We start from the raw sequence: 72089 nt of genomic DNA, 5'->3' as shown, positions 1-72089 counted from the left end.
TCCCAATTTTTTGTATTGATTCCTGGAATGAAAGGTAAGTTTTTTTATTTTACTTTTTAACAATTTAAAAATTCAATAAGTTAAAAATAATTTATCCATAAAAACATATCAAAAAATTACGAAAACTAATCGAATTGAACAACTGTTATTGTACTTTTAGTTAAAAAAAAAAAGAAAAAATCTATCAATATGCCATCTAAGAAAAATGCAATTTTACCCGACTTATCGAAAAAGCTACTTAGTAAAAAAAGAAAAAAACAGTCTATCACTATAGTAAAAAAAAAAAAAGTATATCACTATAGACTACAAATGTTGGTTTAATGTAAACTTTGCGTTCCGAGTGTGTTAAATCTTCATTGTCTACTCTATGACATCTAAGAAAAATGCAATTTTACCTAACTTTTCTAAAAGTTACTTTTACCTATAAATAACTTTCCACTCGGTGAATTTTCGTAATTTTTAAAAATATTACTATTTTCGAAATTTTAATTAAGTACGTAATAATGTTTTTGCTTAAAACGACATAATTAAAAAAAAAAAGGTACTTGTACAGTTTAATCAAAACATCGAAAAAAGGTTATTATTGCACGTATCCGTTATGGAACAAAGTTCCCCGAAAAAAATTTCACCTTATTTCATCAAGTATTTTTTTTTTTATAGGGAAAAAACAATTTGCTATGATACCGAGGAAAAGGTTCGATTTTTGGGAAGAAAAGCTAGAATTAAAAATAATAAAGATGGGGAGTATCGACGCTTTACATGGAGTTATCTCCCCATGGCGTTCAATAAATTCCATAATGGCTGACTTCATCGCGCTCTCATAAGAACATATTTTTCCGCTAAAAAAAAAAATACTCGATCAAATTAAATTATTTTTTTTTCCGGCGATCTTCAGTCCAAAACGGATATGTACAATATAACCTTTTTTAAATATTTCTCTTTTTGAATGTCTTGATTAAACTGTACAAGTACAAAAAAATCGATCTATCGACTAAAAATCTCCTAAAATTATATTATTTAATTTGACATTTAATATGTATCAACATATATATATATATATATATATAATTATTTTTTTAACTATAATAATTAAATACCTACAGTAGCGTTTCATCCTTTCAGGATTCTTCAGTGCAGGGTGTCACGATTAACACCAGCCGAACGATTCGAACCCTGCAACACGAGACATCTCTGGCTCGATTAGCGGAGACCGTAATATATATATACATATATATATATATATATATATATATATATATATATATATATATATATATATATTTCTTGTACAAATTTATATAAAATAAACACATTCATTGGTCATCTCCAACTAGAAAAAACTTAACATAGAATACAATCTAACGCAGGATAGTTTACTCTTTAAAAAATTGATTTATTTTGGCTACTACATTTCAACAGCTTTAAAATATTCGCAAAACGAATACAATAGTAATAAATATTTAAGGTTTTAAGGTGGATAATCACTTTCCTATATGAATTTAACGTAAAATGAGCACCCACTTCATGCCCAGTTAGCAGTCAATAATATCTGTATTTTTTGTTGGAGGATAGTTTACACTTTAAAAAATTGACTTATTTTGGCGACTACATTTCAACAGCTTTAAAATATTCGCAGGTGGGTAATCACTTTCCTATATGAATTTAACGTAAAATGAGCACCCACTTCATGCCCAGTTAGCAGTCAATAATATCTGTATTTTTTGTTGGAGGATAGTTTACTCTTTAAAAAATTGACTTATTTTGGCGACTACATTTCAACAGCTTTAAAATATTCGCAAAACGAATACAATAGTAATAAATATTTAAGGTTTTAAGGTGGGTAATCACTTTCCTATATGAATTTAACGTAAAATGAGCACCCACTTCATGCCCAGTTAGCAGTCAATAATATCTGTATTTTTTGTTGGAGGATAGTTTACTCTTTAAAAAATTGACTTATTTTGGCGACTACATTTCAACAGCTTTAAAATATTCGCAAAACGAATACAATAGTAATAAATATTTAAGGTTTTAAGGTGGGTAATCACTTTCCTATATGAATTTAACGTAAAATGAGCACCCACTTCATGCCCAGTTCGCAGTCAATAATATCTGTATTTTTTGTTGGAGGGGAAGAGATTGGAGCTCATATCAGTTTTTGCTTTCTTAGGTTTTTTTGTTTCTTTTTCGATGGGGATTAAATCCTACTTATTGTTAACTATTCTGTACTTCCACTTAACAATTAAATAAACCAAGATACCATGAAAATTTTCATTGCGATATTTATTTGGTGGTTTCCTACCAGTATTTTGTTTAATTATTGATTTTTAAATAATTATCGGGACTTTCTTGATGGCTGTTTTATATCAGCCAATTTTTCTAATTTTAAGATAAGACTCGGTATGAATTTTTAAAAGTTTATTTAACACTTCAAAATAAGTTAAAGCACAAAGCAAGCTTATCCAAATAGGTAGAAGAGTTACTTATGTTGCCTTTGGTAACAATCATTTGTTATATATTTGATTTTTTTTACACTTTTTTATTGTTGTCTAAAATGCCCATTTAATTTATTAAATTGTTAGGTGAAAGTACAAATTAGTTAACGAGGACCCCCGTTTTCCTTGTTAAGAATAGCTTTCTAAATAATATCATTATTATTAATAAATGGGGGTGTCCTTTAAACAAAATAGAATGCATGAGTAAAAAATGTTCCCTCTCCGGATTTAAAAATTTAAAAAATTTAAATTAAACTTCAGTTTCATAGAATGTAAAAAATAAATAGGATAACACTTTTTTAAATATCAAATATGAATTTGAATTTTAACATTTAAAAAGGCAACAACAATATTTTTACGGTATCTTTTGTTTATTAAATGAGTTATAGTTTAATCGATCGTGGACATTTATGCTGATGACACCCCCATCTATGGTAGCACATCAAAGACCGTGAACGGCCAAATTCTCTCTGATTCTCTCTCCTCTGGTCTAGAGTATATGGTAGAATGGGGAAAGAGGTTGCTGGTTACTTTTCATGCATCTAAAATCAAGCTTCTATACAATGCTCTGATCCCCATCTGGTATCGATTGAAATTAATGGCTCTCGTATTGTGGAGGGCTTAATGTTTTGACAAGCTTCTGGGCTTGACCTTTTCTCCTGATCTGAAGTGGAGCACATACATCGGAGCCGTTGCCAGGGTCACTGGAAAAATGGTGGGATTCTTCTATTGATCCAGTGGAAATCTCACTGCTTGTGCAATTCTCTACCTATATGGGAGCCAGGTATGTCAAGGGATGGAGGACTGTTGCCGCATCTGGGCAGGACCTGATAGAAAGAACATCCTGCCTTGATGGGGTTCAAAGTGGGCTGTGTAGCCTAGTAGAGGATGCGCTTTTGTCTTCTCTGCAGCCTCTTTCTCATGGAAGAGAGAGATGTTGCAAACCTGTCTCTGCTTTGTTATTTTCATGGCAGGTGCTCGTCTGGATTCTGATCTGTGGTTCCCCATCGCCAAACTTTCATGAGAAACACCTAGTGATTTCCCCTACTTTTTGTCTGTGCCGAAACCTAAACGTAGATTCCATGAACAAAGTTTCTTTCTTAGAACTGCATGCTTGTGCTGCTTTCCAGCTGACTAAAATATGGTCGTCTTCAAGTCCAACGTAAACAAGTTCTTGATGAACCATTGCACTTAGTTAACAAATTTACCGAATTTAAACTACTGACGATTACTAGGATATTGTCCCATAGACTACTGTACACTCTTTAAGCCTTATCCTCGAATGACATCTTTGCCTTGGTAACTGGTGACGCCTATGTAAAAAAAGTTCCCAGATAGAATTCGTCACGATTTCCTCCTCCTCACAATTTTCTCTCTCATTCCATGAGCAAAGCTTCTTTCTTAGAACTGCATGCCAATGGAACTCTCTGCCGCTTGCCTGTTTCCCACCTGACCACAACTTGGATGTCTTCAAATCCAACATAAACAAACTCCTGACAAACCGCCCCCTTAAGTAAGATACTCTATCAAAACCCCCAATACTAATGATTCTGCAATACTATCTCATTGATTACTGTACAGTCAATAACCCTTATCCCTGAGTGACCTTCGAGCCTTGATAAGTGGTAACCCCCATGTAAAAAAAAAAATTCTAGCCTGCGTCTGTCCTCTCACTAATAGGCTTTTTATTTAAAGTGTACAGTGGGATCGTGTGCGATTCTATAAGGCTACACCTTATAAAGCCACGGCTTCCATCTTTAATCTCTCTCTCTTTCTCTCTCTCAGATCCCACCTGAAGGTGAGTTTTATAGCCACACAAAGCACACACATATAAGCGCTTGCTTCTTTGACTATTACATTTAACTCAACATCGGTGAATGTTCTTTTTATTTAAAACAGAACAACAACAAAAATGTATGAGTAAAAAGATTTCACCGAATTTTAATTAATAATAATTTAAACTCTTCATTTTTATAGAATGTAAAACAAAAAACAACTTTTTTTGTAAAATATTGAATATGAATTTGAATATTAACATTTAAGAAAGCCAACATCAATATTTTAATGTAAATCTCTTGGGCTTTTGACTAGGAGCATAGTGTAATATCTGTTCTGATAGTACACTTCACCTTTTCTGATTCCATCAGTGGAGGAGATCCTTATAGATTGAGACAGTTTTTATTATTATTTTTGTTTTCATTTAGAATGCTCCTCTTTGGGGAGCTAGATTTCCCACATTCAAAACTAACCTTATGCTTAACTCTGCTCTCGTGAGGAGGCAAGTAAATAAGAACAATATTTTTATGGTATCTTGTTTAATAAATTAGTTGGTGAAAATTGTTGAATAGTTAAAAACACATGGGCTTTTATGCTCCTTAAGAAACGTAAGAAAACCAAAATATATATTAGCCCCCTCCCCTCGCTAATTGCTGCAAAATTAGAAATTACAACCAATTACAGGCCTGGTTGACCGCAAACTGGCCACCAAGTAAGTATTCAGTTTATGTTTAATTTATATAGGAAAGTGATCTCCTCTAAAACCTTAAATATTTATTATTTTTAATTACTTCAGTGCATATATTTTCAGCCTGCTGAAATATAAAAGGCTCCAAAAGGTACAAATTGAAGATTTAGGGGAAAAACTATGCTGGGTTAGATAGAAAAGATTTACAAAAATATTTTTCTTTTTATCTCGATTTTTTGTATAACAGAAATGTATTTTGTGTGCGTGAAGGTGGTGTATTTTAATAGACAATTTTTAATTGATCTATTTTTATGATAGTAATATTTTTAGAGCAATGTACCGACAACTCTTTTTTAATTTCTAAAATTCTAAACTACTTGTACAACAGCACGTATGTAATTAGTTTGGTTGCAATTGTTTGATGACAGAGAATTGCAGCGTCAGTTTAAAAATGTTTCAGCAGTCAATGGTTAATTACAAAATAAGTTTCCTGCATATTAAACATGTACAACTGTCATGCATATTAAACATGTACAACTGTCATGCATATTAAACATGTACAACTGTCATGCATATTAAACATGTACAACTGTCATGCATATTAAACATGTACAACTGTCATGCATATTAAACATGTACAACTGTCATGCATATTAAACATGTACAACTGTCATGCATATTAAACATGTACAACTGTCATGCATATTAAACATGTACAACTGTCATGCATATTAAACATGTACAACTGTCATGCATATTAAACATGTACAACTGTCATGCATATTAAACATGTACAACTGTCATGCATATTAAACATGTACAACTGTCATGCATATTAAACATGTACAACTGTCATGCATATTAAACATGTACAACTGTCATGCATATTAAACATGTACAACTGTCATGCATATTAAACATGTACAACTGTCATGCATATTAAACATGTACAACTGTCTAGACCAACACATTATTGTATGTGATTTCTTTCACTAAAAATTTGAATTTTATTTTAATTGCAAATATATTTATTATTAATTGAAATGTTTTACTTTTTACAAATCCTCCAAAAATATGTTTAACAAATTTCCTCTACATGTTCGAATGCTTTTCTAAATAATAATTTCATTCTTTCACTAAAAGTTACGCAAATCTTTCGAATAGGGTGCTCTTGAATTGACTCCCCTTTAAATCCTCCAAAAATCCCTTCCACATGTTCGAATGCTTTTCTAAATAATAACTTTATTCTTGAGAAATTTATTTTAAATAGAACGATAGGGAGTTGTTAATTATTTTATAAAAATGCTTTCATTTAATGATTTAATGAACATAAATTTTGTCCCAAAATTAGATTAGTTAGCTGTTGTCTTGAACGTAATAAAACATGAATTCTTTTAATTTGCTTACGTTTACAATAAACTAATCAATGATTTTAAAATGCATGTCATTTTCTTCCTAATTAGTTTTAGTTTGAAATTAATTCATCAATGAAGTATGTTTCCCGATGCTGTCTATCATGCATTACATATACCACATATTTCTTTTTTTAGTACAAAGTTTGAATGGAAAGATTTTAGCGATAACTTAATGTAATGGTGAATATTATTTCCACTTGAGAATAACTCAAACAGCACGTGTACTGACTTACTCTGTGTCAAGTTAGAAATATCCGGTCATTTTTGTGATGCGGCTTATGTGAAGCAACATGTGTATCGACTCAAGTTAGAAAATATCCGGTCATTATTTCTTTTTTATAGATTAAATAAATCTAGATGTTGCAGTTCAATGTAATACTGTGTCAAGTTAGAAAATATCCGGTCATTATATGATTTCTTTTTTATAGATTCAATAAATCTAGATGTTGCAGTTCAATGTAATACTGTGTCAAGTTAGAAAATATCCGGTCATTATATGATTTCTTTTTTATAGATTAAATAAATCTAGATGTTGCAGTTCAATGTAATACTGTGTCAAGTTAGAAAATATCCGGTCATTATATGATTTCTTTTTTATAGATTAAATAAATCTAGATGTTGCAGTTCAATGTAATACTGTGTCAAGTTAGAAAATATCAGCTCGTTTTTGTGATGTGTTTTATATGAATTTTTTACAGTAAATAAATATAGATGTGAGTTCAATCTAATAATATTGACAACAATAAACAAATGAAATGCTAATATGTGAATACAAATACTAAAAGTATTGAACTTCATTATTTTTTACAGATGTTCCTGATTGAATCCTATTTCAATTTTAATAGAGGATCATGATCTTTACGCATTGAGCTGTGAACAGTTTACACTTTATTTGGAACAATACAGCGACATCTGTGAGAAAATGTATTATGCTGGACAATACTTTTTAATGAATATTGCTAAACATTGGTGAAAAAAATAACACGACTTCAAGATAATATAAATGTTTGTGAAAATGTGTGTAAAAATGTTCAAATATAAGGCAAGTTTGTCACAAATCCATAGTTCTAAAAATGCCTTTTAGAAAAGTAAGAAGTTCTAAACGCTACCTTCGTTTGAAATATATGGAGTATCAGGTAGATGTTTGTAATCTATATAGTGGCGCATCCTCAGCTTGAACAAATGAATAAGATAATTGAAATAAAAAAGAACATGTGTATGTGGATATAATGTCTATCATTTTCTTCCTAATTAGTTTCAGTTAGAAATTACCTCACCAATGAAGTATGTTTTACGATGTTGTCTATCATGCATTACATATTTCTTTTTTAGTACAAAGTTTAGATGAAAAGATTTTAGCGTTCAACCAGGAAATGCAAATTCTATAAAATTGTGTTCTTTTCTCATCATTTGAATTAATGGGAATTAATTGCCTCAAATATGTTCTGGAAAGTATAAAAAGTCTTTATGCTGTATTTTAAATGTTGAAAACATTTGAAAAACAATTTGGGGTATTTAATTAGAGTAATTTTAAAGATTAGGAAAAACATGTTTGCAAGTTTTAAAAAAGGTTTAAATTAATACATATTTTAATTCATAATTAAACAATCAATTGTAAACATTACAAAAGTAAATAATATAGATTAGAAAAAAACCTATTTGCGAGATAATTTAAAAATAATACACATTTTTAGTTCATATTTAAACGATCACCGGTTATGTAAAATCACAAAAGTAAATAAATTGTAAACAGGAGCAGATATGCAAGAATATATGACAGGAAATAACATCGGTCAAACATTGGTAAAATTCCAAACAGTAAATTAATAATCTCACAGTAATATATTAATTAAAATATAAAACTCTTTATGCAGAATTGAAAAGTAAATAAATTATATTTTAATCATATATGCACATACTGGTTGAGGGGATTCCAGTCTAGCAGACCGAGGGAAAGAACTAATAAAGTAAAAGGTTTTCCGGGATATATATATATATAAATCAACAGGTAAGGGGTGTGATTTTGCTGATAGTTGGGTTAATTCAAAGTATGTACATCGAGGGGGTACAATTACTATATATGAATCACATCACAGATTAAAGATTTTTTTTAACCTTTTGTCTAAAATGATTTATTTGCAGCCGCCTCTATGTTGCAACAATACTCAATGCATATGCAAATATAGACTTCCAGGAAAGTCCCAGTCCAAAGTAATTTTCTAGCCGGGTTGAGAAACCCCACTTTCTTTCAAAAAGTCTTTCTAATGTTCTGAAATTATTTGCTAATGAATTTGAAAATTAGTAAACTAAAAATTTGTTTATACCAATATTTAAAGACAGATGAAACATTAACACACTTTTAAGTTAATATTCAGATGAATTAGAGGTGAGTGGTTATATTCCCTCAAACAAATTTAGATGGAATAATAGGATTGACAAATATAAGAAAAAACGTATGAATGAATAAAAATAGAAATATATTGAATATAACTGTAGCTTTTTCAACCAAATTATTGCTTTTTGGGTACAAACCAACCAAACATTAATAAAATGTTTCAATAATTTTTATAATTTTGCATATTTATATATCAGTTATACATACGTGTTTGAAGAAAGCAAAATACGTGTATGCAATAAATACTTTTTGGATGGGCATATGGTAATTTTCTTTACTTTTTACATTAAGAATATATTGTAGTATTGTATATGAAAATATAAATTTAATCATGAATTTACGTTTTCCGTTCATGATTGTGATATATAACTTTTGTATCCCTCAAAGAAATAAATATATCGTTCATTGTTACATTAAGATACATGTATATATATCTTGTAATATTGTATATATAAATATAAATATATCTCTTCTCACTATGATGAAAAACATAACAAAACACTAAATATTATTTCAACTAGATAATAACTTAAGCAATATTTGTATCAACTTATTCTGTGTCAAGTTAAAAATATCCGGTCATTTTTGTGATGAGACTTATATGATTTTTTTTTAGATTAAATAAATCAAGATGTGGGTTCAATCTAATATTGACAACAATAAACAAACGGAATTACAATTAGTAAATGAAAATTTTGTTCATACTAACATTTAAAGACAGATGAATAATAATATGTGAATGCAAACACTAAAAATATTGAAATTTATTATTTTTTACAGATGTTCCTGATTGAACGCTATACAATTTTAATGGAGGATCATGATCTTTAAATATTAAGCTGTAAACAGTTATTACTTTACTAGGAACACTACTGCAAGATATGTGAGAAAATTTATAATACTGGACATTACTATTTAATGAATTTTGCTAAACATTGGCGAAAACATAACACTACTTGGAGGTAATATAAACGTTTGTAAAAATGTGTGTAATGTTCAAATATAAGGAATCAGAAAAGTATATGACTTTTAAAAAATCCATATTTTCTTTAATATCAGAAACTATAACTCTAAACATATCTTTTAGAAATGTAACATTTTATAAACGATAAATTCTTTGTAATAGCATATTAAAAACATATCTTGGTTAAAATATATCATCATCGGCTGGAACAAATAAATAAGATAACTGAAATAAAAATGAATATAATCGTTTTTGAGTAAAACATAGTGGAACTCACACTGGAGAAAATACATTCTTCTATTGTGGATGGATATTCTTGTTCTAAAAAAACTCACTTAGTGAATCATAAAATAACACACACTGGAGAACTTCGATTGAAGAAAAATAACAAAAAAAGAGAAATGGCACATTCTTGTCAAGTGTGTGGATATTCTTGTTCTGCAAAATCAGGGTTAGTGAAACATATGAGAACTCATACTGGCAAAAAGCCACATACTTGTCCAATGTGTGAATATTCTTGTCCTCGAAAATATACGTTAATGACCCATATGAGAACTCACACTGGGGAAAAGCCACATTCTTGTGAAGTTTGTGGATGTACTTATTCTGAAAAAGCGACGTTAGTGAAACATATGAGAACTCATACTGGGGAAAAGCCATATTCTTGTCAAGTATGTGAATATTCTTGCTCTCAAAAATCGAATTTAGTGAGCCACATGAAAAATCATTCTGGGGAAAAGCCACATTCTTGTAATCTGTGTGGATATTCCTGTTCTGCAAAATCAGCCTTATTAAAACATATGAGAACTCACACTGGGGAAAAGCCACATTCTTGTCAAGTGTGTGGATATTCTTGTTCTGCAAAATCTACGTTAGTGAAACATATTAGAACTCACACAGGAGAAAAGCCACATTTTTGTCAAGTGTGTGGATATTCCTGTTCTGAAAAATCTACGTTAGTGCAACATATGAGAACTCACACTGGAGAAAAGCCACATTCTTGTCAAGTATGTGAATATTCTTGTTCTGCAAGATCAGATTTAGTAAGACATATAAGAACTCATACTGGAGAAAAACCACATTCTTGTCAGGTCTGTGGATATGCTTGTTCTGAAAAATCCACGTTAGTGAGACATATGCGAACTCACACTGGAGAAAAGCCACATTCCTGTCCAATATGTGAATATTCTTCTTCTCGAAAATCAAATGTAGTGAGACATACGAAAACTCATACTAAGGAAAAGTCACATTCATGAAAAGTCTGCGAATATTCTTTTTCTGAAATATCAACGTTAGTCAAACATGTGAGAACTCATACTGGGGAAAACCATATTCTTGTTTAAAGTGTAAATGTTCTTGCTCTCAAAAATCGCATTTGGCGAAATATGAAAACTCACACTTAATATCTGGATGCCAAATCTTATTGGCAGATGCTTTTCCAACTGTATATTTTAACAAAGTATTAAATAGTTCGATTGGAAGATCTGTGGTGAGATGCAACTTGACAGATTGTCAAACATCTGGGAACACTAACACCAACGATAACATCAAACAGAAAATGGTATTAATATGAAAAGTTCAATAATAAGACAGTATTACATAGAACACGCTTGAAATAGAAAGTTATATCTTTACACAATAAAATATCAAGTTTACTAAAACATGAAAAGAAAACATAATTAGTAAATGAAAAGAAAGGAAAGAATATAATATAAGAAAGTATAAAATCATTTGAAACGACAAAGTCTAAAAATATATACCGATTGTTTTTCATAATAGAGAGAAAGTAAAGAATATAATATAAGAAAGTATAAAATCATTTAAAACGACAAAGTCTCTAAAAATACCGATTGTTTGTCATAATAGAAAGAAACAGTGGCGGCTCACGCCTGAGATTAGTGGATGTGCTGCTTCAAAAAGTTTACATATTGTTTTAATATCGTGTAAAAGAAATTCGAATATATAAATAAATATTTAATCAAATAATAAACAAACATTCAAAAAATATTCAAATATATAACAAAGACAATCAATCAGAAATGGATAATATGCAAAAACATTTTTATTAAAATATTTTTTAAATTGTGTACACTTTACAAAATAATAAAAATAATATATACATTTACTCCTTTTAAACTTTTCAGATTAAATAAAAGTTTTCGTTTTTTTGCAAACAAACGGAAAACATTTAAAAAATACATTTTATTTACAATTTTTTAATAACATTTTTTATAAAAACAACAAAAAAAAACTTTGAAATTTACTTGCCTCTCTACGAGGGTTAATTTAAGAGTTTACTATTTGAAAATAGCGTTTTATTTAATAACAGTTTTATTTACAAAATTTATTTTTAAAAATGTATTTATAACAAAACGTAATTGTAAATAAAATACAAAATAAATTTTTTTATATAGTGAGCAAACAAACAAAAATATTTAAAGATACAAAATTTTATTTACAAATCTTTTAACAACTTGCATTTTATATAAAAAAAACCAAAAAACTTGGCTATTTTCTGACCTTCCCATGCCGGTAAAGATCGACATGAAGTGGAGATTTATTATAAGAAAAGAGGGTATAAGCATTATAAAACATCGTATTTTAATATAGCTTTCTCCCTAAAGAAAAAAATTAAAATTGTCTCAGCCCAGAAGGATTTCTAATTACTTTTTTATGCGTATTATGTGCCCCAATCTACTAACAAATTGAATGTAAAGTTTAAAAATGTATAATTATAAAAACTTTTTTTTTTACTTACGAACACATTTTAATTAATAAAAGCTTTGTATAAAAAACCCATTTTTCAAAGTGTAAAACTTCTAACATTGTCCTTGTTGGAGGCAAATAAATGCTAATTTTTTTATATCTAAAACATACAAGTTAAAAAGATTTCTAACTAAAATGTATTTTCAACATAAATGTTTCTTCGCTTGTTTGCTTCTAGGAAAAAATTTAAACAGTTTTTTTTTTATTTTGTAAAGTTTAGTTGTTGCAAAATAAATAACATTTAAAACTACTTAAAACAAACAAAAAGGTAGGTAGATGGAAAAGTAACTTTATTTTTATGGTAAGATTTATTTATTGTATATTTGAATACCTAATAAAAATACTTAGTCGCATGTTAGCTTCACTGCTAAATCCCCAAATACCTTTAATAAAAAAGTTTCTGCATATATATTTCCGTCTGCTACTGAATTAAATCGCAATGCTAAAAGTGTGCGTATTTAAAAAAAGAAAAGGCACAATATTTTATGAACAAGAACACGTTATATGCAGATTTTAATAATAATTTTTTAAAAATTGTAAATAAACCTCCCTTTTGTTTTTCAATTAATGGCGCACACAACGAATTTCACGACGCGGAGCTGCGACAAGCGACAGTTCCTCCAGCGGCTTTCATCGGCTGTCGAAAGCATGCATGCGCACAAGAGAATTTCATTAAGAAAGTGTAACTGTGAATTTCACAGCTCCAAGCAAGATTTATTTTTGTTTTTATATGAATTTGGAGATACCGACATTAAACTTAATGATTTTATAATGTACACATAGAAAAAAAATAATAATAAAAAAACGTATTCTTTTTAATTTTATCATTAATATTATGTAGAAATAAATTGGGGTGCTGCAGTCTCACAGCTCCATGCACGAGCCGCCACTGTTCCAGACTTAGCTGCAACAACTTCTGGATTTTGTTACTGATGCTTTTGTGAATCACGAGTACGAGAGATTTCACCTCCAGACACTAACTAAGGGCCAGTTTAATTTTTATAGCAGGTCTACAGTCGCCAAACGATTCAGAAATACGTTTCTGACTGCCGGTAAAGCTCGAAACAGATAAAAATGTAACCGTCTAGGATCTGACAACTGAGTGTAACAGATTGTTAAACTTAAGAAAGGGCACAATGTTACTCCAGCAACAACCGACACTACCTTCTCAAACGTCACACATAATCTCAAATGATAGACCCAAAATTTTTGTCATTCCCCTAAGGCCAAATCCTCTACTCATCAAAATTACAAAATGAAAAATCACCAGAGGAAATCAACCGCAGTGTTTTCCTCATTTAAGATCGATTACAAATCTCGCAGAAAATACATAAGCGTCAGATTAAATAAGTGTCCAGTTCGTTTCCAATTCGACACAGCATCAGACATTACTCTTATCTCGCGCAACACATGGACAAAAATCGGAAACCGAATCCTATTAAAAGCCAACCATGTTGCCAAGAGTGCATCTGGAAATGATATCCAACTTACTGGGGAACTAAATTTCTCTGTTTCCTTCCAAGACAGAACTTGTTATGTAACAGACACTGATCTAACCCTGATCGGTTTGGACTGGATCGAAGGACTCAATCTCTTCAGGATCCCATTGGAATCTGTCTTCAACACATTTTCTCTTAAGTCAGTTCAGGACACTGAAAAGCATTTTACTCAGACGCTTAAGTTCAGTGATGTTTTTCGAGAGAATTTGGGATGTTGTACAAAAATGAAAGCCACTCTCAAGTTGAAAGCAGCAAATCGATATTTTCAGCCAAACGCCTTATTGTCTCTTATGTAGCTCTCAACATAGTCGAAAAAGATATGAATCGACTCAGAGAACCAACAATCTACTCCAGATGGGCAGCCGTATTGTGGTTTGAAAAGCAAATGGCAAAGTTCGCATCTATGCTGATTATTCCACAGGATTAAATAATGCACTAAATACACATCAATATCCTCTGCTAATACCTGAAGACATTTATGCCAAGTTAAACGGTGGGACCTGTTTTTCAAAAATTGATCTTTCTGATGCATTCCTGCAAATCGAAATTGATAAGGACTCCAAGGATCTCCTTACAATCAACACTCACAAGGGATTATTCCATTACAACCGTCTTCCTTTCTGGGTTGAAAACTGCCCCATCTATATTCCAGAAAAATTTGGATGCGATGCTGACAGGCATAACGGGAACCGCAGCATTTATTGATGACATCATCATCTCTGGCACATCCCAGGATTAACTCCTACAACGTCTGATCGCTGTATTTGATAGGATCTAACAGCATGGTTTCCATGTGCAAGCTGAAAAATGTAAATTCTACCGAACGTCAATAAAATAATAAAATATCTGGGTTTCATTTTTGACAAAACAGGTCGACGACCCGACACAGAACATATTAGCCATCAAAAACATGCCAGCTCCAACAGACTCTACGTTCTTTCCTTGGGTTGCTAAGCCATAACAGCTCATTTTTACCAGACTTACACTGCATCCGAACTCCTCTCAATAACCTCATGAAAAAAGGGATTGCATGAAACTGGTCACTAGAATGCAAAGCTGCTTTTGCCAAAATCAAAGTTTTACTCTCTTCAGATGTTCTCTTGATCAATTTTAATCTATTTTCGGACATTATCTTGGTTTTCGATGCTTTTGACTATGGTGTTGGAGCCGTGATCTCTCACAGTTTTTCTGATAGCAGCCAGAATGCTATCACTCATGCATCTAGGTCATTGAAACCCGAAGAAAGGAATTACAGTCAAATAGAGTAAGAAGCTTTGGCGATAATATTTGCTGTAAAGAAATAAAGTAAATTCAATAAAATAATCTACGGATGTTCCGTTACAGACGATAAACCATTGGTGATCATTTTTGCATCCAAGAAGGGTATCCCAGTGTATACTGCCAATCGACTACAACGATGGGCTACCACATTATTGGACTACAATTTTTCGATAAAGTACCTTTCAACTGATTCGATGGGACATTTTTTTTTTTACAAAGGCATCACCACATTATCAAGGCCCAGAGGCCACTCAAGGATAAGGGTCAAAGAGTGTACAGTAGAAATTGGTCAATATAGTAATCATTAGTAATGAAAATTTGGTAAATTTAATAACTTATATGGAACGGCTCATCAAGAACTTATTTACTTTAGACTTGAACACAACCATATTGTAGTCAGCCGGAAAGCAGGAAAACGGAAGACAATTCCACAGGCGTGCAGTTCTAAGAAAGAAGCTTTGTTCATGGAATCTACGTTTAGGTTTAGGCACAGATAAAGAGTGGGGGAAATTATTGATAGTGTTTACAGCTAGACGAGTGTTTCTTGTGAAAGTTTGGCGAGGGGGGACCATAGATTGAAGCTCAGTTGAACACTTTCCATGAAAATAACGATACATCAGAGACAAACTCGCAACATCTCTTCTGTGAGATAGAGGTTGCAAGGAGGAGAAAAGGACATCTCCTACGAGGCTACGAAGTCTATTTTGAACTCTATCAAGGCAGGACAAGTCCTTTCTAGCAGCTCCTGCCCAGATGTGGCAACAGTATTCCATCCTTGGACGTACCTGGCTCTTATATAGGTAGAGAATAGCATCAGCAGTGAGATATCTACTGGATCGATAGAAAGATCCCACCATTTTTCCAGCGGCCTTGGCAACAGATTTGATATACGTGTTCCATTTAAGATCAGGAGTAATGGTCAAGCCCAGAAGCTTGTCAAAACTTGAGGCCTCCTGAAGACGAGAGCCATTCATTTCAATTGATGACAAATGTGGATTAGAATGTTGATGATGTAAAGAGAGAAGCTTCGTTTTAGATGCATTAAAAGTAACCAGCCACTCCTTTCCCCATTGTACTACGTGCTCAAGATCAGAGGAGAGAGAATTGGAGAGAACTTGGTCGTTTACTGTCTTAGATGTGGTACCATAAATGGTAGTGTCGTCAGCATAAATGTCTACAAATGATGTAAGGATATGATTTGGAAGATCATTAATGTAGATCAGGAAAAGAGTTGGGCCCAGGATGGATCCCTGAGGGACACCGGCATTAATACTGTGAGCTTCTGATTTTTGCCCCTCAACTACTACTCTTATGAACCTATCAGAAAGAAATGATTTAATAACTGAGAAGACATTTCCAGCTATACCATAGCTAGCGATCTTATGAAGTAAACCTTTATGCCATACCCTATCAAAGGCTTTAGATATGTCAAGAGCAATTGCCCTAGAAAGATTGCCACCGTCGAGAGATTTGCTAATCCTATGCGATATAACTGTAAGGACATCTGCTGTAGATCTAGCAGAACGGAAACCATATTGAGTGTCACTAAGAAGGTTATTTTTGTTGAGATGTTTGATTACTTCTGTATTTACCACAGATTCTAGCAACTTACTCATGACGCACAGGAGACTTATTGGCCTGTACTGAGAGGGGGATGAGCGATCACCTGAATTCTTAAATACAGGGCATACTGATGAGATTTTCCAGGGAGATGGGAAACTATTCTCTTTAAGACAACGTTTAAACAGTTTTGTAAGTATGGGCGCTAATTCAGGTTGAAGTTTTTTGAGTACTATAATTGGAATACCATCAGGGCCAGTTGCTTTACTCGAATCAAGGTTTTTGATTAGCTTCGCAACATCATGTACAGATACACGTATATCACATAGCGTGTTTTCTGATACAGGAGGAAATATTGGGGGTTGGCGGTCTTGGTCGCAAAGGGTAGAATTAGCTGCAAAGTTCTTGACAAAGAGTTTGGCTTTGTCTGATGCTGACGAGATTACCTCAGGTCCATTGATAATAGTTGGGATGGAGCACACGCTTCTGTTCAGGATTCTGTTTGCTATTTGCCAAAACTGGTGGGAACCAAGCCGCTGCTCAGTTACTTTGGACTTAACAGATTGAGCATACAACACTCTTGCGTTCCTTATTACTTTCTTACAATGGTTGCTGGCAGTCCTGAAAACGGCTTTAGTTTCCATACATCTATTACGTTTGAAGCAGTGGAAAAAGTGATTTCTGTGCGCAATGGCAGCAGCACATTCTGGAGAGAACCATGGCTGGCTGTTAGGTTTTTTCTGAAACTTTTTAGAAATTACTTATAACGGCACCAACTTACTTTCGGAAGAACCCCCCCCATCAGCCTTTTCTTTTATATCGTAAGCTTCTTAAAACGTTACTAGCTTAAGTTCAGAATAAAATCACGATTTTCTTTTAACGGCTAATTTAAAAAAAAAATGTTTTGAACGCTACTAACTGAATTTCTTTCAACACAGTTTGCAATTTGGAGACGGAATTGTTTTTGTTGAGATAAGTGATTTCAATCATGCTTTTTATTTTAGATTTAAAATATTAACAACTCCATTTTATTTCAGTATTTAATTTGTGTATTTCTGTTTTATTAAATGCTAGCCTTTTTTTTTTTCCTCGTACATATGTTTATTTATCCACCGAGTTGATAGCAAAAATTACGAATTATACTCATTTTTAGTTAGTGTGAGGGGAATCTATCACCATACTTTCCCATAAACACGTCTGTTGGACTTTTATTAAGTACATGCAGATGCCCTGTGAAACCATTAGTACGCACCAGAAGCTACCTGAAGACTGTTGTTACAGCAATATCCCTGGAGCCAGAAATCTCTTCAACGCTCACAGCTATGATAAGGGAACTACCGGTTATTTCTGACATGATTAAAGAAGCCACAGTTTCTGACACTCTACTACAAGAAGCCATCCACTACCAACGTACTAAGTGACCAGGAGTACCCCCAGGTAAATGATATACTTCTCCTTGCCGAACGGGTCATCATTCCCTCATCATTACATTATAACAGTACAATACCATGATAACAGAATTCTAAAACAATTCCGTTTTGGACACCAGCGCATCAGTCACATGAAGGCGTTAGCACGCGGTTACATTTATTGGCTAAAAATGGATAAGCAGCTGGACGCACTTGCACTAAATCTCAGCACTTGTCAGCTAAATTCCCTCGAAAATCTATACTTTCTTCATGGCCTATTTCGGATTCTCTCTGGTCACGCCTCCACATAGATATTGCAGGGTCCACAAATGGGCAATCCTTTCTCGTGTAGATGCCTACAGCAAATGGCCCGAAATATTCCAAATGAACCACTTTATTCCTGAGGAAACAATTTCCAAACTTCAAAAGATGTTCAGCAGATTTGGCATTCCTGAGACTTTGGTCTCTGACAACGGCACTGCTTTAAGCTGTCAAGTCTTCTACTTTCTGCCAACAAAAAGGTATCAACAACATTTGCTAGCATTACAAATTGATTTTTTTTCTTTTTAGATAGGTGTTAATTTTCAAATTGCATGAAAAAGCTTTTATGTAAAAGATGCTTAAAACCGGTTGAATTATGAAAATTCCATCAGGAGTTCAAAAATTAGGAGAATTTTAAGTGCCAAAATTTAGGTTTTCTCCGTGGACATTTTTCTTTTCAAACCGCATTATTATTATTATTATTATTATTATTATTATTATTATTATTATTATTATTTAGATATCCTCGGTTAACAAAAAAACGGGGTTGTCTTACAGATTCGAAAAAATGGTCTTGACAATGAGTTAAAAATAAATTCAAGTTTCACAATATATTTTATTTAATTGTTAGATGAAAGTACAGAATAGTTAACAAAACTCCCCTTCCTTCCCGTTTTAAGAATGGATTTCTAAATAATAACGTTATTATTTCAGCCCTCAACATTTCAAGAAATTCGGTATTTTCGCCACGATTCATATATTTTCCAAGCTGTACTCACGAGACTTGGCACTCTTATGTAAAATTGTGCGCTCTTTCTGATTATACAGTAAAATCTGATGTATCTCTTTACCATAAGCCATGAATTATAAATTTCAACTTTTTAAACTATAAAACAATAAAAATGATGGGAGTTTGAAACATTCGCTGAGCATCATTCAATCCCGGGCAACGTCGGATCTCCTTGCTAGTATGTATGTAATATATATATATATATATATATATATATATATATATATATATATATATATATATATATATATATATATATATGTGTGATTTCCAATCATCTGGCATGGATATATAAATTACATTTAAGCTTGAATATCGACACAAATGTGAATTCTGCATTTGTCAACATTCTCTTTACACCCGACCCCCCCACCTCCCCGGCCATCTAGTGTTTTCTTTTTTTTTTTTTCTTTTTTTTTTTCTTTTTTTATCCGGAAGTTTCTTCATTTTAATTCGAACCACTTTTTTTTTTCCTAATCTTTATCTTCTCCGCCATCTTTGTCTTTTATCCGATTTTTGAATCGCATTTCGTCATTGGAGAAATCTAGGAAAGAAAAATAAACACAAAACACAATTTAATAAAATAAATAAATAATAATAAAAATATCTATTCAACTACGTTTTTTTTTCTCTTCCGGTTTATGTCATAAAAAAATCCAGCCTCTTTAAAACTTTTTCTTTTGTATTTTGTTTTCCATAGTCTTTTTAAACTTAGTATTATACTGGTATTTAAATATAGCTTTATTGAGAGCAGGAATTTTCCTGCCTCCTTACCAAAGCAGAACTTAATCTGGGGTGTAGCCATTGAATGTCTAAAGAGCATTCATGGTCGGTATTTACTACTCCCCTAAAAAAAAAAACAAATTGAATATTTATTACTCCCCTCAAAGAAAAAAATTGAGTAGACATGAATTAATCTCAGAAATAAATCGAAGAAATTTTTTCATATAGATTTTGGATTTCTGTAAAAGATGGAAATTTCCATAGTCGACCAGAACTTTCGTATTTTGGGACCAGTCCAATTTTCAATTTTGTAAATCCTCCCTTTCTGGCCTAAAATATACCCTTATTTTCTGAGATGCAACCATAAATCGTACTCAACATGAACCCGTGATATAGCTTTCACAGTACCAGAATACCAGGAATCCTGATAAGCAACAACTATATATTCACCAGTTAATGGTAATTTTTGTCATTTCTATTCTGTTGTTTTATTGAAAATTCAATTATGTAAAGAAAAAAAATAAAACGGTAATTTTTTACCTTGTTTCCACCTTACCATTTAAAATGATTACTTTTATAGGTTTTAGAGTATGCTGAAAACGAATATCGCATTTAAATTTTCTGCAAATAGTTTTCCGGATATTAAGCAATGTCATTTCTTATGTTATTGCTGGTGGCCATCTTGGTAAGTGCGAATGCACAAACATAACCGAGAAACTATGCACAAGCTCAACCCCGAGAAACTATGCGCAAGTGCATGTACCAAGATGGCCACCAGCAATAACATAAGAAATAATATTGCTTAATATCAGGAACGCTATTTATTTGCGAAAAATTTAAATGCTATATTCGTTTTCAGCATACCCGAAAACCTTCAAAGGTAGTCATTTTAAAGAAAAATGTTAAGGTGGAAACAAGGTTAGGCAAAAATTTACAAAATGCATCACAATGAAATTTTTTATCACACCGCCTAATTATTATTATTATTATTATTATTATTATTATATTTATTATTATTATTATTATTATTATATTTATTATTATTATTATTATAAGTATTACTATTATTATTATCATTATTATAACTATTACTATTATTATTAATACTATTATTATAATTATTATTATAATTATTATCATTATTACTATTATTATTATTACTATTATTAAAATAATAATAATTATTATTATTATTACTATTATTATTACTATTATTAAAATAATTATTATTATGATTATAATTATTATTATTATTATTATTATTATTATTATAATTAATATTATTATAATAATAATAATAATTATTATTATTATTATTATTATTATTATTATTATTATTATAAGTATTACTATTATTATTATCATTATTATAACTATTACTATTATTATTACTACTATTATTATAATTATTATCATTATTACTATTATTATTATTGCTATTATTAAAATAATAATTATTATTATTATAATTATTATTACTATTATTATTACTATTATTAAAATAATTATTATTATGATTATAATTATTATTATTATTATAATTATTATTATTATTATTATTATTATTATTATAATTATTATTATTATAATTAATATTATTATTATTATTATAATTATTATTATTATTATAATTATTATTATTATTACAGGGTGGGCCAAAATAAGGGTCCTATTTTTAAAAATTCATGTAAGTTTTAAGAAGTGTTTTTCGGCCAAAATTTGTTTTGTTTATTTCAAAAAAATCTCGGAAGGGTCAGTCTACACACACATAAAGTTTGGTGAGTTTAACTTTTATTTTGTGGAAGTTATTCAAATTTAAAGATAGGACCCTTATTTTGGCCCACCCTGTATTATTATTATTATTATTATTATTATTATTATTATTATTATTATTATTATTATTTAGATATCCTCAGTTAACAAAAAAAAAAGGGGTTTGTCTTACAGATTCGAAAAAATGGTCTTGACAATGAGTTAAAAATAAATTCAAGTTTCACAATATATTTTATATAATTGTTAGGTGAAAGTACAGAATAGTTAACAGAAAACCCTTCCTTCCTCATGTTAAGAATGGATTTCTAAATAATAACGTTATTTCAGCATGGTAGCTTAAGTGCACACGTACCTTTTACTTGTTATATATTTGTTTTTGTTTTTTTTACCACTAAAAATCACAATTCTACCATAAGTACAATAATAAGGTATACATACCATGATAACACAATCACATGTACTTAGTACATTTTGTTATTTTTAACGCTTTTAGTACATGTGTATTAAACGCGTTAAAAAACAACAAAATAGTATTTTTTGGAACTTAAATTTGAAAAACTTGGAAATATTTTTTTTTTAATTGACAAACTCAGAATAATAAATGAAACTGACAGAGTCGCTCAGTTGAGGGAACTTCTGGGTCGCTGACGTTTTTGATCTTGAACTGCAAGCCTGCCTGGAAGACAGCTTTCACTTCAGCTGATTGTAGCTTGCTAAACTTGTACATTTTACTGGGTTTGGGTTTGAAGTGCAGCCTGCTAAACTTGTACATTTTCCTTGGTTTGGGTTTGAAGTGCAGCCGGATTTTTCAACGCATTAGGCGATGGTCAGTATGATATTCTGCGCTGGACATCATTCAGGTGTGTAAAACATATCTGTGGACTCTTTGACATACTAGAAGGTAATGTATAAGGTGCCAGTATCTGGACCGAGGATGCATCCAGGTAGTCTGTAGTCTGTCTTTTCAGCCCCATGCAAAACTCCAGCAGCAAGCGCCCATTGTTGTTGCAGCTGCCAACGGCATGTCCACCAAGAAGCACTCCTTTCCAACTGCATCCCGGTCCACTCTGGCGTTGAAGTCGCCAAAGATTATCACTAGGGCTATGACAACAGCATATTCTATTCATTGTTTTGACTCTCGAGTATATATCCGACACAGACACAGTTAATCAACCGAGAACCACATCACTATATAAAAGCATCTGATATATCAATGGATACACACTTGAGAATCAAAACAATGAAAAAATATGCTGTTGTCATAGCTCTAGTTACAACCCTATTGATTGCAGGGATGCGCCGTAGCACTGAGTAAAAATATCTTTTTTTGCAGGTTTAACTTGAAGAGTTATGGCATACACACTGAGAAGCGTGGCGTATTCCTTTTTTAGAGGGAGACGCATGGACGTGATGCAGTCAGAATAACCAGTTGGAAAGCTTTCTAGTGTGGAAGCGGTGGGGGTTTTGACTATGAAACGCCTCACCATTGTAGGTTTCCTTGACAAGAAGAGGATTATCCGGCGCCATGTTCCTGAAGGCTGCCATCTTCTGTGAAGCGAACCTCACTAATGGCAGCACTGTCGACATCCAGCCGGGACAGTTCAAGCGCAATCAAAGCAGAGCGACGCTCAGTTCTGTTGCTGTCATCTTTGTCAAGCATTTTTCTGATGTTCCAACATGCCATCTTCAATGCTTTTGCAACCTTACAGGTGCCTATCTTCCTTTCTTTGTCATATTTCGACCCCATTAGGTTTGGTAAGTTGGTTTGGATGTTTTCGTTTTACGGCATTTCAACCCTTTTCAGGTTATTTAATGCCGAATCCAAAGATTTTGAAGAAGTTTTTTTAATAGAATATATTTGTTGTTTTTAAGTCGGTTTCTATTTAACCCATAGTTGCGACTCTTACAGAGTGGACCTGGGAACAATGGCAATTAAAGGGTGGCTCCACACTCTGCATAGCCCGGAAGCTGGGGCTTCGCCACTGGATATAGTTTAAGGTCATATCCAGGACCACCACATTAAGAGATGCCCCTTGACCAGCGCATTAGATGACCGTTGACCCCGGCAAGTAAACTGGGGATGGTGGAAACAAGATTTGGTTAGATCACCTTTTCCAGGCCTCTCTCATCGTGGAGCAAGCAGTGGAGCAGTGCTATTCATAGAAAAGGCTGCTTGATCATTCAGGGTGCTGCCGAGTTATGTTGTCGTCTCCAGGTTCAACATCAGGCGATCAATAGCCTGACCCGCCTTCATGCACGATTTAGAACTTCGGCTTCCAGTGATCATCTTCCTCCTTCCGTTTTTGCCCCTTTCTGATCGCTACAGGACTTGGTAAAATTGGTAGCAAGTGGACGTGTCTTTCAGGCACGTGCAGTGGATTTTTATGCTGAAGTGCAGTTCGCACGGTACTAATCCCACCTGTCATTGTCCAACAAGCTTAGACAGTGAGAGCGACGTCCTCTGGTCGTGGCTTTTACGTCAGACTGTCCTTGTCTGGTTCCAAAACCTTTTCCAAGGGCACAGGGAACATATTGGCCGATGAGCTCGTTATTGAACCCTTTTTCCCTGGCCACTGACGTCAGATGAAGTTTGTACACCCAGTGGTTTAGCCTGCCAGCTGAAGCGGTTTACCAGAACATGACACTTCGAGTCAACATGCGAGAGATTTAGGGAAAAGTGGGGAGCAGTGATTCTCGTCCACTTTACTAGGTAGGGAGCAGCACGACGGACAACAAAGGTACTACCCATCCTCAAAGCTCCTATAGCTTTATGCTTTATATAAACACTTGATAATTTATTTATTAAAGTTAAATGAATGAACAAAAAACTATGGCATTGCTTTATATGAACATTTAATAAACTAACATAAAAATGATTATGTATTAATAACTATCAAATTATGTATATATATATATATATATATATGTATATATATATATATATATATATATATATATATATATATATATATATATATTTACATAAACATAATACATAAACGCTATACAACATATCACATGTATATATATATATATATATATATATATATATGTAATATGTTGCATAGCATCTATGTAACCATGTTCATGTAAATGTGTTTCTTGATGTATGTATGTTTTCTTCTGTTTTCTTAATACACATCGTCAGTTGTTTTCTGTATGCGAGTTTCTCACTCGGTCGGTGCAAGGGATACATCTTCCCCAAAAGAAAAAAAACTATAACGCTAAGTTTCATTTTCATATTCCTTTATTTCATGCGTGTCACTTCTTTCAAAGTTGCACATAATTCTTTTTATACTCTTCATCGTTTCTAGTTGATCTTATTGTTTATATTAAACCGTATTTTATTCCCCAGCTTTAATAAATATTTGTAACAATTTTATGTTGATTAACTTGCATTCACACGTCCTTTGTTTATTTTTTATGAACTAAATTTCAACTGTTATATTTTATTTTGTAACATTCTTCTCCATCGCCGATGACTGGGAGTCACAAAATTAAACAATGTTTGGTAGTGAGACAGTATATTTATTTGCATTGTTACTCGTTTTTTCTATACAGTGATATGAGTTTCTTCAATCAGAAGACTTATAGGTAGTCTATGTCGAAATTTTACGATACTAGAATCGATCCAACTTTTACATTCCGGACGTTATTCTTGGCTCTGGCACTTCACCCTTGTTTTCATAACTTAGACTTATGTCTAAGGTTCACTAATACTCTTGATTATTCTGTTCAGTGTGAATTCTCATTGGTAATCAATCGAAGCCAAGATTAGAATTTTCTGCTGTTTTGTACAACCTTCATTGATGATCTTGTTAATCAACTAGTGGGAAAACACTTCCTCCTTCATCCTGCTTGTTCTTTTTTAAGCTACACTTGAGACAATAATTGTTCATAGATGTTGTATGTAACAAGCTGGAAGTCAATCCAACGTTACAAATCAAAGGATTAGAGAACAACAACAGTAGTTGCTATGGAGTGATGTTAGCTTCTTCAACCAGAAATTTGGTAGATTGTCTATGCATTGATTTTGTTATACTAGAAATCAATCGTTAATATTCCAGGCATTATTATTGACTCTAGCATTTGAAACGTGTTTTCGTTACATGATCCAACTTTTACATTCCGGATGTTATTCTTGTATGTAACCAGCTGGAAGTCAATCCAACGTTAACATTCCAGGCATTATTCCTGGCATTTCAACCTTGTTTTCGTTACATTATGATATATTTAATATCTACTTTATCTCTTGTTTGTTGAATGTTTTTTTCTTGTGTAAATTCTGATTGGTAATCAATCCAAACAAAGATTAGAATTATCTGCCACTTCCTACAACCCTAATTGATTATCACTCACTCTTCTGCGGATGAGTTTGCATCGCCTGTAATAAGTCATGTTCAGGGCCGTGCTTAGTGCCCCCGCAGACCCCGCAACTGCGGGGAGGGGGGCCGCAAGGTCCTTGTGGGCCGCAAGGCTCCTGGATGCTGTAAGGCTCTTTTTAACATCGCAGAAATATTGCAATGAAAAAAAAAGGACTAACTTGAAAATAATTATCATATTTGTACGTTGAAATTTATCAACTCGTCTTTCTCTCGCTATCAAATATTATATATGTATATATATATATATATATATATGTATATATTTATGTGTGTGTGCGTGTGTATATATATATGTATATATTTATGTGTGTGTGTATATATATATATATATGTATATATTTATGTGTGTGTGTATATATATATATATGTATATATTTATGTGTGTGTGTGTATATATATATGTATATATTTGTGTGTGTGTGTGTATATATATATATATATGTATACATTTATGTGTGTGTGTGTATATATATATATATATGTATATATTTATGTGTGTGTGCGTGTGTATATATATATGCATATATTTGTGTGTGTGTATATATATATATATATATGTATATATTTATGTGTGTGTGTGTATATATATATATATATGTATATATTTATGTGTGTGTGTATATATATATATGTATATATTTATGTGTGTGTATATATATATATATGTATATATTTGTGTGTGTATATATATATATATATATATATATATATATACGTATATGTATATTTATTTATATACATATATTTGAAGAGGCCTTTCGAGGCCCCGTCCATTTTTTAGAAATGAATTTCTAAAAGAAATAGATTATATATATCTGTTTCAACATAAAAAGAAATGTAAAAGTTTCAGACTTAGCGGCGCCGTTGTATTAGTTTATGGAATCTTTCAAAGTGAAATGGGTGAAGGGTTGGTTATTTTTTTTTCACTGGAATCATTTTGATGTACTTGCAGAAATCGAATTTTTTGTTAAGTGTTTTTTTTTTAATTTAGATTTTTTTTTATTTCTTAATGCTTATTTCTTTTATGGTTTTAAATATTTTGGCTCATTGGATTCTTCTACGCATGCGTGATTTTATTTACTTTAATTTTTCATTAGCAGTCTTCGTTTTGTCCGTAACCCGTGATCATAATACGCTACTATATTTTACATTTTTCTGATCAAGTTTACTTTTCAAACTAAGAAAGACAAAAACAAAACTGAAAAAGAAATTTTGGCTTTAAAATAACCGTAAATGGATTTCAATTTTCTTTTTTATTTTATTTTAAAGAAATTTAAAATGAAAGACTAAATACTGGCAACAGACGTCCTTTTTGCCAATACGAATATATTTTTTATTGAACTGTTTATTTGAATTTTCAATGAAAATCTTTAGATACATATACATTGCTGTTTGAAACCCTATTTGCAAATTAATGCCAATTCCTACATACAGTTTTTTATACACATTATTACTAATGTTCTTTTTTTACCTCGAGCTTGGATTCAATTCACTTGGCCTGTAACATTAGTGACAGTACACAGACACTTCGTTACCTGTTATATCAGTAACATTTATTTAACAAAACAGCGTTAATCAAAGATCACATACTTGTTTCCATTTCCGGTAGTGGATTATTTGTTTTGCTTGATAGTATTCTAATTATTATTGAATATTGAGTCTAATCTAAAATGAAACGTGCTCACGAATTCAGCGGATCCCAGAAAAGAAAGTTGAAAATACAGAGTTGCAAATGCTATTGAAAAGACTCACAAGATATCTGAATTTTTCTCTTCAAACATCTCGCAGTTACATATACATAAAAACACTGCCGTTGACACACAATCCGTTTTTGATTTTGAGTCTAAAAGTGGAGTGCCAGATGAGCAATGGTCCACCCATTCAACGTTCGAGCATACTGATCCAAGTTATGTGCCTTGTCGTGTCTCTGATGATCCTGCTGATTGGAAAGAATTAAATGAAACACAGCGTATTAATTTGGTTTCGAAGGGTCCCGTCCAGCTGACAGATTATGATTTCCCATTAAACCAGGAAAACCCATCACGGAAGTTTTCTGAAAATAACTATTATTTGACACTAAAAAATAATGAAACTGTTAGACGTTCTTGGCTTGTTTACTCGAAGTCTACAGATCGAGTTTTCTGTTTTGCCTGCCGTTTGTTCAGTAGTGAAAGCAAAAGTCGTGGGGGCCTGTCTTCGGCCCAAGGATTTGGTAACCTGTGGAGCCGTCTGTCAAAAACTCTGAAGACACATGAACAATCAACTCATCATAAGGAATGCATGATGGTGTGGCATGATAAACGGTCAGGCAACTCTATTGACTTACAATCTAGTAAACTGATTCAGGAAGAGCAGACATATTGGAGAGCAGTTTTATTTCGTTTACTCAATATAATTCAATTTTTGGCTGAGAGAAATTTAGCTTTGCGTGGCACAAATGAAAAGTTTGGTGACACCAGAAATGGAAATTTTCTTGGAGAAGTGGAGCTAATAGCAAAATTTGACCCTGTCTTATCTGAACATGTTAGACGCGCTAAGAGTCATGAATTGAGTGATCATTATCTGAGCAACCGCATTCAGAACGAACTTATCGAACTTCTTGCTAAGTCAATACGGGACAAAATCATTTCCAAAGTTCTTGCATCAAAATATTATAGCATAATACTAGATTGTACACCCGATATCAGTCACACAGACCAACTAAGTATTGTTCTTCGGGGAGTTGAATTTAAAGAAGGATTTGGAGCAGAAATTTTTGAACACTTCGTTGAGTTTCTTGATGTGTATGATACAACTGGAAAAGGCCTTTTTGACAGCATTATCAACTTCCTGTCCAAATATGGCGTTGCCATAGAAGACTGCCGTGGCCAGGGTTACGATAGCGGATCTAACATGCGAGGAAAAAACCATGGAGTGCAGGCACGCTTCTTGGAAGTAAATAAAAAAGCTGCATACATGCCAGTCGCCAGTCATTGACTTAATCTAGTAATTGCTGATGCTGCAAGGTCGTCAATTACATCCATTTCTTTCTTTGGCAATCTGCAACGTATCTATAATTTGTTTGCCGTGTCAACGAAGCGATGGATTATTCTGAAGAAACACGTGACCCACTTTACAGTTAAAAGCCTTCCTGACACAAGATGGGAAGCAAAGGTAGAAGCTGTAAAATCATTACGTTTTCAGACAACAGAAATTTTGGAAGCGATTGAAGAGTTAGAAAGAGTGTCTTTAGATAATCGAGATGGATTTATTAGCACGGAATGTCGAGCCTTAGTCATTGAAGTCAGGAGCTGGCGTTTCTTGGTTTGTTTGATTACATGGCATGACTTGCTTTTTCAAATAAACATAATAAGCAAAGCGCTACGGAGTCCTTCAATATGCATCAATGACCAAATTTCTCACATCGAGGCTGGCATGTCATTTGTTTCACAGTACAGACATGGAGGAGTGGCAATAGCTGAAGGGAAAGCAAAAGAATTGAACTTGAAGTAGATCATGCCTATCCGGAACCAAGGAGAAGAAAAAAAAATATGTCTTTTCAGCTACGAATCGTCAGATGAGTCAGATCATCAGACTGGTGAAGAAGTGTTTCGCCGAGAATTTTTCTATCCACTTGTAGATACAATTTCACAAAGTCTCCATGAACGTTTTAAAAATATGAACGATTTCAAAACAAAGTACGGGTTTTTGTGTAGCGCAAGTAACATGAAATCGGCAATAACATCAGACATGTTGCCGTCCAGTTGTGCTGCTTTGGCAAAAGGTATTGGAGAAGGTGATATTGATTGTGAGAAACTTGAGAGAGAAATTATCAATTTCGTCAATCTCATGGACAATAAAAAGTACATTACATTTTCCGCCATTGAATGTATAAATTATATAATGAAACACACACTTGTCGATTTATATCCCAACCTAGCTGTTGCACTCAGAATTGTAACTATATTGCCAGTTACAGTGGCATCCTGTGAACGTAGTTTCTCTAAACTGAAACTAATTAAAAACTTTCTTCGGAACTCAATGTCTCAGGAAAGACTGGCTAGCTTATCTGTTATAAGCATTGAACATGAACTAAGCCGAGAAATTGACACAGAGAATTTAGTACAGCAGTTCGCCACAGTGAAAGCCAGAAAAGTGAAATTTTAAACATAAAGATGGTAGGTAAATAAATTTTCTTCGATTCCATTTTCAATTTTGGTTAAAACAGTTTACTGTTAATTTTTTCGACACTGGCCAAAGTTTTCTTTCGATTTGAATCTGTTGCTTTAGTATGCACAAAAAGAAATGCTCAATGAGAAAATGAAAGAAATTTACTTGAGAAAATGAACCAATGAACATCTTTGGCACATACGTAGCCGGGAGCTCTTGTTCTTTAAAAAAATATGCATGTGTGAGTATGCACATTAGTCCCCCCGGAGAAAGAAAGTAAACATCATGACACCTCATGTTTAACTTTATATTTACTACGTATAATTACGGCTTGGTAAGTAAATAATTACTACAGTCTCTCTTATTAGTGATTGATGTAACTATTTAAAAAAAATAATATCATTTATCGACGGTTATTCAAAATTATTAACTTTTCTCTGCTTGTTTACGAAAAAAAATGCTAAATGGTGACAAATTTGAATTTGTAATATTTACGTTTGTAATTTAAATTTTAAAATACGTAATGGTGATTTGGGGGGGCTTTTCTTTTTTTTAAAGTTTAATCTCTTTTCTTTAAATTGAATTGGTTATAAAGTAGTATTTTTCAATTTTAATATTTTTTTCTAAACGTTTAAACTTGAGGGGGGGGATAAAAATGCTATTTTTTGGACACGCCTAATGCAGCAATAGCGCATTTATTAATTATCTTTTAAGTGAAATACTTTAACCAGATAACACGCTAAAAGTATGAGATAAATTAACAACAAAAAATTAATGCATGTTTTAATAAGTTATTAAGTTTGTATCTATCTGGGGACTGGGGATGTAGAGGCTTTTTAGTGTTTAATGACTTTCTCCTAGATCGAGACATTTCAAAATGACTTGGTTACTTTTAATGTTGTTTTGATTTAATTCGTCCCCCTCCACCATATCAACACTTTTCGAAATAAACTCCTAAACTCTAATTTTGGACAGTATATCTAACTTTCTGTAGCAAAATAGTTTTAAAATTTGGGTTGACATTTTTTGAAAATCCCTTAAAAAAAACTGGTAGGAGATTGAGAGCCCAAACGCCCCTAAATGACTATAAAAATAGCTGCGAACTACTAAAAAGTAACTAATGGTTTTAAAAAGGTTAGCTACAAAACACCAATTCTTCGATTTCTTCGTTTTTTTTCATGATTTCGGAATATCTGCGTTCTTTCAAGAGCATGTTATTCTGTTTAAAGTACCATTAATTGTGGGTTCAGTATGTTGAAGGGGGGGGGGGGCGGTGGCGCAAGATGAATTGTGTCGGTAGGGACGGTAGGGGCCACAGAGCGCATTTTGCGGGGGGGGGCCTCAATGTTCCAAAGCACGGCACTGGTCATGTTTGTGTAACCTACTTATCAATCAGCAAATTGTTGATGTAAACATAATAGTTTCTATAGAATAAGGATGAGCATCTTCAATCAGAAATTTGGTAGGTAATTGTCTATGCAGAGATTCCTGACGCTTGTATTTAGATTTGTTTTTGTTATATTCAATATCTACCTGGTCTTTTGTATATTTTCTGGGGTTTTTCTAATCATTTTCGTCTTGCTGTGATGATGAGGCATTTATGTTTGTTTTTTTTATATCGAGATATATTCAATATCTACTTGGTCTCTTGTTTAATTCTGTTTTCTTTTCTAATGATTTTTATCTAGCGATACTGATGAGGCATTTTAAAGATTCTAACATTTCCTTTAGACACAATTGTTTGAATATATCTGGAAATTGTTCACTTATGAAACACTTATTCCACTAGCATTTCTTCTGACAATGTGTATTTGTCATTTACAATCATTCTAATATTTGCTGTTAACAAAGACATTTTAAAGATTCTAAAATTTCCTGTCATCAGCAAAGTAAACACCACTGAAATTGTAACCATCAACAGCAAATTTGTAAATACAACTGAAATTGTAACAAACAACAAGGAGTTTGATTACCTCCCCTTATAGGTCTGAAAAGGTCATGTGATCACAATCACATGACCAAGGTAAAGCTTTATAACGCTTCTAGGAAACAACAACTCTTTTGGTTAGTAACAAGGTAAGTTCACCTACTCCCCTCTCTCCTGAGCAACCAGTAACTTCTAGTTTTTTCCACATAATCATTTGGACTGAGAAAATCAATAATGCAGTTTTTTAGGCTTGTTCCATATTACACTATCTGGCTTAATGACCTTGTCTATTATGTATCTTCCTGGATATTTGGCCATCTTTCAAGCTGCATCTCTCAACAGATTTTCCAATTAAGGTATTTACATGCTTTGTTGTACAAACAGTGTAAAAACCACCTGCAAATACGACTGGACGGACATTATTGTTGTCGCTTTTATTACTCGCATCTGTTTTTCGCAACAGTTTACTTTTCCAAGAATTGTTTATATTTCTTTAAATTTTTATTAGTCTATTTGTTCATAAAACAATCGGTATATTTTTAGAGACTTTGTCGTTTTAAAATAAGTTTATACTTTCTTATATTGTATTATATTATTCCTTTTCAATCTCTTATGACAATATTAATTAAGAATAGTTTTTAATGATTTTATACTTTTTTATATTGTATTATATTCTTTATTTTCACTCTATTATGACAATATTAATTAAGAATAGTTTTAAATGATTTTATACTTTTTTATATTGTATGATATTCTTTATTTTCACGCTATTATGACAATATTAATTAAGAATAGTTTTTAAATGATTTTATACTTTTTTATATTGTATTATCTTCTTTATTTTCACTCTATTATGACAATATTAATTAAGAATAGTTTTTAAATGATTTTATACTTTTTATTTTGTATGATATTCTTTATTTTCACGCTATTATGACAATATTAATTAAGAATAGTTTTTAATGATTTTATACTTTCTTATATTGTATTATATTCTTCCTTTTCACTCTATCATGACAATATTAATTAAGAATAGTTTTTAAATGATTTTATACTTTTTTATATTGTATGATATTCTTTATTTTCACGCTATTATGACAATATTAATTAAGAATAGTTTTTAAATGATTTTATACTTTTTTATATTGTATGATATTCTTTATTTTCACGCTATTATGACAATATTAATTAATAGTTTTTAAATAGTTTTATACTTTCTTATATTGTATTATATTCTTCCTTTTCACTCTATTATGACAATATTAATTAAAAATAGTTTTTAAATGATTTTATACTTTTTTTATATTGTATGATATTCTTTATTTTCACGCTATCATGACAATATTAATTAAGAATAGTTTTTAAATGATTTTATACTTTTTTATATTGTATGATATTCTTTATTTTCACGCTATTATGACAATATTAATTAAGAATAGTTTTTAAATGATTTTATACTTTTTTATATTGTATGATATTCTTTATTTTCACGCTATCATGACAATATTAATTAAGAATAGTTTTAAATGATTTTATACTTTCTTATATTGTATTATATTCTTCCTTTTCACTCTATTATGACAATATTAATTAAAAATAGTTTTTAATGATTTTATACTTTTTTATATTGTATGATATTCTTTATTTTCACTCTAATGTGACAATATTAATTAATAGTTTTTAAATGATTTTATACTTTTTTATATTGTATTATATTCTTCCTTTTCACCTTATTATGACGATATTTATTAAAAATAGTTTCAACAATCAGGCTGCTATCTGTATTTTGTTACAGTTCAGTCTACCAGTGATTGCTTCTATTTCTGAAGATTCTTTTTTATTTGGCCAGTTTATCCTATTGTTTATTTCTTTAAATGGCCATTTGTCGTTTTAAGTCATTTTTAGATATTTTATGTTTTCCTGTTCAGGGTTCTTCCATATTACAATGTCTGACTTGATGGTCTTTCTTTTATGTATCTGCACAGCTGTATTTCTTTCTCATAGAACACTTTTATCATTTTCTGTTTGATATGGTTCATGTTCACAGATGTTTGCTAATCTGTCAAGTGTAATTTCTCCAAAGACATTGACAAGAATGTGGGATTTTCTTCTCTTTTTTTAAATTTTTCTTATCAGGCTGAGGCATTCTACTAGATAGCAAAGATTCACCCGCTATTTTATACAGAGAAATCGTTTTCATCTTTCTCTTTCGCATTCGTTTTCCTTGGTTTAATGTGCCTTTCCCCCTTTTTTTTCATGTTTCTTCCTTTGAAGATTGTAATGTTGGGTATGGGACAGTCAATCCAGCTGCTAACATTGCCCCGCTTTTTATTGAAACCAACCGAGAGCTCTTCTTAGTATCCTCGCTGTTCCCTTAAGTTCAATTGTCTGGATCTCTTTTGCACTTGGTTCACCAGGAATATTAGTAAGGTAGAACTTCAGGTTCTTCTTCATAAGCCCTGTAGCACCTATGATAACTGGTATGATTGATATCTCCCTATAATACCTGGTTTCCCCTAGTATGAGTTCTCATATGTTTCATTAAATTTGATTTTTGAGAAAATGAATATTCACACACTTGACAAGAATATGGCTTTTCTCCGGTATGAGTTCTCATATGTTTCACTAAATTTGATTTTTGAGAAAAAGAATATCCACACACGTGACAGGAATGTGGCTTTTCCCCAGTGTGAGTTCTCATATGGCTGATTAAATGTGATTTTTGAGAAAAAGAATATCCACACACTTGACAAGAATGTGGCTTCTCCCTAGTGTGAGTTCTCATATGGATCACTAAATCTGATTTTGTAAAGCAAGAATATTCACAGACTTGACACGAATGTGGCTTTTCCTCAGTATGAGTTTTCATATGTTTTACTAAGTCTGACTTCTGAGAACAAGAATATTGACACACATCACAAGTATGTGGCTTTTCCCCAGTGTGAGTTCTGATATGTCTCACTAAATCTGATTTTGAAGTGGAAGAATATTTACAAACTTGACAAGAATGTGGTTTTTCTCCAGTATGTCTTCTCATATGTTCCACTAAGGTTGATTTGTGAGAAAAAGAATATCCACAAACTTCACAAGAATGTGGCTTTTCCCTAGTGTGAGTTCTCATATGTCTAATTAAGTCTGATTTTTGAGAACAAGAATATTTACATATTTCACAAGAATGTGGCTTTTCCCCACTGTGAGTTTTCATATGGCCTACTAAATGTGATTTTTGAGAAAAAGAATATCCACACACTTGACAAAAATGTTGCTTTTCTCCAGTGTGAGTTCTCATATGGCTCACTAACGCTGATTTTGCAGAACAAGAATATCCACACACTTGACAAGAGTGTGGCTTTTCCCCAGTGTGAGTTCTCATATGTTTCACTAATGTTGATTTTGCAGAACAAACATATCCACACACATCACAAGAATGCGGCTTTTCCCCAGAATGAGTTTTCATATGGGTCATTAAATTGGATTTTTGAGAGCAAGAATATTCACAGACTTGACAAGAATATGGTTTTTCCCCAGTATGAGTTCTCATATGTGTCACTAAGCTTGACTTTACAGAACAAGTATATCTACACACTTGACAAAAATATGGCTTTTCTCCAGTGTGAGTTCGCATATGTTTCGCTAAGTCTGAGATGTGAAAACAAGAATATCCACAGACTTCACAAGAATGTGGCTTTTCCCCAGTGTGAGTTTTCATTATGATTACTAAAGTTTATTTATGAAAACAAGAATATCCACACACTTTACAAAAATGTGTCTTTTTTCCAGTGTGAGTTCCTATAAATTTTACTCAATCAATTTTATCCACATGTTTTTTTCAAAGAATTTATAATCTGTTTTTAGAGCTATAGTTTCTGATATTAAAGAAAATATGGATTTGTTAAAAGTTACATACTTTTCTGATTTCTTATATTTGAACATTACACACATTTTCACAAACATTTATATTACCTTCATTTCGTGTTATGTTTTCACCACTGTTTAGCAAAATTCATTAAATAGTATTGTCCAGTATAATATATTTTCCTACAGATGTTGCTGTAGTCAGTTATAACTGCTAACAGTTTAATGTTTAAAGATCAGGATCCTCTATTAAAGTTGAAATAGGGTTCAATCAGGAACATCTGTAAAAAATAATCAATAATTTATTGTTGGGAATATTGAACCCACAACATTTAGATTTATTTCATCTAAAAATGACCAGATATCTTCTAACATGACATAGAGTAAGTCGATACAAGTGTTGCTTAAGTTATTATCTAGTTGAAATAATATTTGTTTTGTTATGATTTTCATCATAGTGAGAAGGGATATATTTATTTCTTTGAGAGGTTCAAAATTTATATATCACAATCCTGAACGGAAAACGTAAATTCATGATTAAATTTATATTTTTATATACAATACTACAATGTATTCATAATGTAAAAAGTAAAGTAAATTACCATATTTATATATACAATACTACAATATATATATATATATCGTAATGTAACAATGAAAGTAAATTTCCATATTTATATATACAATACTACAATATATATATATATATATATATATATATATATATATATATATATCGTAATGTAACAATGAAAGTAAATTACCATATTTATGTATACAATACTACAATATATATATATCGTAATGTAACAATGAAAGTAAATTACCATATTTATGTATACAATACTACAATATATATATATATCGTAATGTAACAATGAAAGTAAATTACCATATTTATATATACAATACTACAATATATATATATATATACATCGTAATGTAACAATGAAAGTAAATTACCATATTTATATATACAATACTACAATATATATATATCGTAATGTAACAATGAAAGTAAATTTCCATATTTATATATACAATACTACAATATATATATACATCGTAATGTTACAATGAAAGTAAATTTCCATATTTATATATACAATACTACAATATATATATATATATATACATCGTAATGTAACAATGAAAGTAAATTACCATATTTATATATACAATACTACAATATATATATATATCGTAATGTAACAATGAAAGTAAATTCCCATATTTATATATACAATACTACAATATATATATATATATATATATATATCGTAATGTAACAATGAAAGTAAATTACCATATTTATATATACAATACTACAATATATATATATATACATCGTAATGTAACAATGAAAGTAAATTTCCATATTTATATATACAATACTACAATATATATATATATATATATATATATATATATATATATATCGTAATGTAACAATGAAAGTAAATTACCATATTTATATATACAATACTACAATATATATATACATCGTAATGTAACAATGAAAGTAAATTTCCATATGTCCATCGAAAAAGTATTTATTGCATACCTGTTTTTTTGCTTTCTTCAAGCATGTACGTATAACTGATAAATAAATATGCAAAATTATTGAAAAATATTGAAACATTTTCTTAATGTTTTGTTGTTTTGTACCCAAAAGACAATAATTTGGATGAAAAAGCTACGGCGATATTCTATATATTTCTATTTTTATTCTTTCATATGTTTTTTCTTATATTTGTCAATCCTATTATCCCATCTACATTTGTTTGAGGGAATATATCCACTCACCTCTAATTCATCTGAATATAAAAATTATTTGTAACTACAATCGTTTAACTTATAGGTGTGTTAATGTTTCATCTGTCTTTAAATATTGGCATGAACAAATTTTTAGTTTAATAAATTCGAAATACATTAGCAAATAATTGCAGAACATTACCAATTCTTGAAAGCAGGTTTTTCAACCTTGCAAGAAAATTACTTTGGGCTAAGTATTGTTGCAACATATTACATTGATTAATTAAATCGTCAATTCTTTATATAAAAATCAGTATAGATTATGTACAAACCTACTTGATATAAGAATTATTAACAAGAACTAAATATGAGAGAATACACAGGCAGCATATACCTTGGAAAAGACCAAAATTATAATAAAAACATTAATGTCTATTGTTTCGAGAAACAAATTGCTGAACGATGATGATGCATTATAACGAGATAACTGAACAGTGAATTGAGGAATAGTTTTGAGAAAACGTTTTTTTGTGTCCCATCATTTGTTTAGGCGTTTTAATTTATCAAGACTATTGTATGAAAACTATTGTATGAAGACTATCGTTTAACTTATAATGTTTCATCTGTTTTTTTAAATATTGCTTTGAACAACTGTTTAGTTTATTAATTGACAAACACATTAGCTAATAATTTCAGAACATTAGAAAAACTTCTTGAACAAATGTGGGTTTTCATTTAGACAATCACGGATGAACTCAAATAGCTCACAAAGATAACTTGGCTTCAGATAGTGAAGAACCCACTATAGACATTAGTAACATGATATGTACACATGCCCAAACTCTACTACACAACATAAGATCTCGCTCTTCATCATTTCATTCAGCCACACAGAGGAGGTTCAAGATCAAGAGTTTGAAGAAAGTGTCTATCGGCTCATCTTCCAATGGTGGACTGTCGCTGGTTTCAATTGATCGACATCTTCTTAGTTGGTTCGGGTGACCTTTGTGGGTATATATTAGTCCTTGGATGATATATACCATGTCACCGACTCTCTTATTAATTGTACCAACCTTCCAGAATGATGTGTTGTTTTTATAACTTTTGAAAATCATTCTTTCACCTGGTATGAAACGCTTACTGGGTACATAAGCGGTCACTAGTGGCCTTGACTGTTTGTGTAAGAGCTTGTCAAAAACTGATCTCACTTTCCGCGCAAAAACCGTTTCTACAAGTGAGACTGCTGTTGGTGTGTTCGGGTTGAGTGTCATCCTATACACGTGTAAAAATTGTTGAAGTGCTTCATCTGTTAGGGTGCCTTGAGTCTTCTTAAGTGCTCTTTTAAGAGTGTCCACAAAGCATTCTGCTTGCCCATTCGACTGGGGATGGTATTGGGGAGTTGTGATATGATTACATTGGAACGTATCACAAAAACTTTATAACTCAGCAGATGTAAACTGGGTTCCATTATCATTTACGATGCAATCGACTACACCGAAACGTGCAAACAGTTCATGTAAGAAATTTATAGTTGTTCCAGTTGTCGATTTTCTGCACCTTAATACCTCAGGCCACTTGGCGAAACTATCCACTACGACTAAGTAAATATTGTCCTCGAGCATACCCGCAAAATTGATGTATACCCTAGACCATGGCTGGTAAGTCTTCGGTGAAGGTTTAAACATAGTAGGTAGTGATTTAGCCACAAAGGCACAGCCTGTGCACGAGTCTATCCTCTCATTGATGTCCTTGTCCATTTTAGGCGAGTAGGCATAGCTCCTCATCAAACTCCTCATACGATCTTTTCCAGAATGCCCTGTGTGAAAATCCCATAGAATTCGTTTTTGGAGACATTTGGGAATCACCACTCTTTTGCAATATAGGAAAACCTCATCGCAAAGCGAAAATACTTCTGGAACATCACCCTTTGTGGCGATCTTATTTTTATGTCACAGATGAAGTCATTTTTGTCTGCTTCCCTTTTAATCTCCGGTAGAGACACTGGGAGTTCTCTGATTGTGTTGCTCATCATTGTTTTTATTTCTCCATCCGTCCAAAGAATGGTAATGATGGAATCTTCAAACAGATCCCTTTTCAATGGCATCAGCCTAGATAGGCTATCCACATGGCAAATGTGTTTCGAAGACAAGCACTCCAGGGTGAAATCATAATTCAGTAATAATGTACCCCATCTCAACAATCTATTAGCCGTATATGTCGGTAAGCCTTTATTGGAACCAAAAATAATGAGTAACGGCTTATGATCCGTCTGCAATGTAAATTTTCTGGTAGAAATTAGGCAGGCCCAGAAAGCTTTGTAGTGCTTGCATGTTATTGGGAGTGGGCATGTTCTTTATGGCTTCCGCCATCACAGGATCAAGGTGTCTACCATTTTCATCCATAATGTGACCTAATCCAACGTATTTTTTACCTCATCAGGAAGTCACATTTTTGCTTATTTTACTTTCAAACCGAAATTTGAATTCCTTCAAAAACTTCATGTATGTGTTTTCGGTGCTCTTCTGTGGATTTACTGGCTATGACAATATCAACCAAGTAGGCGTAGGCGAAATCGAGGCCACCCAGCATGGTATCCATGACCTGCTGGAAAATTGCAGGTGCCACCTTGATTCCAGAAGCTAACCTTCCCAACTTGTAGAGCCCCCTGTGTATTTATACAGAAGTGTTTTGAACATTCTGCCTCAATAGAATCTGCAAATATGCGTCACTCAAATCTACCTTGGAAAATAATTTACTACCGTTAAATTTGTTGAATATCTCCTCTGGTGTGGGGAGTGGATAGTGGTAATCTTTGAGGGCTGTGTTCAGGCCCGTGGAGAAATTCGCACATACACGAATCTGGTTGGTTTTCTTGGTCACATATACGATAGGGCTGGGCAATCACTGCTGCTTACTTTCGATTAAACTGATCTAATTCTCTGCGAATCGGACGTTTCGTTTCTTCTACAAAATGAGCAGAGTATTTGCTTATAGTTCGAATCTAGTTATAGCCTTTGTACATTTTCCTAGTCTTGGTGAGAATACTTCTGGAAATTCCTCTTTTCACTCGTCCTTCAGTTGTTGCTCCTCCATAGACCAGTCTTCTACCCTATGACAGAATTTATTCATAGGTTGGCCCCACAATTCGAATCACACCATCCAATCAATACCAAACAGGTTTTTGGATGTCCTATGTAAATACGCTTTCACTTTTTTAGTAACACCGTTTAAGATCACTCGGAGTGTGAGCTCTCCCTCAAATTCCACTTCATCGCCTGTCACAGCTCGAGCTGATTTGTTTGCTTTCTGCATGGTTGGTTTCTTTAGCCTTTTCCACGTCCTAAGGTTAATGATGGGCAGGTATGATCCCAAATCTAATTGTAGATGCAGTTTTATTTGCGATGTTTACTCTGACATTATTTGCGCTGGTTGTTATCTGAATCCAAGTCGGATCTAGTCTGTTGGACGCTGTTCTTGACCTTGAACTTCCTTCACGGAGTCGCTTTGTGTCCCTTCTTGCCACATTCATTGCAGTACTTATATTTTTAGAATCATTGACTTGATCAATGTTTCCCGCCACACCAATAGCATGAGCTCGTAGGGGATCCGGGTTTTGTGACTGAGTGGTACTTATTAGATGTAACCTGAGTTTTCTTACTTCCAGCTTTGCTTTTTTGACGTGAGTATTTTTCTTGTCAGAAGGTCATCATTCTAATGAATGTTGTGCCTAACTCCTTAACGTGTCTCGAGTTGTTTCTTATGCAGACTACCCATTGATAATCCTTGGCCAACTTTTGGAGGGTGAGGCCCTGTTTGCTCTCAAGTCTAGAGAGAACATGTCTAATCTCAGCGTTTTTTATGAGACTAAAGCCTGCGCAATAATTAAACACTTGAAATTGTCTGCCGATAAGTCAGATAGACAGAAATCATCGTAGTGTTTATTTACCACGGAAACGGTTAGGTAATCGTCGTTGTCGCTTTTTTACAGATTCAAGCACTTCCATCTTCTATGAAAGAGCATAGAATTTGAGCTGAACAGTCCAGATAAAAGTTTGATCGCTTCAGAAAATTCTAATTCACCGTCTTCCTGGGGAGAATATAATCCACAAACTTGCTATGTTCTGTGGTCCTTAATTTCCTCAAAAGTAGGCGAACTTTCTTAGCGTAGCTCCATTCTTGACAATCCACAGTGAATACGTCCTCATATCTCCAACAAAAAGCATTAAACGTCCCATCAACCTCCGGTTGGTAGTTGAACGTTTCTATAGTATTCCATATTGTACTTTGGGAAAAAGCAAAACTGTCGTCCCTGTGTTCCACTCTATCGAATATTTTTGACAATAACATCTTCTTGTCTCTTTTGTTGAAGTAGCATTCTCTCCTCCAAGGCTTGTTGCCTCTCTTGAAATTGTAACTGGAGCTGTTAATCACATTCTTTTACATTTTCCTCAGCCTTCTGCTGCTTGTCCATCTGAGCTTTGATTAGCTGTATTAATACTGTTTTAACGTTCTCGATTTTGTAATTTTACAAACGCACAAAAAAATCCATTTTTGACTGGAGAAGAGAGATGAAATAATAAAAAACATAAATTGCCCTTTCCTTGAGTGCGTGCGTATAAGGAGGGAGCAATGTATCCCTTGCTTCTTGGTAAAAATTGGTGGACAATTTCTTTTTACTTGCGAAACAAAAACAAAAAAAACATATACACTGTGATACAATACAGTTGCAAAAGAATAAAAAATAATTGTGGAATTGTCTGGCAATTAATCAAAATGGCTGTTTTCTTCGTTTTTTGTTTCTTTCATATGTGTGTGTGGGGGAATTATCCCCCCGTGGCAGAAAAAAAATTTCACTTTAGGACCGACAGTTAAAAATAGAATATTTCATAAAATTCCACTCAATGAAAAAGTATTTCATTTAGTCCAAGTAAAACCAAAAAAGAAATATTTCTCTCATGTTGAAATCTTGCATGAAGTTAGCGGCAAAAACTTTTCACTTCATTTGAAATTTGCATGAGAATAAACTGTAGACAGTTACAATAGAGTTGTTCTTGCGATGAAGTTCTTGCGATGAATTGGGTCAACAGTTTTCTTTTTTTTTCTTCTCTTCTCTCCAAAAGTAACCAAATTAGTTTTTAAGCATTACGAAAATGCGTTTCGTACAGTTTTTTTCAAGTTAAATATAGAGACGAAAAAGATTAACTTACAATTTAGTCAGTAACTTTGCCATATGTTCGTTTTATTTTTATTTTTTTGTGTTGTTAGGATTTCATTTTTAGAACGTAATTGCCAGCCGAATTCTTAGTTTGTAAACCCGAAGTTCTTTTGAAGTCAAATTCATTCATTCTTTCCCTTTTTCACGTGGAGTTAACCCATGTGATAATCGAATCCGACGTTGCCAGTTGTTATGGGGTTAAATGGTAATAAACGAAAGAAACACAGGATTTTTAGGAACGAGATATGACCTGCTTGGCCGTATGCTGGGCACTGGTACTTGATACCGGAAGTGACGTCACAAGAGAAAGTGACGTCATGATAACCCTAACCCTTTTTTTTTTAAACAATATTGCTGTCCCTTGATCTCTACTATTCGGAATGGCCACAAAGATGTCAACATGTACTTGCAAATAGGATTGACGTAGATTCAACACTACAACGTTTGGCCCTTATGTCACCATTCCTTCCAAACATCTGCATTGGTCATATGCACATGCACATACTCGTTTAGTTCCCGATAATCCATAACGGGCCGCATCTTCTGTTTGTTCTCCACAACAGTCATGAAGGAGAATATTCTTTTGGAGGGCAGAATATAGCAGGAGCAAACCATTATCGACCCACACCTGCAGTTCGCGATCATATTCCTCACAAATTGGTGTTGGGGTTGGATACTTTGCATATCTATTTCTCAACATAAGTGGAGATTGGTCGCCTATTTCCACAATGTGGTCCACTTCCGACTGTTCTGCTTGTACTTGGTGGAGAAGTAAAGCTCAGTAATTGTTGAAATGTGGAAAAATAACTTCACCTTCAGATGCAGCTATTCCTCTCAGTCACTTGATTGCGTTTTTAGCCAAAGCAATAAATCAAATCCCAATAAATATCCACCCACATCTAAGACTTCTGTGCATTGCACCAAGGTTCACTTGCACAATTCCTATTCCACAGCAACTAAGTGTGCTTCCATCTGCTGAGAGCACTGAGGTCACATTTCTCATCCATTCCTTGCAACAGGACCTGCGGACCAGTGACTGTGTGCATCCAGTATCCACTAGTGAAATTCACACTAGTTCTGGAGATGTGATTGGCACTGAATTCTCGCCCCCTTTCCCAGAGAAAATTGAGCAATGTGACCTCATCGTTGACATTGGTAACACATGATAGGTTTTCAGGCCTTGCCACCAACATCTCTTGCTCTGGAACTCCCGTGCAGTTCTTTAAAATTGCACTAGTGCTCGCTAGCACATGTGATAGATATAGGTTATCCGTCTAGGAGGATTACATAACAATCCAGCAATAAATGCACATGTCAAGCATTGATCTGATACACACGAATCAGAACCGCAAGCCTACATAGTTCAGCCAAAAATACATCGACTGTTTCACCTGGTTGGAGTTGGTGTGCTGCAAACTGCTTCCATACAGTGAAAGAATCCAAAGCAAACACTGTGTACAGTGTTTTCTTTCTACAACCAAAATTGGATCAATGCATTTCACCCCACTCAGCTGACATATTAGTTCAGTTTTCTCCAACCACTCCACTATTGACTGTCTGGATTCGCTTCCATCAAATATGATCTTTGGATTGAAGACCATGATAGCCGAAATAGCTTGACATATCAAGAGAGCACCCCTCAAAAAATGTATTTATATCACAAGTAACAGCATGGTCCTGAACAAATCTGTCCATCTGATTCCGAACAATACCGCCAAATGAACAGACCACGCCACTGAACACTATCGTTGAATCGACACACATGTTCCTGAACAACACCATCTACCAACACGACATGCCATGAACAATATCGCTGAATCAACATGCAAACATTATCGTTTAGTGCCTTGGCATGTCAATTCGGTGATATTGTGTTGGCGCTCTCTTTTCCCTCATAAAGCGATATTTAATAGATTTGCTCAGGATAAATTCAAGTTTCACAATATTTTTATTTATCAAATTGTTAGGTGGAAGCACAAAATAGTTACAAAAAACCTCTTCATGTTAAAAATGGCTTTCAGAATAATAACGTTATTATTTCAGCACGGTAACAAAAATGCATAAGTACAATTGACTTTTATCTAATACAGAAACAAACAAATAAACATAATTAGAAATGATATTGTTTTCAAATACATAATAATATATGAACAACATTTTACGTCATGTAATTTTTGCATCATTAATACATGATATTGTTTTTGAATACATAATAATATATGTACATTTTACGTCATGTAATTTTTGCATCATTAATACATGATATTGTTTTTGAATACATAATAATATATGAACAACATTTTACGTCATGTAATTCTTGCATCATTAATACATGATATTGTTTTAGAATACATACTAATATATGAACATTTTACGTCATGTAATTCTTGCATCATTAATACATGATCAGCAGTTTTGATTTTTGTTTATTAATGATTTGATGCAGTCTTACTGAAATTGTTTTACTGAAATACATAAACTTTTATTATATTTTTTATAATAATAATTACATATTTAATAATTAAACAATAATTCTATACTTTAATTATATTTTTATAATTAGAATTACGTAATTAATAATTAAACAATAATTATGTTTTAAAGATAATTTAATTTGTAAAAATTCTTTAACAATAATTATATGTTTTAACGATAATTTAATTTTTAAAACATCTTTTACAATAATTATATTTTTACAATATTAATTACGTAATTAATAATGGAACAATAATTATATGTTTTAAAGATAATTTAATTTTTTTAAGATGTTTACAATAATTATATTTTTACAATAATAATTACGTAAAATGTTAAATATTAGATTAAAAAAATCAAAAATCGAACGGAATTTTCTGGCAACAGAATAGGTAGAGGAAATTAAAAAAAAAAAAAAATGTTAAAACAATTAAATATAAAAAAGCAGGGTTTTTTTTTTTGTTTTGTTTCACAATTCGACCAACTTCGAATTAAAATATTGTGTTTATGGTAAATATTATTATTTTTCAGAAATCACATGCGTTTTACGTAAATAAACACATTTTTCACAAAAAATTTAATGTCAAATTGAAAAAGTAATTTTAAGAGATTTTTTTTAATCGAAGATTCAAACTTTTTTAATCCCGTATTAATTAGCGGAATCAATATTTCTTATTGGATTGCAATAAAAAGAAATTTATTTTCATGTTTAAGATTATTTTAAAAGCTATGCAAATAATATAAACAGTTATTGAATGGATTTTTTAAAGTTTAAAAGAAAGAAAAGAAAAACTTACCCTTCATTCCAGGGAGTCAATACGAAAAAAAATAAATAAAAATAAAACTCTGGATGAATTCGTTTTTTCTTTTGTGTAGTAGAAAATTTGTTTTGTTTGTTAGGATTTCTTTAGTAAATTGATACAACTTTTGTTTTGTGTGTCCAATTCATTAAGAAATAAAATATATGAAAATATAAAAGAATCAAAATTAAAAGATGAAAAACACGATTTTAACGAGAAATTATTTAAAAAGAAAATCAACTGCTAAGGAACAATGAATTTATTCGTAAGACGGTGTAATCATTATTTTGTTCCTTGTGTAAAAAAACGTCCTTTGATAAGGTCAGTGTGTCGAATTGTTTTTCTATCAAGTTTTAATATTTGTCAATGCTTATGCCTCGTTGTGATTTTTTTTTTTTTTTTTTGTAATTTTATCTTTTGTGAATTCAATTCCGTAAAAAATAAAATATTTGAAAAGATTAAAAAAATCATATTTTCTTTTTAAACTGAACATTTCATAATTCTGTCCTCGATCTCAAAATCAACAGAATAGATCATTCCTGTAATGATTTGGTCCATGTTGATTGCGGTGTCATGTTAGTTCTGTGCAGTTCTAGGAGGTCCGTCCTCCCAGGTTTTGTTTTCTCTCTTTGAGAGGTACTAGTTTATTCCTAACTGCCTGATGCGCTCTTATCGAGGAACATCGACGGGGCTACACAGAGTGCCTCTCCTCGGGGTGCAGACACTACATTAAATTCTATTAGTCATTATTGTATGTAACTTTCGAACACTAATTTAGACACATCCAATCATTATAATAAAATACTACATTAAATCCTAGGAGCAACAACATCACAATCGTAACATTTTTAGAGGAAAAAGTACCTATTTTCTCTCTAAATATGCAATCCTACTACCATCACCATTAAACATCAGAAGGAAATCTCAACATTCCACAGGTTCTACTCTACTCCTACACCGTCCATAACTGGTTAATAGATACGCAGATACATCATGAATTTTCCCACAGTATTCTCTTATTCTGGAATTAAATCATTTAGACGAACACTACAGAACATTACAATATTGTGTCGCTAGGACATACATTCTTTTACACGACACTAATATCAGTTATTAGACACTTAATTTTAAACATATGACAACAGTTTATGAATCTTCTCCCTCGTTTATATGAGTGTTTATCTTGTCTACTAAGACTAAACCATATACAAACACAAGTATAGTATTTCTTTCTTTAGTTGTTGACCCTTAATCAGGGTTTAATGATTAATATTTGCTTTTTTTTCTATTTATACATCTAATTATACACATTGACGGGTACTTCTGCAGTTTAAAGCCTGTTTTTACACGCGTCCCGCTTGGCGACGCGCAGCGAACAATGAAAGTTACTTACGCCTGAAAGTATCCTGTAAGGCCACTATTCGCCCATGTATGGAGTATTGTTGTCACATTTGAGTTGATGCATCTGCTACTAGTCTCTCACTCTTGGACAAGGTTCAAAAAGGAGTCAGCAACTTCAACCTCTGTCCCATGTTGCATCCCTCTACCTGTTTTACAAGTATTTTAATGGTGGATGATCCAACGAAGTACAAGCCTTTGTAGATCCTCGACGTGGATGATCCCGACAAACCCGACAAGCAGCAAAGTCTCACCCCATACATAGTAGAAATCCTTAGATGTAAGAAAGCTTTCTATTCTAATAGTTTCTTCTCCATAACTGCTAGAATTTGGAATTCCCTTCTGGGATGCTGCTTCCCCAACCACATTGAAATGCAAAAGTTCAAATGTAATGTGAACAAACATCTTGCTCCTTACATAGTATCCCTTCAACTTGTGTCCCTGATTGTAGCCCCCTACATCAAAGTTGCACTGTCTTGTTTGGGTTGAAAATATTATAAAAAATCTCCCTAATTTTATTTAAAATGATGACTTTTCTATGTTTTCGACTATGCTGACAATGAAAATCCCAATTAAGTTTTACAAAAGACAAGTAAGTGTCGGGATATAAAGACCTGTATTATGCACTGTAATTCACTGGCGTCCATGTTTGTATGTGCACACAATAAACAAATCTACTTTCCTGCAACCAACACTGCCACCTAGCATAAACAAATCCACTTTTTTTTACACAACCGAGAAATTAGTACTGTGTATGCATGTAAAACAAAACAATTACGACTTTTCACTTCCATGAGTAATTTCATGTTAAGAACGGCTTTCGGAATAAACACCTCAAACCTCCCCATATTAAGAACGGCTTTCAGACAAAAAACATCCCCAACTTCTCTATGTTAATAAAACTTTTGGAATAGAAAACTCTAACCTCCCCATGTAAAGCACGGCTTTTAAAATAGACGTGTCCAACTCCCCCATGTTATAAATGGTTTTCGGAATAAACAACCCCAACCTCCGCATGTTAAAAATGGCTTCCGGAATAAACATCCTATTTTGCCCCCAAATTTAACTGCTTTTTTTTGTCGGCAACCCACCCGCAAATACAATTTTTAAAAATCGGGGTGGGGGCTGTGTCACTTTCTTTTTTTTTACATGGAGTTCACCACTTATCAAGGCCCAATGGCCACTCAGGGATAAAGGTTATTGTGTGTACAGTAATCAAAGGGATAGTGTAGCAATAGTATAGGAGAAATTGTGAGGTGTCATTACTTAGGGGGGCGGTTCATCAGGAATTTGTTTGTGTTGGACTTGAAGATATCCAGGTTGAAGTCAGGAGAGAAACAGGCAAGCGGAACAGAGTTCCATAGGCGTGCAGTTTTAAGAAAGAAGCTTTGTTCATGGTATCTACGTTTTCATTTAGGCACAGATAGGGAGTGGGGAAAATTTTTGACGGTGGTTTCAGCTAGTCGGGTGTTTTTTGAAAAAGATTGGCGAGGGGGGACCAGAGAATGGAGCTCAGATGAGCACCTGCCATGGAAATAACGATAGAACAATGACAGGCTCGCTACGTCTCTTCTGTGAGAAAGAGGTTGCAGGGGAGAGAAAAGGGCATCCCCCACCAAGCCACGGAGTCTATTTTGTACTCTGTCAAGGCAAGATAGGCTGTTTTTAGCAGCCCCCGCCCAGATGTGGCAGCAGTACTCCATCTTTGGACGTACTTGGCTCTTATATAGATAGAGAATTGCATCATTAGTGAGATATCTTCTGGAGCGGTAGAAGGATCCCACCATTTTTCCAGCAACTTTGGCCACAGACTTGATGTATGTGTTCCATTTAAGATCAGGTGTAAAGGTCAAACCCAGGAGCTTATCAAAGCCTGGGGCCTCCCTTAGACTAGAGCCATCCGTTTCAATTGATGCCAGATGGGGATCAGAGCGTTTATGATGTAGAGATAGGAGCTTGGTCTTAGATGCATTAAAGGTAACCAGCCACCTCTTTCCCCACTGTACCACGCGCTCAAGATCAGAGGAGAGTGAATCAGAGAGAACATTTACAGCCTTTGATGTGTTGCCATAGATGGTCGTGTCATCAGCATAGATGTCAACGAAAGATTTTAGTATGTGTTTTGGGAGATCATTGATGTAGATCAGGAAGAGAGTTGGGCCCAGTATGGACCCCTGAGGGACTCCAGCATTAATACTGTGCGCCTCTGATTTCTGCCCATCAACCACTACTCTTATGAGCCTATCTGAGAAAAATGACTTAATGATAGAGAAAACATTTCCAGTTATACCATAGCTGGAAATCTTGTGTAGTAGGCCTTTATGCCAAACCTTATTGAAGGCCTTTGACATGTCGAGAGCAATTGCCCTAGAAATGAAGCCTTTGTCGAGAGATTCACTAATCCTATGAGATATAACCGTTAGCACATCTGCTGTAGATCTAGCAGAGCGGAAACCATTTTGCGTGTCACTAAGAAGGTTATTTCTGCTGAGGTGGTTGACTACTTCTCTATTTATTGTGGATTCCAGCAAGTTACTCATGACACATAGGAGACTTATTGGTCTGTACTGAGAGGGGGATGACTTATCACCTGAATTCTTAAATACAGGGCATACTGATGAGGTTTTCCAGGGTGTTGGGAAGCACTTTTCAATAAGGCAATGCTTAAACAATTTGGAAAGTATGGGTGCAAGTTCTGGTTGTAATTTTTTTAACACTATAATTGGAATACCGTCGGGACCAGTTGCTTTACTGGAATCAAGGTTCTTGATTAGCTTGGCGACCTCACGCACAGATATTTGTATGTTGCATAGCGTGTTGTCTGTTATAGGAGGGAATATGGGGAGTTGATGGCCTTCGTCACACAGGATAGAATTTGCCGCAAAGTTTTTGGCAAATAGTTTGGCCTTGTCGGATGCTGTCGAAATGACGTCTGGTCCATTGATAATGGTTGGGATAGAACGCACGTTTCTGTTCAGGATCCTATTTGCTCTTTGCCAGAACTGGTTGGAACCAAGCCGCTGCTCAGCTACTTTGGACTTAACGGATTTCGCATATAGTTCTCTTGCATTTTTTATTACTCTTTTACAGTGGTTGCTGGCGGTTCTGAAAGCAGCTTTAGTTTCAGTACATCTTTTACATTGGTAGCTATGGAAAAAGTGATTTCTGTGTGCGATGGCAGCAGCACATTCTGGGGAGAACCATGGCTGGCTGTTAGGTTTTTGTTGGAATTTTTTGGATGGTATGAATTGGTCTATGCCTACAAGTAACCATTCAGTCAGGTCTGATACTATAGAGGACACATCCTTTTTAAACATGGAATGGAGAGGGAGATCAGATATGAATGTACAGAAGCTATCCCAGTCTGCCATAGAGTATCGGTATACAGTACGGTGGAGAGGTACGTCTGTAGATTTATTATATTTCATTTTTATCTTAACTGATACGACGCAGTGGTCGGAGGATCACAGAGGAGATAGAACGGAACACGAGCATAGCTCAGGAGATGTGGATAGAAAAAGGTCTAAAAGACTTGCGAACTGACCGGTACTATCGGGCACATGGGTGGGCTGGCGGACAATCTGGGTGAGGTCATAGGCAATGGCAAAATCATGACAGAACCTTCCCTCATCATCAATCTTATTTGAGTGGGTCAGCCATTCCACATTATGGACATTGAAGTCACCGCAAATGTGAATGTTAGCTGAGGGATGAGCAGACAGGATGTGGTCAATTTTTTCTGATATACTCTTAAAGACAGTAACTCCGCTGTTGTGGGGGCAATAGAGGGCAAATATAAATGCGGTGGTGTAAGCAAGTGCAACCCGGAAGCACATATAAGGTAGATTAGGGTCTTCTCTGGAGATATCCCTGTCACATGGGAAGCCATCTTTAATGTAGGCAAGGCACATATTCCATGCCCGTGGCGATCTTGGGGGTCAGATTTAGATGTTAGGTTAGAGTATCCTTTAATTATGAACTCATCTAGGGAGGTGATCGGCCCTATTCCAGTTTCGCTTAGGAAGAATATGTCAGGTTTCTTCTCCTGTAATTGGGTTTCAACCTCTGGAAGGTTAGAACGTAGATCCCTGATGTTGGAGAAGAAGACGTGGTAGTAGGGGTCTACGTAGGAGGATGGGGTTCTAGGTCACTTGCAGAAAAGTGGATTTGTTTATCACGCATGCGTACAAACATGACGATTAGTGAATTACAGCGCATAATATATTTATATATCGAAAAAGTCTTGTCTCTGCAAAATTTAAATGTGATTTACTTATTCAACATAGTCAAAAATTTCTAAAAGCCGTCATTTTAAATAATTGTGGAAGTGGACGCCTAATGTAAAAATTTAACTTTTACTTTTTTTTCTTTCATTAATTTATCAAATATATCTTTCGTTTTTATTGTGTATGGAAATTATGTTTTTATTTTGGTATTTTTGTATGTTGTAATCAGCATCGTTTAACACCTAACAAGTAAAGGTAATCTTCTTTTTTGGTCTTTTACGTTTCTGACGTATGTTCTAACGACTAAACCTAGTTTAGTATAAACATCCCGACTTCCCCGTGAAAAGTACGGCTTTCGGAATAAACATCCTGAACGCCCACGTCTTAACGACGGCTTCAGAGATTGTAGGTGTTTATTCCAGAAGGCGTTCTTAACATGGAAGGTTAGCTGTGTTTATACTACGCTGAGTTAGATCGTAAAAATACCCTCTTCACTTCTTTAAATTTAATTACTGGTAATTATTAAATTGTCCAAATACATAATATAACTTTAAATTTCAAATGTTAAAAAAGTGCAACTGATTTGGAACACAATCTAACATGCCACCATACATGCAGCTGCAGCAGTAAAAAATAATGATGAAAATTTTGCTAACAAATATATACAACCTCTTTGAAGTCTTCAGAATTGCTAAATATTATTAAAATAAAATACTGTACCCTTACAATTTTATGAACGAAAGGTTTGAAAATTATTGGCATTCAAACATGCATTGCTAAATCTAGGCACCGCCAAAACTGGGGGGGGGGGGTAAGTACTTTTTGATGGACCGTCTTTTTAAAAATCTACTAAAATCAGATAATTATCGGATCAATACGAAATTTTCAGCGATTATTAAGAGAAGAATGAACTTTATAACAGTGTACTTATTTTTCATAAACGATATATATATATATATATATATATATATATATATATATATATATATATATATATATATATTTGCTTACAACCCCCCCTTGTTTTGAGGGGGTACAAATATGCTTAAAATAATCATCTGAAACTGAACACAACATATTGTGTTGTTGTAAGGGACAGAATTATAGATTAAAAAAAAATTGTTTGCATACCTTATTTTGACGTCTGAATATCAGAACGTCGATTGTGTTTAATTATCCGCTTTTGAGTTTTGAAGTGTGAAATTCGGTGAATATGTTAAGTAAAATAATTAATTTAAGTTAAGTAAAACAAAAAAATTTTTTTTAATATTTATACGGAAAAGGCCATTTTAAAATCTTTGATAAATAAATTAACAATTTTTTTTAGCGAGTCACATAATGTATGACCATTATTAAACAGGGCATGCTTTGAAGAATCGATACCAAAAAAAATTCGATAAATATTGTGCCCTTTGTGTTAAAAATAGCATCATTTTTTCGATCCCGTTTGAAAACGTTTGCCGCCTTTCGACTACGGTGGACCAAACGCGCTGAAATATTTTTTTTTATTCTGCTTTAAATTGCCCCCCCCCCATTTTGGGGAGCCTGACCCCCACACACATACACATTAAAAACCAAACTCATACAAATGGTCACCCATCTGGTACTGGGCAGCCTCAGCGTTAATAATACATTGAAATTTTCGTCACTGAAAAATAAGTTTTATTTTTGGCCTGTTTGGTCTTCCATAGTTTGCTTTTTATCGAAAAGAAACGTAAACAGTGTCGATCTAGACTCTAGATCGACGCGAAGTAACTGGTTGCCTATATGAATAAGTGGAATTATTTGAAATCCAGGTACTTATATTATAATAGTTTTGCATATTCTCATAGAAAATCATCCTAAATCTTAGTTAGACAACAAATAAATTAATTGTTTCAAAAACCTTTCTTTTTTTTTTAAATATTTATGTACGTTATTTGTGTAGGACAAAACATGTCAATTGTTAACTTTTGGGGGAAATTTAACATTTAAAATTTAATTAAAAATAGTAGAAAAAGTTTGACATTATTCTGTTTTCTATATGATAAAATTCAAGGTTTTATCTTTTTGGAAAAAAAAATTACTCAGAAATAATGGATTTTAATAAATGTAATTTCGTTTTAAAAAACAACTTGATTTTGCGGCCATTTTTGGCGGTGCCTAGCTAAATCCTTCATTGCGTACATGGAACTAACATAAAATGTAATCAGACACATATCGCTCTTTCCTTGCTCAGACGGAACACTCTGAAAATGTAAATAAAACATTAGTTTTGGAATGCAAATATGCAAAAATAGGGACAAGACTCTACGCTCCACCCAATAACGACCCTAAATTTTTTTTTATGTGTACCAATGTTTAATTTTTGATTTGGGACGATTATTAAAACTACAATTATCCTATATTTGGGGGTGTTTTTTTTTGTATTTTTTAAAATTCCGGTTGATAATTAAAGTTATTTTTATATTCTTGACCGATTGTCTAGGCATCATAGCTGTGACTTATTATGTCGACACTATATTTTTAGAACTGATTTTTTAATGGATCATTTTATTATTTAGATGTGCTAGAGCTACTTTGATAAACGATATGCGTTCACGCTACCGAGGAGAAAAACAATAGCCAATTTGAAATATACTTTCATCGGTAGAAGGCAGTTATGTACCTCTGTTTTCACTCAATTTAAAGAGTTATTAAATCTATTCTATACCATCAGCGAGTACCTGCAGGTTATCGCCCCAAACCAAAACTAGTCGCCAGTAACCAACAGTGCAGATAATCGAAAACAGTGGCTTCCAATACCTGCCACTTGGAAACAGTGTCCAACGGTGAATGCCAGATTATTTAATTAGAGCCACGGCCCTAGTGGCCACTATTTTCCCGGGATGGCAGTGGTCACAACTACAACAACAACCCTAGTTTAATTTGTTTCCGAGGGCAGTCCTTTAACAATTCTGTCCTGCTTCCACTGGGCAACGCCGTGTTTTTATGTTTCATTATATATGTATGTATGTGGATGACTATATATATATATATATATATATATATATATATATATATATATATGTTTCATTATATACATGTACGTATATGTGTGCATGATTATATATATGTATAATAATCTTCATAATACACACGTTCATTCGCATAACATGCAGTCTTACAACTCTCCGGTCGTTCCTTTTATATCTTCTTGTATTCATCTTGAATAAACTAATTTTTATAGAATTCACGTTACTCCCACGCGATTGTCAAATTCAAAACCGACATCGCAATTTTAGCTTTTCTTCTTGCTTTTTTTCCTTAAGCTAATAGACACGACACCCACTCTAATCAGGTAAACTATGATTTTTCCTGCACTTAAATTACGGCCAACATAAACATAAAAGAAACAAGTTGTGCACCAAAAGCCCATGGGAATATTCTAATACGACTAAAGGGGAAATTCTTGCAATTCAAACAAATAGCCCCAAACAAATAGCCCCAAACAAATAACCCCAAACAAATAACCCCAAACAAATAGTTCACAAAATATTCGTTACAAAGGCATACCATAATGGTAACATATTAAACAAACGGGCCAACATTGAACAGGTGAAATCAATTATGAAAAAATATCCCAAAATCAACAACAACAAAAAATCTTAAGCAACACCTCCTTCACTAGAAGGATTAAAAATTCAACATTAGACAAGAACGTTACACCGGTAGTAAAACCACCAAGACGGACACCATTTCCTATCCAACAAGCATTAGTAGCATTGCCAAAGCTCAACAGAGAAATTAGAATATGTGCCGACCTATACTTAGCAAAGACCCCAGATATGGGGTTGCAAACATTGAAAGAAAACAACCTTACAATCGCCCAGCACAAGAGCATATTTGTGGCACTATATCTGAGTGCCACGGTTGTTAACACACTCTTCAGCATGGCTCGGTGGTGATTTGGTCATAAACGCAGAGATACACAGAAATTCCCTTTCTTCTAGCGACCTCTTTTCGTCAGGACAGCATGGGATTAGTATGCATATTTCTGTCAAAAACGCAAAAACAAAAAAATGCCCTCAGAAAATTCAGAACCTGAAAAAAATTGTTTTGTACCTACGAAAAAACAAAAAGATCGATATAGAAAAAAGTGTACCCTTCCTACATCCACACAAACCTACACGAAACTTAATCACATGAAAAACAATGCATTGAAAAAAAATAACCCTTCGATTAAAAAAAAAAGTTAGAATGTGTCCCTCTACACGAAAAAAGAGAAAAAACAGATGAAAAGTCTCACACACTCTCTCTCCCCATATATATGCGTGTATATATGTGTCTATGCATAATTTTATTACATGAAAGAAAAAGAAAAAACGCTTCAAAAACGAAACTCGAAAAATATATTTAAAAGAGAAAAAAAGATCCTTCAAACACGATGCTCGAAAAATAAATTTAAAATAAAAGAAACAGAATGCCTAGATTTTGTATCTGATTTTTATTTCAGGTGTGATAGGACTTTTGTGAATTGTTTTTGACTTTGCAAATGTTAGAATGTTGTGGAATATTACTGACTCTTTCAGTTAAGATTTGAAAAAAAAAGAACTGTTTCAACACTTTATTTCATGAACAGTTGATTCTAGCTTGATATTGATGTCCTTTTCCTGGTTAACAATTAACGCTGACACATAAGAGGACCTTTTGATTTGATAGTTTTCTTTTCAGTATCAACAGGTGTTTTTATTTTTTGACAGTTTAACAAAATAAAGAAAAAAATGTTATCGGTAAAAATTTGGATTAAATAATATGAAACATAAATGCTTTTTTTAGATTTTGTGGTTGAAATGTTTTAATACGCATTTAGCTGTCAATCATTTAAAAAAAACAACGACGCACATGAGAAAAATGAATTGGGTCTCGCCATTGTGTGATGTAATAAGTGAGGTGGGGTGTGTGATGCTACCGCTCTGCCCTTCAATCTCTCTCTGTCTCTCTCCCATTCCTTTACGATTTTAAAGTTTTGAGGAGAGAGAGAGAGAGAGTGACTCTTAAAATTGTCGAAAATTTTTTTCTTAGGGACTTCTGAAATTTATGAATACTCATAAATTTCAAATTGCACTGAAAGAAAACAACCTTACAATCGCACAGCACAAGAGCATATTTGTGGTACTATATCTCAGTGCCATGGTTGTTAACACACTTTTCAGCATGCCCGGGGGGTGATTTGGCTATAAGCGCAGAGATAGATAGTAATGCAACCCCAGAATTCCCTTTCCTTGATCTAGCTCTTTTTTGTCCAGACGGCATGGGGTAAGCACACACATTTCTGTCTCTCCGTAAACAAAAGCGATCCCCTCCTCTCATCATTAATTAGGTTATTTAGTTTAATTTTGAAGATTATTAAGTGTAAATTGTCTTTGTGTATATATTGTATGCATTTTTGTAGAATAAATGGTTAATTGTATTTCTCAAATATCATGATTGTGTCGTGTTGTGTGTTTTCTTGTGTCTGTCATAAATGTCCCCATTAAACAAGGAATTGGTCCAGAGGATGAAGAAAGAAGATTCCAACCAGAATTCCCCCAGTGTGAAGAGGTCATCTGAAGAGAATGGGGAAGCCACACACCCACATCCAACATCTCAGGTATGATTTTCTTATCGATACACACACCCTAATGACTGACCCATCTTCACATCTTCATGGAACCATTTCTAAGATATTTAATGTAACACCTGAGGCTGGTTGCACGCCAGTGACCAGGTGATAGTGTTATAATTGTTGCCTTCAGACGAAAATTGACTCTTAAAAATAATCCACGGCATAATCAAATATAATAGCCTCCGACATCTGACCGGCTGATAGTGTTATAATTGTTGCCTTTAGATGAAAGATTGACTCTTAACAATAGTCCACGGCATAACCAAATATAATAGCCTCCAACATCTCGACCCGTTTTTGTTGATGTTTCAATATGCTTATCTGTGAATATCGTTTATTCCGCCGGGAGCTGGTTGCGTTCTCAGAACGTTTCTCAACCAAGTAAATCTCCCCCAGGGAAGCGATAGTGCCATATTGGTGCAGTGAATTCAGGATTGTTCTTCGCATTTGTAAAAGTTTTATCACAAATGTTTGGCCAGTTTGGTGATGAACGTACTTCTACTGTTTTTGCCTCTTAGTTTTCATACACCACCTCAAGCTCATAAGATATTATCCTGTGACAACAATTCGGTACTGGTAGTCAAACTCTGTGAGACACATACCGTCTTCTGTATGGATACCGCCTCGATAGACACTGGTTTCTGTAGATTACTCTGTGAGTTCCAATATAAGTCAGCAATTTTCTTGTTTTAGTGGCCAATCAACAATGTCAAAGCTTATGTTACTAATGGCATGACAACCTGTTTAATGGCAATTGCCTTGTTTTTATTTGTAATACACTATTTTGCAAATATTCCATACATGGCGTACATATTCTCTGCCTATTTTCTTTCTCGTTTTGCAAATATGTTGGATTCAGTCATTTTCTTTTATGCTAATGTATTTGTACTGTTCCTGTTTTTCCAGTCGTCTCGTTTGGAAATTTTCCCCAGCTCTTATGTAGCACTTGTCACATTTTTCCTAAAAAAAAAATTATCTTCATAAAATGTATGTACGATCTGTATGTACATGCAGCTTGGGTTCATTCACAAAAAAACATGGCGTTGATTTTTTGTGTGGGTCTTGTTGGCGGCTCTGGCTTAGATTTCAGGAACTTTTATGAAGTAGTTTAATTAGCAGACATTTTGCCAAGCATAAAACAAAGGATAAAAACTATCACCTTGAAAATTCTCTACGGTTTTCAGATTAGCGATTATTATTCTTCCATTACTATGGCATAATGTCAAGGTCGTTTGCTACATCTTTTTATGTCCAGTTATGGTTTTCTTTTATTATGGGATGTATTTTATATAGATCAACACATCGTAGTATCCACGTGTCGGCCATACTATTATGAATTTTGATAATCAATCCAAGACATGCTTAATTTTTTGTTAGTTCCTACAGTCTTTGTGGATGGTCTATTTAATCAACAACTGCTTCTTTCTGCCTAAGCACACCCTCTTAAATTCTTCTTATTCTTTTTCTAAGTCTAGCATAGAAGAGACGTGTCCATAGATGTTATCTGCAACTAGGCCAGTAAATAGAATGCAGGTCGTAGCAGAAAATTATTCTACATTTATTAGGATGCTGTCTCTTTCAATTGAAATATGGGAATGCTATCACCTTTTAATTGGCTCCCATGTGTCTCCTCCACCCCTCAACAGTCTGGTGAAGTAGCTAACATATGAGCCAAACATTGAATAAGTTTTATATCTTCGTCTTTTTCTTATTCTGGAATCGATCCAACTTTCATTTAATCATCCTGTTGACGACATTTCTCTACTGCCCCACTGTGGCGTGGCAGCCTCAGAGAGTGATACAGTAAGGTCGGGTAATTATGCTACCATTGTCTATTAAGCATTATTGGGTTCCCAGGCAGCGTCGGGTAATCTAACTGAAAGGATGAATTTATTGTTTTCCAACCCATACATAATTTTATTGTTTAAGAAATATGACCAGATTTGGAAAGCTAGAACGAAATAAAGTTTTTTTTTGTGTAAGGTCAGGGTGGTAAACGGCCAACCCCTGGGATCGTGGGAATGAGATTGAGCTGTAATTCCAGGTTTTCAGACCGTGCAAGGAATCCAGACTTCCCCAGAATAATGTGTTGATCGATGATTGGTTTCCCCAACCAACTCTTTTCTTCAATATACAAGCAAATGCCCGGGCCAGAAAGATAGCAGCTTGGAGCCGAATCGAACAGAACAATTGTACATATGTAAACACCTACGTTTTTTTTTTGCCTGCATGCTAATTAATTTGACGGGGTCAGGAGTTACATTTGGTGAGCTGCAACCGGGGGATTTTTACACACAGAGTAAAGGCTACAAAGCATTGTTTGATCTGAGACAGCTCCTTTCCATACAGGTTCAATTGCTTTTGAAGTTTCTGGTTCAATGTTATTGTAAAGTTTTTTGCTCTAAACACACATTAACTTTGAATTTGAAGGAGTGTTCTTCGGACAATGTAGAATCATGCAGCATGGTTTAGCTTCGGGAGAGATATGTTTCAAATAAACAAGTCTCGTAAAGACGATATGGTGTTCACATCATTGCCTTTATAGCTTTTGAGGTTTTAATTTTTGACAGTTGAGGTATTTTCTCCATCTTCATCAACTCTACTTACTCAATGGTGCAGCAAAGTTCTTCCTCGAGGGCCAAATTTTCATAATCTGCTCCTGCACTTCTGGAGATAATGTCAGTTGTTCAATTATTGATACTAGTGTGGAAGAACTAACGTTTATTGTTGGACTATTCACTGTTTTTGAATAGAGTTGATTGTGGTGGGAGGCCTTACACGACGTTTTTGACAGATACCCTCATAGTGAAGTCGTTTGGGTGAGTTCTTATAAGTTTAACTAAATTTGATTTTGAGAACATGACTATCCACATATTTCCCTACTGTGTACCTGCAGGGGTTTCGTGAACAAGATTATCACTAAAGTTGATCATGGAACAATTTTTATTTAATGATTTAATTAAAGGAACTTAATTTTGTAACACATATTTCTAAGTTTTCTATTGTTTAAAAGCTTTTATGCAATTCATGATTCTATGTCTTTATTTATTTGAACATTAATCATATATTTCACAATATAAATATTATTCCCGAGATGTCTGAATTTCTCCACTATTTCAGATAATTGTCTCAATAGTAGAAATATTCCGAGAAATCCATTATCGCAAAAATTTCACTGTTGTCTTCCATATATTGTTTGACACGTTTAGATTTTCGCTAAAATGTAGCACCCTTAATGACAGCTATTATTAAAACTGTTTAGAGTTTTGCGAACAAGAATATCTGCACTTCACAGGAATGTGACGTGTCCCCAGTCTGAGTTCTCATATGTGCCACTAACACTGATTTTTGAGAACAAGAATATCCACACACTTAAAAAGAATGTGGCTTTTCCCTTTTTTGTTTTATTTTACTTCAGTCGAAGTTCTCAGAAATCAAGTGGCTCACAACCTGGAGGTTACACTTGAACTCTATATGAGATACATAGATATTCGAATGTTCCATTTAAGTTCTTTATCTTTCAAACATTGAGTTCGTAAAGAAATTGAGAACATAATTTCTCTCCCCCCCCCAATTAACCATTTTCATATATTGTAGTATATCTTTAATTTTGGTCTCTTGGTTTACTGGATTTCAGGGCAAGAATTTATCTAGTCTAGTGGAGTATCCAGCTTCGTACTATTACTTGAGGTAACATCACTTAGAGAAGGTTCACCATTCCTCGTATAAGCTAATGTGGGTAAGCCATAGTGAGGAAATATTATTTGGGCAGCGAATACTATGTGATTTTGAATATTTGTTCAGGATTTACTTCTATGGAAGAAGTATCCTCATGCTAGGTGGTTCTGAGAAACCCGTATAGTAGAGACCTTAAACACTCGAGGATAGTGTTTAGTAGGCAGAGTGAGTTTTCATATGTGTCACTAACATTGCTTTTCGAGAAGAAGCATATTCACACATTTCACAAGAATATGGCTTTTCCCCAGTGTGAGTTCTCATATGTCTCACTAAATTTGATTTTTGACAAAAAGCATATCCACACACTTCACAAGAATGTGGCTTTTCCCCAGTGTGAGTTCTCATATGAATTTTTAAGTTTGATTTTTGAGAACATGAATATCCACACACTTCACAAGAATATGGCTTTTCCCCAGTGTGAGTTCTCATATGTGTCATTAACTTTGATTTTTGAGAGTACGAATATCCACACACTTCACAAGAATGTGGCTTTTCCCCAGTGTGAGTACTCATATGTGTCACTAACTTAGATTTTTGAGAGTACGAATATCCACACTCTTCACAAGAATGTGGCTTTTCCCCAGTGTGAGTTCTCATATGTGTAACTAACGTTGGTTTCTGAGAACAAGAATATCCGCACACTTCACAAGAATGTGGCTTTTTCCCAGTGTGAGTTCTCATATGAATTTTTAAGATTGATTTTCGGGAGAATGAATATCCACACACTTCACAAGAATGTGGCTTTTCACCAGTGTGAATTCTCATATGATTTTTTAACTGTGGTTTCTGAGAGCAGGAATATCCACATACTTCACAAGAATGTGGCTTTTCCCCAGTGTGAGTTCTCATGTGAATTTGTAAGTTTGATTTTTGATAGCAAGAATATCCACACACATCACACGAATAAGGCTTTTCCTCAGTGTGAGTTCTCATATGTCTCACTAAATGTGATTTTTGGGAAGAAGCATATCCACAAACTTCACAAGAATGTGGCTTTTCCCCAGTGTTAGTACTCATATTAATTTGTAAGTTTTATTTTGATAGCACGAATATCCACACACTTCAAAAGCATGTGGCTTTCCCTAGTGTGAGTTCTCATGTGTCACTAACTTTGATTTTTGAGAAAAAGAATATCCGCACACTTCACAAGAATGTGGCCTTCTCCCAGTGTGAGTTCTCATATGTGTAACTAACGTTGGTTCATGAGCACAAGAATATCCGCACACATCACAAGAATGTGGCTTTATCCCCAGTGTGTGTACTTATATGAATTTGTAAGTTTGAATTTGCGAGAAGAGGACTATCCACACACTTCACAAGAATGTGGCTTTTCCCTGGTGTGAGTTCTCATATGTCTAACTAACTTGGATTTTTGAGCAGAAGCATGACCACACACTTAAAGTCTATATCAGATACATAGATATTCGAATGTTCCATTAAAGTTCTTTATCTCTCAAGCACATAATTTTCCTCAAACCATAAGATATCTTTGCAAATTGCTACTTCAAAGGATTTAGCATTTACGTTTCTACGAATTTTTTAAAAAGTAACTTTACTGCAATTTTAACATTAAGCACTATATTACCTTTAAGATGTGTTACGATTTCACGTGTTTCACAAAATTTGTTCAATAATATTTGTCAATAGTATAAATCTTCCTACAGGTGTCGCTGTATTTTTCCAAAAATATATTACCTTTTCTATTGTTTTAACTCGTGTTTAACAAAAATCCATCAATATAATAAATCCTTTAACAAATGTCATTTTACTCTCCCAAATAAAGTATTATAGGATAATGTTTAAAGAAAATGATACTCCATTAAAATTGGCTTCAATCAGGAACATCTGTAAAAAATAATAAAATTCAATATTTTTATTTTTGCATTCACATATTCTGTTTATTGTTACCAATATTATTAAATTAAACTCACAATCTCGACATTAATTTATTATAAAAGTCATAGAAGACACGTTTAAAAATAAGCAAATTGAGTAAAGAAATCAAGTAGAAAAAGAATCCCTAGAAGTTAAAAAATCCTGAGACGTGAAAAATGACACATTTATCCATACAATACATACAATACTACAAAATACTACAAAATATAATGAATGTTAATGTAATTTATGCATCCAGTAAAAACATATATTCATGTAACAATGAAAGTGGATTCCAAGAAATACATAATAAATCCATCGTTTATACTTATACATACAATACTACAAAATATAATGAATTTTAATGTAATTTATGCATCCAGTAAAAACATATATTCATGTAACAATACATTGTTTTTATCTTAATGAAAGTAAATTACAAGAAATACATACTACAATGAATGACAATTATGTAATAATTTTTGTTTATAATTCAAAAAAGAAGCCCCTTACATGCGAATAGAATTGTGATTTATTTTGTAAAAAGAACTTATAAAATATCCGTTCACCATTACTTCATCTGGACGTAAACATTATTTGCATCAAAGGCGTTTAACTTATTAGGATTTAATGTTTTATCTTTAAATATTAATAGCAGACAATATTTAAATTTCTATAAACAAATAAACCTTTAACCTAACCGTATCATTTAGGTTTTAGCCAACAATTTTATGACAATACAACTAAGATTGGCATTTTCTTTGCTTTTGACAAATACACTTTTCTATTTCTTATACATTTCTCAATTTATCAATCCTATTATTCTTTTTTTTTACATAGAGTTCACCACATATCAAGGTCGAAGGGCCACTCGGGGATAAGGGTTATTCTGTGTACAGTAATCAATGGGATAGTGTAGTAATAGTATTAGAGAATTGATAAAGTGTCATTACTTAAGTGGGCGGTTCATCAGGAATTTGTTTGTGTTGGACTTAAAGACATCCAGGTTGAAGTCAAGAGGGGAACAGGCAAGCAGAACAGAACGTATTATTTAGGTTTTAGCCAACAATTTTATGACAATACAACTAAGATTGGCATTTTCTTTGCTTTTGACAAATACATTTTTCTATTTCTTATACATTTCTCAATTTATCAATCCTATTATTCCAAACACATTTCCAGTAGATATATCGATCTACCCCAATTTTAATGATTTCGTTTCTATTATTTAAACAATTGAATTTTTTCATGTATTTATATATGTTTATATGAACGTAAACATTTTTATTCTCAGGTTTTTAACTTATTGTCTTGAATGTTTGATCTTTAACTTTGTCATTTCTATGATTTCAAACTAAGTTTATTAGTAGACATATCGATTTACCCCAATTAAGCTTAACGTTAAATTATTTGTAAGTCCAAACATTTACATTATTAGAGTTCTAATGTTTTATCTTTAATGATTTAGTTTCTATTATATAATACTAGTTTCCATATATTTCTAAGTGAATTGTAACAAGGTATTCCCTTTTATTAAGAGATCTTTGTGTTTTAGAATTCACGTCAATCGAATGAATTCATTTCAAAATAAATTTGTTTATGTGGAAGTTACTACAATGTATGAAGTCACTTGATATAATACGTATTCAATTAAATAAAGACGATCAACACAACGGCAGTCGATACCTATTTAACTTAGTAAGGTAATAGTTAAGAAAACAATTGCAATAGTTTCAAAATAATACAGTCTGGGAAAAATAAGGTTCAACATTATAGTATTATAACATTATAGCATATATAATAAGGTAGCTGAACAGCGAAATGCTGAAAAAGAGTAGATGAACAAGAAGTCTACTCATAATTAACAGCTGAAAGTGATTTCAATAAGATTATAAAAATAAATAGTTAACAGCTGAACAATATGTAATTTCAAAAAGAATGTAAAAATAAATAGTTAACAGCTGAACAATATGTGATTTCAAAAAGATTATAAAAATAAATAGTTAACAGCTGAACAATATGTAATTTCAAAAAGAATGTAAAAATAAATAGTTACCAGCTGAACAATATGTGATTTCAAAAAGATTATAAACATAAATAATTAACAGCTAAACAATATGTGATTTCCAAAAGATTATTAAAAAAATAGTTAACAGCTGAACATTATGTGATTTCAAAAAGATTATAAAAATAAATAGTTAACAGCTGAACAATATGTAATTTCAAAAAGAATGTAAAAATAAATAGTTACTAGCTGAACAATATGTGATTTCAAAAAGATTATAAAAATAAATAGTTAACAGCTGAACAATATGTAATTTCAAAAAGAATGTAAAAATAAATAGTTACCAGCTGAACAATATGTGATTTCAAAAAGATTATAAACATAAATAATTAACAGCTAAACAATATGTGATTTCCAAACGATTATTAAAAAAATAGTTAACAGCTGAACATTATGTGATTTCAAAAAGATTATAAAAATAAATAGTTAACAGCTGAACAATATGTAATTTCAAAAAGAATGTAAAAATAAATAGTTACTAGCTGAACAATATGTGATTTCAAAAAGATTATAAAAATATATAATTAACAGCTGAACAATATGTGATTTCAAAAAGATTATTAAAAAAAATAATTAACAGCTGAACACGGTGTGATTTCAAAAAGATTATAAAAATAAATAGTTAACAGCTGAACATTATGTGATTTCAAAAAGATTATTAAAAAAATAGTTAACAGCTGAACATTATGTGATTTCAAAAAGATTATTAAAATAAATAGTTAACAGCTGAACAATATGTGATTTCAAAAAGATAATAACCCATATTTGGCACTTGGGAGTGCTTGAGTACCACGCATGCTTGTGCAATTAGATTGGGGTGATCTTCTTCTGATGGGCTGAGGGTACCGGATTGACAGTTCCTGGTTGCTGTTTCCGACTGGTAGTACAGGAGCCCTAACTCTTTAGTAGCGCTTGGAGCGGCTGCTCCAGCAACAGTTGTATAATATCGGATTGTTTGTAGTGCCATGTCACGCATGGAAAGGGACCCTGCACTCATCCTCGATGGGCTTTCCCGAGGCCACAGTCCTAGTTGAAGAAAGGTCAGCCAATTGGTCTACTTGTGTTGCATGTCTGATATCCTGCATAACCTCTTGTTCAGCTCCCCCTCACCTAACTGAAACTCTTTAAAACATGATGACACTAAAATCTAAAAATAAGCTTAAACCAGGCCTAGGAACAAACAAATTCAACTTGCCTCCTCCCTTGAGGCTTGCATTCATTAACATCCATGGGCTTAGAACTAATTTAGCTGATGTTGAAGCATTTCTCCTAACAAATACCCCGGATATCTTAGCACTAAGCGAGACTAACCTACACTCGTCCATCCCCTCTAACTACTTTAACATGCCTGGCTATCTCCCACTCTGCCGTAAGGACTCTGACAGACATATACACGGACTTGGAGTCTACATTCGTAATACCCTCCCCCTGACAAGAGAAACAAACCTAGAAACGGACGATCAAGCCTGTATGTGCTTTAGACTAAACATACAACGCAACATTAGCTACTTTTATTTTCTCTACCGCTCTCCCTCGACCCAGGACTGCACCATAATAAACAAAGTCTCCGACAGTATAGACACAGCACTCTCCCTTGACACTAGCGCCCAAGTCCATGTATTTGGCGAATTTAATATTCACCACAAAAACTGGCTTGGATTCTCTACTCACACAGATGCAGCGGGCAGCACAACACATAGTTTTGCTATATCTCACTCCCTATCACAAATGGTTACGTTTCCAACCCGTTTCCCTGACCAGCAAGAACAACAAGCATCACTTCTAGATCTGTTTCTGACTACAGTTCCCGAGGATTGTACAACAAATGCTAACAGCCCACTCGGGAACGCTGACCATGCAGTGATAATGGTAGAAATCGCCCTAAATTCTAGACCCAAAACTGAAGAGCCAGTGCTCAAAACAACGAGATATTTCAAAAAGGCTGACTGGGAAGCCATCAGAGATCTTATCAGAGATGCCCCATGGGGAAATATTTTTTCTCTTCCTGCCGAACAGTGCGCAAATGAGACCACTGAATGGTTCAAAACAGCAATGGAAGCACATGCTCCCGTGCGGAAATTTTATAGCAAGCCCCACTCTCTCCAATGGTTTACTTCGACTTGCACAACTGCCATTGCTCAAAGGCAGCATGCATACCGCAGATTTAACCGACATAAGTCCAGTTCAAACAAACAGAAGTACATAGAAGCGAGAAATAACGTTAAGAAAGAAATAGCGACAGCCAAGAGAGAATTTACTGAAACCACTAAAAAACGCATCGAAGCACAAAAATTAGGAAATCGTGACTTCTGGAAAATCTACAACAGTGTAGTAAACAATGGGCAATCAACAATTCTCCCACTAACCAATAATCACGAGGTTGTTTGCTCAGCAACCGACAAAGCTAATATGCTTGCCAGCCGGTTTGCCCCGAACTCCACACTGGACCCTACCAACCACCCCCTGCCTGACTTTCCTTTGCGGACAGACGCCACGCTAGACGACCTAAAAATCACCCCTGCTCAGGTACATGCTATCATAATAAATCTTGACACTTCTAAAGCATGTGGACCTGATCTCATCCCAGCTGTGCTATTAAAAAAGTGCTCAGCCAAAGTAGCTCCAGTTCTCTCCAAACTCTTCAACAAATGCCTTAGTGAATCTTGCTTTCCGGGCTGTTGGAAAACCGCTTCTGTGGCACCAATATTCAAGAATTCTGGCGAAAGAACTGACCCATCAAATTATCGCCCCATTAGCCTCCTCCCACTTTTCGCCAAAATATTTGAGACCATAATTAACCATGCTCTAGTCCGGCACCTTACAGATGCTAAACTCCTGACTGACAAACAATATGGATTTAGACAAGCCCGTTCCACAGCTGACATTCTCACTGTAATCTCTGAACGTATATACCATTCACTGGACAAAGCAGGGTAGGACAGAGTCGTAGCTCTAGATATATCTAAGGCTTTTGACAGGGTATGGCACAAGGGTCTCCTCAGGAAAATTAAATCATACGGTATCACTGGTAGAATACTTAACATAATTGAATCCTTCTTAGACAAGAGAAAAATCCAGGTTGTCCTCGACGGTCGAACATCTAAACAGTGTGATATAAATGTGGGAGTGCCTCAGGGGTCTATTCTTGAACCTTTATTGTTCCTGATATTTATTAATGACCTCCCCGACAAAACTGCCTCTGAGATGGGTATAGATGCTGATAACACTACACTCTATAAAAGGCATGACAGGGAAACAAATGAACCCATATATAAAGAAATGGCAAAAACACTAGAGGATGACCTCCAATCTGTAGTGGAATGGGGACATAAATGGATGGTCACATTCAATGCTGCCAAAAACAAACTGGTTTCCTTCAATAACTACAAGAAACCTTCTCTGCCACCAATAGCAATAGCCAGTGACTCCCTGTCTGAAAGTACATTGGTCGAACTGCTTGGCCTAACGTTCACATGAAACATGAGCTGGAACAATTATATTGAAAACATTGCCAGGGCCGCTGCAAAAAAGGTAGGCGCTCTCTACTGTGCTAGAAAACTACTGACACCTGAAAGTATCCTGTATCTCTATAAGGCCACCATTCGCCCATATATGGAGTATTGTTGTCACATCTGGGCATGTGCGTCTACTACTAGTCTCTCGCTCCTAGACAAGGTTAAAAAAAGAGTCGCCAATCTGATAGGCCCTGAACTGGCATCTAAGCTTCAGCCTCTGTCCCATCGACGAAACGTTGCCTCCCTCTGCTTGTTCTACAAGTATTTTAATGGTGAATGCTCTGACGAACTGCAGACACTTGTGCCCCCACAACGCAGACACCCTCGACAAACCCGACAGGCAGCTAAATCCCATCCCCACACAGTAGAGATCCCTAAATGAAATGAAAAAGATCTTTCTACTCCAGTAGTTTCTTCCCCAGGACCGATAGACTCTGGAATTCCATTCCAGGATCATGCTTCCCTAACTGTACTAGCATGCAGAAGTTCAAGTGCAACATGAACCGACATATTGCAGCCAAATCCCTACATAGTGCCTCCGTGGTTGCTGACCCTGATAGTAGACCCCTACACCGGAGTGGCAATGTGCCTTGTTTGGGGTGAAAATGTAATAATAAAAAAATAAAAAATAAAATAAAAATAAATAGTTAACAGCTGAACAAAATGTGATTTCAAAAAGATTATAAAAATAAATAGTTAACAGCTGAACATGATGTGATTTCAAAAAGATTATAAAAATAAATAGTAAACAGCTGAACAATATGTGAGTTCAAAATTATTATAAAAATAAATAGTTAACAGCTGAACATGATGTGATTTCAAAAAGATTATAAAAATAAATAGTTAACAGCTGAACAATATGTGATTTCAAAAAGATTATAAAAATAAACAGTTAACAGCTGAACAATATGTGATTTCAAAAAGATTATAAAAATAAATAGTAACCAGCTGAACAATATTTGATTTCAAAAAGATTATAAAAATAAATAGTTAACAGCTGAACATGATGTGATTTCAAAAAGATTAAAAAAATAAACAGTAAACAGTTGAACAATATATGATTTCAAAAAGATTATAAAAATAAATAGTTCACATCTGAACAATATGTGATTTCAAAAAGATTATAAAAATAAATAATTAACAGCTGAACAATATGTGATTTCAAAAAGATTATAAAAATAAATAGTTAACAGATGAATAATATGTGATTTCAAAAAGATTATAAATATAAATAGTTAACAGCTGAACAATATGTAATTTCAAAAAGATTATAAAAATAAATAGTTAACAGCTGGACAATATGTGATTTCAAAAAGATTATAAAAATAAATAGTTAACAGCTGAACAATATGTGATTTCAAAAAGATTATAAAAATAAATAGTTAACAGGTGAACTATAGGTGATTTCAAAAAGATTATAAAAATAAATAGTTAACAGCTGAACAATATGTGATTTCAAAAAGATTATAAAAATAAATAGTTAACAGCTGAACAATATGTGATTTCAAAAAGATTATAAAAATAAATAGTTAACAGCTGAACATGATGTGATTTCAAAAAGATTATAAAAATAAATAATTAACAGCTGAACAATATGTGATTTATAAAAGATTTTAAAAATAAACAGTTAACAGCTGAACAATATGTGATATCAAAAAGATTATAAAAATAAATAGTAACCAGCTGAACAATATGTGATTTCAAAAAGATTATAAAAATAAATAGTTAACAGCTGAACATGATGTGATTTCAAAAAGATTATAAAAATAAATAATTAAGAGCTGAACAATATGTGATTTCAAAAAGATTATAAAAATAAATAATTAAGAGCTGAACAAGATATAATTTCAAAAAGATTATAAAAATAAATAGTTCACATCTGAACAATATATGATTTAAAAAGATAATATAAATAAATAGTTAACAGCTGAACATGATGTGATTTCAAAAAGATTATAAAAATAAATAGTTCACATCTTAACAATATGTGATTTCAAAAAGATTATAAAAAAAAATAGTTAACAGCTGAACATGATGTGATTTCAAAAAGATTATAAAAATAAACAGTAAACAGCTGAACAATATATGATTTCAAAAAGATTATAAAAATAAATAGTTCACATCTGAACAATATGTGATTTCAAAAAGATTATAAAAATAAAAATTAACAGCTGAACAATATGTGATTTCAAAAAGATTATAAAAATAAATAGTTAACAGCTGAATAATATGTGATTTCAAAAAGATTATAAAAATAAATAGTAAACAGCTGAACAATATGTAATTTCAAAAAGATTATAAAAATAAATAGTTAACAGCTGGACAATATGTGATTTCAAAAAGATTATAAAAATAAATAGTTAACAGCTGAACAATATGTGATTTCAAAAAGATTATAAAAATAAATAGTAAACAGCTGAACTATAGGTGATTTCAAAAAGATTATAAAAATAAATAGTTAACAGCTGAACAATATGTGATTTCAAAAAGATTATAAAAATAAATAGTTAACAGCTGAACAATATGTGATTTCAAAAAGATTATAAAAATAAATAGTTAACAGCTGAACATGATGTGATTTCAAAAAGATTATAAAAATAAATAGTTAACAGCTGAACAATATGTGATTTATAAAAGATTTTAAAAATAAACAGTTAACAGCTGAACAATATGTGATTTCAAAAAGATTATAAAAATAAATAGTAAACAGCTGAACAATATGTGATTTCAAAAAGATTATAAAAATAAATAGTTAACAGCTGAACATGATGTGATTTCAAAAAGATTATAAGCATAAACAGTAAACAGCTGAACAATATATGATTTCAAAAAGATTATAAAAATAAATAGTTAACAGCTGAACATGATGTGATTTCAAAAAGATTATAAAAAAAATAATTAACAGCTGAACAATATGTGATTTCAAAAAGATAATAAAAATAAATAATTAACAGCTGAACATGATGTGATTTCAAAAAGATAATAAAAATAAATAGTTAACAGCTGAACAATATGTGATTTCTAAAAGATTATAAAAATAAATAGTTCACATCTGAACAATATGTGATTTCAAAAAGATTATAAAAATAAATAATTAACAGCTGAACAATATGTGATTTCAAAAAGATAAACCAAATAATTAACAGCTGAACATGATGTGATTTCAAAAAGATAATAAAAATAAATAGTTAACATCTGAACAATATGTGATTTCAAAAAGATTATAAAAATAAATAATTAACAGCTGAACATGATGTGATTTCAAAAAGATTATAAAAATAAATAGTTCA

The 72089-nt window shown here is 33.0% G+C and overlaps 2 protein-coding genes across 2 annotated transcripts; one reads left to right on the top strand and one right to left on the bottom strand.

Annotated features, from left to right (window-relative positions):
• Window positions 1-28463: 28463 nt before the first annotated feature.
• LOC145248772 (zinc finger MYM-type protein 1-like) lies at window positions 28464-29156 on the top strand. The gene has a single exon (XM_080110409.1). The coding sequence runs from the start codon at window positions 28464-28466 to the stop codon at window positions 29154-29156; it is 693 nt and encodes a 230-aa protein (XP_079966535.1).
• A 4842-nt stretch (window positions 29157-33998) lies between these two features.
• Window positions 33999-46620, bottom strand: LOC145249059 (uncharacterized). The gene is made up of 2 exons (XM_080110906.1): window positions 46354-46620; window positions 33999-36392 (listed from the first exon to the last, which is right to left on the bottom strand). The coding sequence occupies exon 2, from the start codon at window positions 35963-35965 to the stop codon at window positions 34754-34756; it is 1212 nt and encodes a 403-aa protein (XP_079967032.1). The 5' UTR covers window positions 35966-36392; window positions 46354-46620; the 3' UTR covers window positions 33999-34753.
• Window positions 46621-72089: the final 25469 nt, after the last annotated feature.

Source organism: Euprymna scolopes, chromosome 27, assembly GCF_053919585.1.
Source record: "Euprymna scolopes isolate OS-2025 chromosome 27, ASM5391958v1, whole genome shotgun sequence".
NCBI lineage: Eukaryota > Metazoa > Mollusca > Cephalopoda > Sepiida > Sepiolidae > Euprymna > Euprymna scolopes.
Note: the sequence above shows the minus strand (reverse complement) of the source record. Positions and strands in the feature narration are given on the sequence as shown.

Excerpts from the sequence above, each read along its gene's own strand:
- LOC145248772 (XM_080110409.1), top strand. The coding sequence starts at position 28,464 with ATGGTGTGGCATGATAAACGGTCAGGCAACTCTATTGACTTACAATCT.
- LOC145249059 (XM_080110906.1), bottom strand. The coding sequence starts at position 35,965 with ATGAAAACTCACACTGGGGAAAAGCCACATTCTTGTGAAGTCTGTGGA.